General features: G+C 37.1%; 3 protein-coding genes across 6 annotated transcripts; 1 reads left to right on the forward strand and 2 right to left on the reverse strand.

Annotated features, from left to right (window-relative positions):
* Nucleotides 1-22,284: 22,284 nt before the first annotated feature.
* On the reverse strand, nucleotides 22,285-23,494 carry LOC125229690 (GS homeobox 1-like). The gene has a single exon (XM_048134591.1). The coding sequence runs from the start codon at nucleotides 23,454-23,456 to the stop codon at nucleotides 22,581-22,583; it is 876 nt and encodes a 291-aa protein (XP_047990548.1). The 5' UTR covers nucleotides 23,457-23,494; the 3' UTR covers nucleotides 22,285-22,580.
* Nucleotides 23,495-38,874: 15,380 nt separating this feature from the next.
* LOC125229699 (organic cation transporter protein-like) lies at nucleotides 38,875-45,567 on the reverse strand. Its single transcript, XM_048134603.1, has 6 exons — nucleotides 44,503-45,567; nucleotides 44,036-44,255; nucleotides 43,285-43,540; nucleotides 42,469-43,089; nucleotides 39,426-39,607; nucleotides 38,875-39,160 (listed from the first exon to the last, which is right to left on the reverse strand). Exons 1-6 carry the CDS (start codon nucleotides 44,667-44,669, stop codon nucleotides 39,011-39,013), a joined length of 1,596 nt encoding a protein of 531 aa, XP_047990560.1. The 5' UTR covers nucleotides 44,670-45,567; the 3' UTR covers nucleotides 38,875-39,010.
* Nucleotides 45,568-51,995: 6,428 nt separating this feature from the next.
* LOC125229652 (organic cation transporter protein-like) lies at nucleotides 51,996-58,959 on the forward strand. 4 transcript variants are annotated; one of them, XM_048134537.1, is made up of 7 exons: nucleotides 51,996-52,146; nucleotides 52,330-52,675; nucleotides 54,363-54,582; nucleotides 55,697-55,952; nucleotides 56,259-56,885; nucleotides 57,266-57,447; nucleotides 58,224-58,959. In XM_048134537.1, the coding sequence occupies exons 2-7, from the start codon at nucleotides 52,509-52,511 to the stop codon at nucleotides 58,431-58,433; spliced, it is 1,662 nt and encodes a 553-aa protein (XP_047990494.1). In that variant the 5' UTR covers nucleotides 51,996-52,146; nucleotides 52,330-52,508; the 3' UTR covers nucleotides 58,434-58,959. The 4 variants fall into 4 exon arrangements, with proteins under 4 accessions (XP_047990494.1, XP_047990497.1, XP_047990495.1 ...); XM_048134540.1 differs by having other exon boundaries at nucleotides 51,997-52,146; nucleotides 52,434-52,675; XM_048134538.1 differs by having other exon boundaries at nucleotides 51,998-52,146; nucleotides 52,377-52,675.
* Nucleotides 58,960-72,089: the final 13,130 nt, after the last annotated feature.

Consider the following 72,089-nt stretch of genomic DNA (forward strand, 5'->3'; position numbering starts at 1 on the left):
TAAAACATAATACCTCTATTTCTATGCATATAAGTGCGACAATCAACCGGGAAACTATTTTACCAATTGTATTTACAATCGTAATGTATATTTTTAAGGGTAAATTGCGTCACGAATCAAATCTCACCTATGTCAATTCACCAAACTAAAATATACTCTATTTATACAACTACAAAGTTACAGTTCGCTTGCCTTAATAACTGCATAAGGGTAGTTTTACATTAATGGAATACAATCATAAGTGACAACACCAACCCAATATAATTTCAATTCTAATACACGAGTTTTAGGATTGAAAAATATAAATTAATTAAAAAAGTACACTCACAGAATTGAAATCATAGAAACGTATGCGGAATACTTAACGTGTAATGAAAATGCTTTTGAAAGTACCCTCCGTACAGAATACAATTAATTGTTATTGTGGTAAGTAGTGTTTCATTGTGCGCTGTAGTGCTGTGTAATCGGGTTAGAGTGACAGTTTTAGAAATGACAGTTTTACATTGTTAATTAAATCGTTTGTGTAAACATGGGTTTGTTGAGAGGGCATTGTTTTATTGTTCTTGTGTTTTTTACAACGGCTTTTTGTTGTTAACTAAAGGTATTATGGCACAAGTATTCCTAAGAGCCTATAATACTTAAGATTCTCAAGAAAATCGCATTTAGCTTTACCTAACACAAATAAAGGGGCATTTTGATGTCGTCGTCAGATTTAATTTTTAGCTCAGATTAAAATTAGGTATCCAAATTTACGGTTCTCTATTCTGTGCAGTATAAGTAAAAATGTTACCTTATGTCCTGGAGTTTTTAAGATAAAGAAATAACTCGTGGGAAATTAGTATGCCAACTAACAACTGACATTTTATTAGGTAGTTTATTCATCACTTCAAACTTACAAGATTTACAACAATAAAATCAACAACAAATTACAAGAATAGGCATGTATTATTCTCCTAAATTACCAACAGCCTATTACAGCAGGGGACTAAAATTAATTCATTCACTCATTTCATTCACGTGTAAGAAATCCCATTCACTCACTCGCAGACTTCAACTGTCAAAACAATGCCCCTGATCCCTTCCTCCTCATTTGTATTTTAATCCTAATACGAGTATTTACCCAAATTATCACTTTTCCATCAATATGACTATAAGCTGTGTTATTAAAAGTTAGGGTACATTTTTCCGTAATTAATAAGCGCGATATATTTATATCGAGTTTCTTATCGCATTTTTCAACCGCTATGTTTCCTTCAAAACGAGTAATAGAATTCAAATTTCTCTGAAAATGTTGTACCTTCATGTATGGCCTTATATTTGGCGTGTTGTTGAAGTTAGTATAATAATTATTCGATGTATAATCAGTTCTGCCGCCACGTGCGTCGCACGCGCAGCGCGGGCGGCGCCCGAGGCGTCCCGGGTTCGGGTCTCGGGCGTGTACTTCATGTTCTGTTATTATTGCCAATTATATATATCTAAATAGAGAATGCCAGGCTAGCCCTGCTTCTGTAATCTTATTGTTTTAGTTAACTGGATGCGGATTAATTCAGTATTTCTTGAATAAAGGAATATTGCTTGTTATTAAATCTTTTAGGATTAATATTAATAGAAGAAAATAAAATATGCAAACGTATAAACAAGAGACTGTATAATGAATGACTGCTGTTACGTTCTAAAAGACTTTCTTATTTATATTGGTAATTCAACAATTATTTTAAAAGCAATAAAGCACGAAGCCGCATTAAAATGGACACTTAAAGCTTACTCGGAGCCTGTCATTTATCCCGCGCGGCAAATTACGACAAATGATCCCGCGCACTTAATGTCGCACTTAAGCTCTCCAAAAAACCGGCGAAACCACAAATCCAAATAAAAACCGACATTAAACGCAATTTCATCGCAAAACTAGCTTCCCCGGCGACAAAAGATCGACAATTTCACGCAAAGGGGGTCCGCGCGGCAAAAAACTTGTTTTTGTCCAAAATTTGTCTTTTTCTAGTTATTTATTGGAAAGAGGAGGGGCCAGGAATTTTATTTGGCATAAAATTTATTGTAGAAATGATATAAAAATGGATAATAAGTGGAAAGCGTGACGCCGAGACGGCAAATGACGCGGCAAATGATTCCTGAGCAAAAACTCGCAGCTGGCCGGCGCGCGCAGCCGCCATCTTGCATTTGCTGTCAACCGTCCCATCCAAAACCTTTTTTCTTAAACTCAAAACGTCATAACAGCCAGTAACATAACCTAAAAGATCAATCGTTTTTCTTTCAAATTACTGAAATGTTACTATGAAGCAAAGTTATTTGGATAAATGTCTAGCTTCATGTGTAAGTTGGTCGCGGTCGGACAACACATTGATAAGCCGTAAATTATTGTAATATGACGTTTATTGATTCTGACTTCAGATTCCGCTTATATGCCGTTTTATTGGCATTGTAGTGACTTTGGCGGACAAATTCCTTTTCAATTTTGAATTTATGTAAAGTAAATATGTTGTCCTCTCTTATGTGGGCTGGGTACTGAGTTAGTTTCCAAAAACATCAGACATTATAGCATGTCTAGACTTACTCTTAGATAAGTAATAAAGAGATGGTCAGTGTATTTAATAAAATAAATAAAACATAATGTATCTAGTGTATGGCATAATTTATTGCATATTTATGTACCTATTTCAAAATAATTATTACTTAACTTTATTTACTTCTTAGTCGTAAGATGTTCAATCAATCTAAACACAAAAATTAAATTTCTTTTTCTCTTAATTGTGTTTAAATGATCACTCAACCATAATATCTGTACCTATACCTACTCGTACGTTAACTTAAATTTAAATTGTTCGCAATTTAAAATAAATTCATACTTTATCTAAAAATAGACCGACATCTGGCACTATTTTTATTGAATATAACTGCAGTCAGAAATCCATGGCATCTCGATTGCCTCAAAAGGCTATCCAAAAATTCTCCAGGCACCATTAAGCAAACGTTATAAAATTCCAAATTCAAAAGAAAAAACATTACAAATCGCTAAACAGCCAAAATAAGTTCACTCATACACGACCATTCACCATAGCAAATGTTACCATTCATTCACACAATGACACAAGTAGCACTAGAAGACATAAAGGCGACAAAATGTCTGGAAAACTTGCAAAAAAAGAGGCATGCATGAAATTCTTTTCTATAATACATTATAAGATAACTGAGAATCTATTGACTACCACAAATAAATTCCAACCTAAAATTACAACGAACAAAGTTTAAAATCTGTAACCTGTGTGTTGAAAGCGTATTGTATGACAATGGAGCGCAGAGCAGATTTGTCGCCTCGTGTCAAATGATGTGAATGAATGAGCGAATGTGTGAATGAGAGCCGGCAGTTATGCAATCAATTAGAGGGGGCGGGGCGGCCGCGAAGATGCTTTGTGACAAGACGAGCATTTGAACATTTTGTGAGGCTACTAAACATACGATTTATGGAGTTTTCAAAATTATCATAAAAATATTTACAAGAATTATTATTTACACGTACATCGTATTTGTTAATGAAACACGTTACCTATTAAAAAAAACTGAAGCTATGAAATATAAGAATCATAGTTTAGAGAAATAACAATAAACTTTGACATAACTTATTAGACAGACAAAAATGATCAAGTATTTTTTTTTGTTTAAATTTATCATTTATAATTATTTAAATAAATCTTAAAATGCACAATGTGTAAATAAAGAGTTTATTTTATTATTTATTTATTAAAGAACAAACAGTCATACAATATACATATGTAAACTTAGCTTAGAGTTATGACATTTTATGACGCCAACGACGACAAAAAACTCGAGCTGAATATTGACCATATTTTCCCAATGCTAACAGAAATTGTACGCCGATGCAAAATATCGCTAGTCGCCAAAATCATGGCCCCACACACATATTTACAATCACCCATCTCACGCGTCAAAGACGCCGCTACCTAAATACGGTGATATTTTACACACCACTGCCTTTGTCCATTCACTCATTCAAATCATTCACCATTCATGCTAACTCTAGAATAACTGACTCTTCATGAATGAATGTGCTGGAGAGACCGTGGCGAAAGAAAGTATTCAATGAAATGGTGCTTTGGAGTAATTTTCGGAGTATGTCGGGTTTTGTATTGTTGGAAATATTATGGCTGAGGATGGTGAGAATGTATGTTATGATTTCTATGTTCCATACTCGAGGTACTTACTTGCCATTTTGCCCATTGAGTATAGGTACCTAGCAGTGGCGGCTGGTGAAAATTTTTGCTAGGCAACACTGACCAAAAAGAAACCTACCTTAATAACATTAGGTACTTTACTAGTAATCAATTTTAGGCAAGCCGGTGGGAATCGGCTTGTACGGACCAGCCGCTGCTGGTACCTAGTAAATATAGGTAGGCACTACTTGTACTTTTATATATTCTGTGCTCGTACTCAGTTATTGAAGGTTTGAAAATAAAATTAAAAGTCGTTTTCAAGTATCACAATTTAGGTAATAAATTCTCCTTGGTAGAATTAGTGACAAAATGGACGCAATTCATCAAGGAGCTCGGCAATAAAGGTGAAATGTAATATCAACCGCAACTTCAATGATGTTGCGACATTTGATGGGGCTGGAGTAATTTCAAAAAAGATCACCATTGACCGAAAGAGCCCGCAGATATAAGATGGAATAAAATAAGTCTGTTCATTAGTTTGGTGCTATATTTTTTTCTGAATGGTAGCCGGTTACGACATCCGGAAAAATCTAGGTCACAACTGGATGAGACTAACTCAGAATCGTGACAAGTGGCATATTCGAAGAGAGGCCTGTACTCAGCAGTCAGCGACAAAAAGGCTGATATGATGATGATGATGATTTTTTGACTTCTAACTGACAGGCCCTCAAGCATGCTAAACATGTACTTGTCATTAGCCATGATGCGCCAAATTCAAATGCGTTTCCGAACGCCATTATTGTCCCCCCATGACACTGCGCAACGCGCGTGTGCGCAGCTAATTCTATTTTGGCGTACAACATCAGCTATTTAATTTGATGCCACCCTCATGGTATGGTGCGTAATCAGGGATAGATTGATTTAGTTTTAGATTGAAATGAAATGAAATGAAATGAAATATTTATTTTTCCAAGTAGGCATATTACAATGCGCTTATGAACGTCAAATAAAACTACGCCGGCTCTAACCCTACGCCTCAGCCTCGAGAAGATTTCAGTCCCCCCTCAGTTGGAGGAGGGTATCCACTATGGGACCGGCAAGAAACTCGGCGGGCCACTTCTTTTCAAAACATTACATCTTATATTTAACATGCATTAAAAAAAAAAAACAAGATACAATTTAATAAGCAAAAGTATTCATAAAAAAAAATATTAACACAAGAAATTATACAAAGTACAAAGCTATTATGATTATTAATAAGAGATGTTAGAGATGTATAGAGTCTCTAAGTGTCAAAGTACATCTAAAAAAATTATACATGAAGAAAAAAACCGAATAACTAAAATAACTTTAGAGTTGTAAAAGACTCTTGTTGTCTTAAGCAAAGGAAAAAAAAAATATATGTATACTTAATCTACTTTTTTCCTTGGAGATGTATATGGTCTCCAAGAGTCAGAAAGAAAAATAAACAAACAAGGACCGAACAGAGTGCCTCAACGTAATCTCATTCAAAATTAATGTTACATAGAATAGCATAGCCCCTATTAGCTGAAACAGACCGGTCTTCACAAACAGCACCCGTTCACGAATATGGCGCGCATCTCAGCCATCGCCTCCCTCAACCTTCATTCGGGAAGGTGGCGACCCGATCAACGACGTCACCGTAAGCAAAGACTTTTTAGCGAGCATGACATGTTCAAGCTGTCCGGGCTGTATTAAATATTCCAATAATAAGTGAATACGGTATACCTAGATGTAAGACACAACATTCCGTGCTTGTATGTTACATAGTTTAAATTGACTTAATTGAAAACAAGATCTTGGGAGATGTAAAAGGTCCCCACAGTCAATTATAATTAATGGGATATAATAAAAAATAAAAATTTGGAGGTGTAAAGGTTCTCCAAGTGTCAAAAGAACTAGAAATAGAAAAAAAAATGCGTATGAAATACAAATTTCACGTCAAGAGACTGTTAAGCTAGCAATCTCCAACTAATTCTACAGAATACATAACTAGTATGTACTCAACAAGTCAATATATATATATACCAAGTTATAATTATACAATAATAAGGATCAATAATTTAAACAGCCAGTAGCAACAGCGCCTTAAGCATGACACAATGTCTCCCCGGGACACTGCTAGCAAAACTATGACAGATTTTGAGCCTGGATAGTCGGCCATGGTGTAGTATCTCCCAGGTAATCATCAATTTTGTAGTACCCCTTTTTGAGAAGTGCACTTTTTATGTACTTCTTGAATGAAGTAAAGGGCAGATCCCATGCCTCTAAGGGTACCTTATTATAAAATGTTACACAGTTTCCCAGGAACGATTTCTTCACTTTCTGTAGACGAAACTTGGAAACCGCTAGCTTATGTTTGTTCCGTGTATTATAACTATGAATATCTGACAGTTTCTTAAAGGACTCTATATTCTTATGAGTATACATTATCACATCTAGTATGTATTGTGAAGCTACTGTAAGGATGTCTATCTCCTTAAAGCGTTCCTTCAGTGAGTCACGTGACGCCATGTTGTAGATAGATCGTATTGCCCGTTTCTGGAGAACGAAGATGGTTTGAATATCTGCTGCTTTTCCCCAGGCCAATATGCCGTAAGACATAACACTATGAAAGTAACTGAAATAAACTAGGCGAGCTGTCTCCACATCAGTTAATTGCCTAATTCTCCTTACGGCATACGCGGCAGAGCTCAACCTTTTTGCTAGGGCAGATATATGAGGACCCCATTGCAGATTGCAATCTAAAGTAAGACCAAGAAAGAGCGTATTCTCGACAAGGTCCAGGTTTTCGCCATTCAGCGTGATGGTAGTATCTGTCTTCCTTACATTGGGTAAAGAGAATTTAACACATTTCGTCTTCTTGGCATTAAGGAGCAAGTTATTTGCTGTAAACCATTCTAGTACCTCCTTCAAAGTTTCATTCACATGGCTATAGTCACTCAGTTGCCTATCAACTTTGAAAATTAGTGAAGTATCATCAGCAAATAAGACTATCTCACATTGCTATTTGTAAGGTATCTATTACGGGTCAAAATTACAGGTTTATTCAATACTAACTTTTTCCCGCGGCTTCGTCCGCGTACTAATCTAATCATGTTTTCCCATACAAACTTTGGACTCCCATTTCACCCCCTCAGGAGGTGAATTTTGAAAAATCCTTTCTTAGTGCTCCTCTACACCTTATAAGGAACCTACGTGCCAAATTTGAAATCTCTAGGACCAGCGATCTAGACTGTTCGTTGATTTATTATTATTATTTATTTAATTATTATAATAAAAGGTAACAATGGTATAAATATACAGTGCTCCACAAAACTATGTTATAAGTTTGACTGTGGAGTCAAGAAATCAAATACTTCTAAGGTTAACAGTCAGATATCATCAAAATTGACATTTGAGAAACATTAAAATAACATAAACATAAATGCAGGAAGACGATCCCTTATAGAGTTTCTAAGAGATACTTTTTTAACCGTCTTTTGAAAGTATTTTTGTTTTGTTCCTGTGTTATGTCACTTGGCAATGAGCTCAGTAAGTAGGATATGCGTTTTTTAAGTGTCCTATCACCGTAGTAATTCGACACTCTAGGAACTACATATTTGATATATCAGTCAGTCAGTCAGTCTTTTATATATTTAGAAGTTATTTTGCCAAATATGTGTGGATAATTTTACCATTTTGACATGTGTTACATGCACGTAGACTAGTGCTAAGACAATTGCAATTTTGCGGTGGGTAAAAATTATCAAGTTTTTGAAATAATCTCCATCGGGTTGTTTTTTTTTTTAATAATAGTGCCATTTTTAGGGTTCCGTAGCCAAAATGGCAAAAACGGAACCCTTATAGTTTCGTCATGTCCGTCTGTCCGTCTGTCCGTCTGTCCGTCTGTCCGTCTGTCACAGCCGATTTACTCGGAAACTATAAGTACTACAGTGATGAAATTTGATGGGAATATGTGTTGTATGAACCGCTACAAAATTATGACACTAAATAGTAAAAAAAAAGAATTGGGGGTGGGGCCCCCATACATGTAACTGAGGGATGAAAATTTTTTTTTTCGATGTACATACCCGTGTGGGGTATCAATGGAAAGGTCTTTTAAAATGATATAAAGTTTTCTAAAAAACATTTTTCTTAAAGTGAACGGTTTTTGAGATATCAGCTCTCAAAGTCGTAAAAAGTATGTCCCCCCCCCTCTATTTTTATAACTACGGGGTATAAAATTCTAAAAAAAATAGAGGTGATGCATGCTAATTAACTCTTTCAACGATTTTTGGTTTGATCAAAGTATCTCTTATAGTTTTTGAGATAGGTTGATTTAACTGTAATTTTGGTTTGCTGCTACGGAACCCTTTGTGCGCGAGCCCGACTCGCACTTGGCCGGTTTTTTTATTTCAATTCAAATCGTTGAATAGTTAGCTTGGGCAGACTCTATAACCTGTCGGTACGCAACGAGTGCGCGACTAATTTTATTTGGGCGTAGAACAGCGGCTGTTTAATTTGTGACCACCCTCGTTGACAACCCTTACTTGTTCGACACTGGATTTGTTTAGTTTCATTTGAGTATTTATTTCATGCTATTTTATGTTGTACTAGCTTTGCCCGCGGCTTCGCTCGCGTTAGAAAGAGACAAAAAGATCCTATGTCACTCTCCATCCCTTCAACTATCTCCACTTAAAAAATCACAACAATTCGTCGCTCCGTTTTGCCGTGAAAGACGGACAAACAAACAGACACACACACTTTCCCATTTATAATATTAGTATGGATTTATTGATACCGAGCTAAAAAACCGAGATAAAAAACATCGGAACGAAAATATCTATTTTTTATGTGATATGAGGCAAACGAGCAGACAGGTCGCCTGATGATGGTAAGCGATCACTGCCGCCCATGGACACCCGAAACACCAGAAGTGTTGGAGGTGCGTTGCCGTCCTTTAAGATTACCAAAAAAAAAAAGTATTACCAAAAGTTGACTAGATTTCGGCCCACCTAATAATAGTACAAACTAATGTCTATGTAGACCAATTTTGGTACCCAATCCATGGCTGTCTTAAAACTCTTAATAAGAGGCAAATTCATAATATAGAAAATTCTGCTATAAAAGAATTTTAGGCATATTTTTGTTTAGAATTATAATTAAAGATGTCCCTTTAACTGGGTGTCTTCAGAAACATTGCACTGATTATAAAAGTGATTAGTTTTTAGGGTTCCGTACCAAAAAGGTACAACAGGAACCCTTAGTGCGTTTTCACATTATCCGATCCGATATCGGATGTCGGACCGATATCCCATACATCACAGGCGCCATCTTGGATTTTTTCTATTGAAATCCTTCCGACATCCGATATCGGATCGGATAATGTGAAAACTCACTTATGGTGCGACTCTGTCCGTCTGTCACATTGTTAAATATCTCGAGAACTACTTATGATATCGATATGAAATTTGGAATAGTTATAAACATTGTGAACCTCTACAAGTTAAAAGTATTTATTCCACCCGCAGCTCACTTGGGGCGCGTAATTGTAGTGTACAGTTAGTGACACCTCGACATTCTTCGGCAGCCTTTCGTGGGAGCTTCCGGTACATGGCAACCAAGTGCTGGAACAATATTCCACCACCTCTCAGGAACCTGCAAAATTTATCAAGTTTCAAAACTAAACTCAAATTACTCACACTTCAACACCAGCGGCAACAGGAAGCTTTGAAATATGACACCAGTTTCTGTTAATTTAGTGTAGCATATGCGTATGCTAGACATGTTTGCATCTTCACCAATAATCAAGTTATAATAATAAACTTACCCGTTTTTACTGTCCTATCTTCATAACAACTGAATGTTTATTTTATTTTATTCACATTAAACTTTAATCTATTGTATTTTGTCATGTCATCCAGCTGTACGCGTTTACATGTAGCTGTTTTTCTTTATATTTCCATGTGTAAGAATGTAAATTTATCCAGGCCCATTTCATAGTTAGTTGTAGAAAGAAACTCACTTTGACGGTAAATTAACATAGTTCTCTGGGTTCTTCTTTTAGAAATATTTGTAACACACGACTAATTAATTATGTAGCACTTTAATATTATTTGTTAGTTTTAATGTTAAAATGTAGGTATATGAGTGAAATGTTTCAATTTTGTTATTTCGAACTCATTGGCACGCTGTGCGATCTGACCGGCCATTTTATTAATTATTTATTGTGTCATTATGAATACCTGTCCGCAGTCCAGATGGCGCTGATCACCGCCTCGCAACTGTGGGCGCGTTCAGATATCTCGGAAGGGCAGGCCGTACAGCTGCGTTCGTGGCCCACAAACCGGTCTCGCCGGAAGATCAGCGCTGGCCCCTGGTCAGCATTTATGCTGAGGCGGGACCATTTCGTGGTAAACCAGAAATACTTTTTTTTTTCTTCTCTTTTGTAATGATGAAATTACTTATGTAAATAATTGTGGTTACCATGAATAAAACTATTGAATCTGAATCTGAATCTTATTTTTTTAATTAATTAATATAAATTATAGAAAATGGCCAAAATGAAAGGGGGGTAAACTGAAAATTTCAAGTAACTGGGTCAAAGTGGGGTATCGTTAGAAAGAGCTCAAATTGTATATATCAAAACTATTTTTTATAATTTTTTGGTTGTGGAAAAAATATATTTTTTGAAGGAAAATTAAAAAAAAAATACCGTCCCCCCCCCTTATCTCCGAAGTTTACCAACATAAATTTATGAAATTTCCACCAAACATAGCTATTATAATGAATATTACAGGAAAAATAAAATCGTACACGTATCTTGAAAACTTTTTTTTTTATTTATAAAAAACCTTTCAGATTTACATTTCCAATTTCAACACCCTTGCGGGTGTTTATTGTACCTGTATTTTTTAACAAAATAACACGAAATTACCTTCTTTCAAATAGAGGCAAAATGGTTAAAATCGGTTCACGCAATAAACAATTATTCCATAAAAATCATCTTCCATACTAGCTCGCGCGCATTAGTTTACTCAATTTGCCGATAGATGTCGCTGTACGTTGAACGCTCATTTCCTACATCGCGTTATTCCTGATATAATGAGGTCGGTTCAGGAGCGTCCTTGCGACATGTCGTAAGTCGTTAACTATTGAAGTCGAATAGTCTTGATTTTATTTGGACGCTGTCTAACAATATAATTGTATATTAAAATATTACTTTGTTATATGGGTAATTGAGTCTTGAGGGATTTAGTCAAATCTGTAGAGTTCTATGAATAACATTTTGATGATTCAACTATTGAAAGTTTGTACGGAACCCTCGGTGAGCGAGTACGACTCGCACTTGACCGGTTTTTTTTTTCGAAATGTTTGCAAATGTTATTTAAAAAAAATGTAACACTTTTAATGAAATGTTGGCTTTCACCCTTGCAGAGGTGAGGCAGGCAGGCGGGGCTATCGAAATCGTTGGCAACGTATCTTCGCCTGGCTCTATAGCCTAATACATTTTACGATCTTTATTCTATTATTCAATATTTTACTATCCAATAACCAAGTAGGCATTTGACCTCCACCTCATGCAAATCTCGTAAATCGCAAACCAAATCCCGCGCCGATCCATAAAAAATCCTCACGCGTGTAAATAATTCATAGCTCGTGTTCATCCCGCCGAGGGAGGATTTATTTTACAACTTTCCTTTGAGAAAACTAGAATAATTTGAAGTGTTAAGTGGTTTGAACTTCGGGAAAGTATTCGTATAAACGCGTGTTTTGACTTGGTTTAGTATTCGAGTCTAGGCTTTCACTAGGAGATAGCTTTTTCAGTTTCACTAGTGCCTAGTCTTGTTTGATGTAGATTTTTATAAATAAAAATAGTTATTTGTTTTACAAGGGGGCAAAGTTGTTGTTTAACCGCACGTGCCAATATTGATACCCGAGCAAGCGGTCGTAGATTCCAATATTATGGAATAATAGTGGAATCTTGAACGTTGCGAGGGTTTCAAGGCACGAAGGTTAAACAAATTTGCCACCGAGTGAAACACAAATTTTTCACCACAACAACATGAACACACGACTATAAAATATCAAACTAAATCAAATCTATCAATCTAATCAATATTTATGATTCAAAATCATCATTTACACGTAAATTATACCAGCCAGCTCAAGACATCAGGTTAACATTTGTATGAAATTACTTTGCACTCTTGTGGATAAAATGCAATTTTGCTATCTGTTTTCGAACAGCAAAGTAAGCCTTTACCAGTTGGTGTGGTGAAAAGTATATTGACATTAACACTTTCGCTACCAAGAACCCGACTGTCGGGTACACCGCTCGTAGAAGCGTAGCCGATTACATGGGTTTCCCCGTATGTAGCGAAAATTTCGTAGCGCCGCGTAGAGCCCGGTTTCGAAAGTGTTAAAGTAACTTACGGGCCGAACGCTACTACCATCTTTTTCGGCGTTTCAACTAGGGTTGCACTGGCTACGGCCGTAGTCACGGAATACTTTTTTTAAGTGTTCCTTCGAATTGTTATATGATTATGATTTCAGTGTCGTGTCGTTTCTTAGTCAATAGGTATGTTATGTAAAGAATATCCTAGATATACAAATGCCAGACTACAAATATACAAATGATATACAAATTGAATGCCAGATATACAAATTCATAAAAAATGAATATGTAGGTATATCATTTATCAGCAAAATGTACGTGACAAGATTACAGTGGTCTATTTTGTTTACATTATTTGCTAAATCCAATAACCATTGGATGCTGCAGTGGAACCTCGATAACACGAACCTTGACAGTATCCAGTGAAAGTTTCATAGGTCATAGGTTTATTGTTCTTGAAAAATATATGTTGTTCGTCTAAAAACCAAGTTACAGGAGTACAATAGCAAAACGTATAGGACATAATAGGTGAAAGTGAGTAGTGACTACACTGGGTAGGTATCAATCTATTTTAGTTGTTGGAGATTACATTGCTGTTCCGACATGTGAAAATGATTCCCTTTGATCAAACTACTGGAGATAGATGTATTAATACTATATTATTTATTATACTCTTTGGATGTATTCCTAAGTCAAAAAGCCTACTGAGAATCTAAGAACTGAGAGAGCTTACTAGGAAAGATATCGCAGGGGCCGGTTGGTCTAGTCGGATTCGACTTACTGTACTTTTCCTTTAGTGTATGATATTTATCTCATGAAGTAAATATCGAAAAAATATGTAGCGTTCCATTTTTAAAAGGATCTTTATGCTTTAACTGCAATAATAATTAATTTCTATGACGTGAAGCGTAGGAAACCCTCTTTCAACGCAGCCAAACATGTTAAAAAGGATCGCTCGGTTAGTTATAAAGCATTTAAAATGTAGTCTATAATTTCGTTGTTCCTAGATTCGAATTATCAAGGTTCCACTGCATCGAATAACCAACTAATAATTTCGCCACCGAATACCACTCAAAACAGCCAGTTTACACGCTCCACAAAACAGAATTAAATGAATTTCACATCGCCCCGGAATGGCGGAACTTCCGCGCAAACCGGAAGTGACCAAGATTATTTCTTTATTAGCCAGTTTAATGGAACTCCTAATGTTTGGGAAATTTGTAATTTTGTGGGTAGTATTAAAAAGGTCGCGCTTGGCCGGCGGAACGAATGTTATCGAATATCGATTGAGGGTTTGTTTTAAATGGAGGCTCAAGGTGTAAAGACACCTGTTTGATACAGATATTGGGCCATTAATAGAACAATAAATGTGTAAAGTCGTTTTGGAGTATTAAAACCATGAAGACGACTAAGGTGACCCTAGAAAAACCGCTGCGGAGCAAAACATGCTTGAACCGAGCCGATTCGATCAATCGTTATATAAACTCTGATACGATATGGGTTGGCGATATCCGTATCAAAAGTGACGTTCGAATCGGGCTGAAGATGATCCATAAAATAGGTACCTAGATATAATTACATCTATTTTATGGATCATCTTTTGAACTATAAACAAAAAACAATTTGTTTTTCATAAGCTGGCCATGTGCATAACATAACACCCTTGCAGATGGGCTACTGTGACTGTTTATCAGTCGATCCGTATTTTTTGACATCAACGCCGACGCGGTAAAAACGCACCACACAAAGAAGACTCGTAGTACCTACTCATCCTAAAATGTTCATTTACCTTACTGTTTGCGTTTTAATTATTTATTAAAATCATAAAAATAATTAACAAAACCAAGCTACACTCAGACATTCTGTCGACTACAGAAACTTAACCCGACTACGTTAAGAATTCTTCAAAAAACTTTTGTTTATTTTTGAGCTCCAATGTGCACGGGGACACGCATTCCCGCCTCGTCTGAAAGTGCATTATGTCTCCAAATTGTCCAACTGTCATCTTAACCTAATCCGAACGATCAATGGACTTTAAATACACTTTTCCTTTCCGTTACCGTCACGGACGATTCCAGACTCAAGGCTATTTGCACCGGATAGCAAAAGGGTTAGGATCAGGGCAATCCCTTCCTATGTTCTGACGCTTTCGGATTTGAAGGTAACATGAGTCCAATCTTGCTTCACTTCCAACTCAATATGTACAACATATATTATATGTAGGTACCTAATTTTAGCCCGACGTTTCGGACATGACATTACGTCCGTGGTCACGGGTAGACTGGTTGGGAGTTGTGTCAACATCTTCTAGCTGTACGAGTTTAAGCCCCGTCCCGTCCCGTAATGTCCCGTTTTAATTTAATAATATGAGTGAAGATCGTGTTAGTTTAAATCAATATACCTACCTAATTTTAGGTTCTTTAGTAAGTAACTAATGTGGAGTCGCTGTTGAGTGTCCACTTCACCATACAATGCATGTCATTTGCTGTGACATTTACGCTCTTGAGTGACATATTTCATTGACAGACGAAGATACAAGTTTTTTTAAAAGTAGTTTTATATTTCTGGTCAGGCTTTAAAATTAATGGTAGAAGCCCTGCTGTCAAGGTTACAAATATGCTGGTTGGTCCAAGGTTCGAGTCTGCGTTCGATAACAATAGGACACGGTTATCCTTCCGGTTGATTTGGGAATCCTATTCAGCGGGTAACGAGATTTAGACAAAAAATAATAACATCTTCGCAAATCTTTGGAGAGCAAAATAAAGTGTAGCTTACCTACCAGTTACAAAAGTTTTTGTATTGATTATTCTGTAGATACAAGCGTCAACAATTATCTATGTTTGACTACAGCAAGAGTTACAATCAATTTTGTCGTCATAATCGTTCATTAGGTTTATTTCTTAGCAGCACAAGGAGGTCCTTTAAAAATAAAACACAAGTGTGTACTTAATTTACTCAATCAATCTTATGAAAGCCATTTATTAGGGCCCATAATACACTCGATCAAAGAGGAACGGAGCCAAGAGGCAAGCGCGGCACTATGGCGGAACACAATACCAATAATGGTTCTGGCTGCGATTGTGTGACTGATACGCTTATAGGGAGCGTAATAGTAATAAGTTTCTGGTGTATACCATACAATGGTTATATTATAGGGATACAATAATAATGTTGTTATAGGTAATAAAGGTACAATTGGTTGTAAAACTGATAAAGACTAGTCCACAGAATCAAAAGCTTTATTTACTGCACATGTCGTTTGACCTATTGGCGTAGCCGGTCTTATCGCTAAAGAAAAATATCTTTAAGACAATTAATTTGCACCCGAGTGTAACACAAAACTTTTCCCCTCACTATAGCGAGGAAACTACAACGCAAAAAATGCGTTTATCTCTGCTTCCAGTAGTTCCACAGGTGGTAAATCATCTTTATTACTAGATTCACCTACTTTTATCAATTTTAAAGCAGTTAATTTGACTTTATTCAAAGTCAAATTACTTTACCCCACTAGTGAATAAAATGCGTTTTTACCCGCTGGTATTAAAGGACAAAACATGTGTTTCCGAGCTAGTGAGGGGAAAAATACTTTTGCTATCGATGACGATGATTCAGTACTCAGCATGTGTTAATTATTGAACACGTCTATATTCGCGCTTATTACATTGATAACCTTTGACCGGCAACCTTTAAATCAAGAGTGAACAGGCATCTTCTGGGCGAGCTCACACCATTGTAGGCCACGTCTTTGCCTTCGGCTAGTCTGTGGCCAAGAGTAAGCCCATTTATAATAATAAAAAAATAAAAATTTTGGCGACATATCAAACAAACAAAACATATCGCAAATAGCGATTATAATTAACAATAGTAGAGTTCAATATTAAGTTCAGAGTGTTGTGTTTTGATATCTAATAATAGATAGTAGCGCCACCTAAACTAATACTTGTATAGACTCTTTTGTATCTTATACTCTTTAGATCCTTTCAAAACCTTTGTGACTGTGTTGTATTTGGAATGTTATTGACTTAAATATATTATTCCTTTGATATCCGTTTACCAGAATGGTTGTTTTAATTTCATAACACAGAGTTTAAAACAGCGTAAGGTACCTACAGCGTGCAGCGGGGCAAATTTTGACTGGGGGCCAATTGTAACTAATCCACTTTTTCCATTATTACACTACTAGCTATTACCCGCGGCTTCGCCCGCTTAATAAAAGTATTCATTAAGATTTTCATTTGGATCCGTAGGGACCGTAGGTTTCTCTGTAGGTATATTTATGAAATGAAATGAAATGAAATGATTTATTGTCAGACCACAGGTAAAAAATATAAAAGATGTCAAAAATAATAATAAACGCATCTTTTCCGCAGTCTACCATTTCTGGTGTACAATATTTTGGGGCATGCAAAGCATGCAATAAAAACTATTTACAATATTTACACAGTCACAAAAAGCTAAGCAAACAATATGAAAAATAGGTACCTACTTCAGAATATGTCAAAGTTATTGTTATTATTATGTCAAATCGTAAATGTGCAATAATTACTTAAATATTTATTTATAATTGTCCATTATTATTTAAAAAGTCAAGTGGGGAATAGAACATTTTATCCAAAAGCCATTCGTGAAGCACTTTCTTAAATTTTGTATTGTCATGGTCCTTAAATACGTCTGGAATATATTCTGGAATATATAAATTATCTGCGATTATTTCGATTGCACATAATACTTTTGCTTGCAATGATTGTAGAAATATTACACATTGACCACAGCGTAGGTAATTCTATATACTCGTACGCTGGGGAAACCTTTATAAACATCCCACATAGCCCGTATTTAGACACTATGATCGGTGGGTAAAAAGTACTTTTTTCTATTATCCCTTACAATTTTTTACATTTTGCTTATACTTATCGCAAACGTAATCTTCAAGCAAGCAAACAACGATCGTCTTAGAGCACATTGATTGTAAGAGACCGCCGACCGATTATCCGTATCCCTCTAACGATACCCATATTATCCGTATCCGTATCCGTATCGCTATCGCTATCGCTAACGCTATCGCTATCGCTATCCCTATCGCTATCCCTATCGCTATCGCTATCCCTATCCCTTATCAAGATGTTTAATGATATAACACTTTAAGTTCTCGCGCTTTGTACACATATTTAAAATCACATACAGGTCGAACGCAATTAATTAACATTATTTTTACCTTTTTTCCCAACGTTTCGGCCAGGTTGCACTGGCCATGGTCGCGGAAGACTGACGTCCCATCAAAATGTCACCGGAGATGTAAACAACACAAAACTTTGATTGTAAGAGACCGCCGACCGATTATCCGTATCCCTCTAACGATACCCATATTATCCGTATCCGTATCGCTATCGCTATCGCTATCGCTAACGCTATCGCTATCGCTATCGCTATCGCTATCCCTATCGCTATCGCTATCCCTATCCCTTATCAAGATGTTTAATGATATAACACTTTAAGTTCTCGCGCTTTGTACACATATTTAAAGTCACATACAGGTCGAACGGGATTAATTAACATTATTTTTACCTTTTTTCCCAACGTTTCGGCCAGGTTGCACTGGCCGTGGTCGCGGAAGACTGACGTCCCAGCAAAATGTCACCGGAGATGTAAACAACACAAAACTACCCGATATTAATTTATATAAATGTTCGGGGTAGACAAATAAATATAATCTACCCGCTTTTAGTTAATGTTTATTTCCCACCATGTTTATTTTAAAGGTAAAAATAATGTTAATTAATCGCGTTCGACCTGTATGTGACTTTAAATATGTTTAATGATTTCTTATCAAGTGCTAAAATATAAAGTTTCATGGTTTTATCATTTAAAATTAAGAAATCCCATACAAACTTTCAACCTCTTTTTCAACCCCTTCATCCCTTTTTTTCGAAATAAAAAGTAGCCTATGTTCTGTCTCAGGGTCTAAAGATTGTCTGTTCCAAATTTCATCAAAATCGGTTGCGTGGTTTAAGCGGGAAAGCGTAACAGACAGACAGACAGACAGACAGACAGACAGACAGACAGACAGACAGACAGAGTTACTTTCGCATTTATAATATTAGTATGGATGGATAGTATGGATGGATAGTATGGATATGGATAGTATGGATGATGTTGAGTTCTACATATATCCGCTGAACACGCCTACCATATATAATCGATGGACACTCTATTTAATAATGCAAACATTGTAAAACATGGAAAAAAATGGACCAGTTACATTTGCCCCCCAGTCGAGATTTGCCTCGCTGTACCTTATGTTTATTTCATCGTTATAATCAAGTTCATGTCACCAAGATCCTAATAATTATTAAATCCATTCGTATATTGGTCTCAAAGCCGCGGGGTCCCTAAACGGTGTTCGATCCCAAGAGTCTCAAGAGGCCCTCGCGTTTGACAGGTCTTTGTGCTGCAACTAATACCGCGCCTCCTTACAAACCCTGGGAAACTGACTAAGTATAATTAAAGCTTCGATTCTTTTAAATTAAAACTTCATAGAAAATCTACAACTTTGAAATGCATTGAAACGACTTCTCTATGAACATTTGAAATTATTATTGGCACGAGATTTTTCCATTGAGTTTGTTTTTGTAAAGTTTTCCGACGGGAACGTGCAGGCACCGAAAGGCGATGGCAAAAGCAAACACGTCGGAAGAAAACAAACTGGGTAACTCAGAATATGATGAGAAAATAAACTATTATTGAAGTGAAACTTCTAATGTGACTTGCAACTGACAGCGTTTAACGTTTTGCCAACACGAATTTAGAAATGCCCCTTCCTCTTTTCATTCCCACATTACGAAGTCTCACTACTTTCGCGCGGAGGGACTCCACGCATTATTTTTTATTTTATTATTAAAACTTAAAGAGTAAATAAATAGTACTCTAATTTTGAGTAGTGATTAAAAATCAAATATGATAATTTAGACTCTAACTGTGGTAACTTTACCATAGAAGATAAAGTTGCCACAGTTGGATATAGATTCAGATTCAGACTTAATAATTTATTCAATGGTAAACACAATTATAATTTATACATAAGTATTATATAAATTGTAATATGAGATTTCAAAAAAAAGTAACTCGGGTTTACCACAAAATGGTATCGCCTCAGCATAAATGCTGACCCAGCGGTCAGCGCTGATCTTCCGGCGAGACCAGTTTGTGATATAAGTATTTCTTTTATAATAACTAGGTAAAATATTAGGGTCAATTGCGCTAGTTATAGGTATTAAGTAAAGTTGATACGTTTGACATCTTCAAACGGTCCAAATTTCATTCTCACCATTTAAAATTACTCAAAATTAAAAATGAATTCCTAGTTAAATGAAAACATTCGCGTCATTTAGCAAGTTCCAATAAGATTACAGGGCAACCCTTGCTATAAACACGTGGAGGTAGTTTAACGTCCCTTGCGGGTGCACGTGCAAGGGTTGATGCACTTTATTAACTTGTTGGTGTCACGAGGGAACTCCATACATATCGGGATTTTCACAACTTGGGATTATTTTTATGCAATGGTGATACTAAAACACGCAATTTAATTTAATCGTTTCAAAAATCCTTTTAACAAAAGTCTTGAAGAAATAAAAAAAGTGTGACAAGTCTCGCCAGATAGTGAAAATACTAAAGCGAAGTAAAATTACGAATCTTAATACAGGGGTTAAATTTAATATAAACGTGAATTAAAATTTTATTATATTAGTTATTACTGGTAAAATAGTTAGGTAGGTATAAGTACCTATCCTATTTAGTAAGCACGTGTATTGTATAAGATTTACAGCTTACATTGGCATTTGAATTTTCTGTACCTATACCTACTCGTACTTACTTAGAGGTAGGTAAGTAGTGTTTTTTTAATAAAACTTTATTGTAACACAATATCTTAAATGTTCATGTAGAAACATAAAGTACTCATTCCAGCAAATTATAAAAGTGAAGGCACTTAAACAGTACCTAAATAATAAACATATGTAAATACGAAATTTTACCTCTATTCTATTTTAAATGCTCGCTCCAGCAATTTTATCGTTAGTTCGCAAATTGGCAAAAAGTGAGTTATGCTGTTTCGTCCCGGCCCAATTTATTAGGCTTTGATGTCGGAGTGCGCCTTCCATTAACTGTGAAAGGGTAAAAATTGCATCTCTCTTTGTTGCATACATTTATGATATCAAATTAATATTGCTACTATGAATAGGTCATATTCAATTAATGACTTTCTTGTTAATTTTTAAAAAGGTCGGCATAGGGCAACATTTAATTAGTGAAATAATAATGTAATTATATGTACTGTGTCAGTAAAACGTGAGAAACAAGCCCACGGGCCGTCTGATAATAATCCGTCTCATACGCCTATGGACGCCTGTAAACTTGTAAAGCTCGAGGTATTACATATGCGATATGCGTTGCCGATCATCCTACATTCTTGTTGAGCTCAGGCAGCTTTACTCCCCCTCACTTGTTTATTTTACAGGCTGGCCCAAAAATACGTTGACAAACGTTTGTATAATTACTTTTCTGTCCTTACACGAATGATTGTCTTACAAATTAAAATCTGAACCCTTAATAATTTTTGACCGAATAAATCGAATCGTCTTCAAAATATCCTCCTTTGGCTTTGAAGTACAAACGCAAATATTGGAACAAAAAATTATCGATATGCCGCTGCACCTCTAGTGTGACTTTCGTCTGACTTATTGCACTTATAACTTGTAAAATACCCTAATTTTTGTAATCAATAAACGGTCTAGGGTTTTACGATTGATTACAAACTATAATTTATAGTTTTAAGTAAGGTGCATTTACGTAAGTAGGCTGAAACGTATCGAGCTTATGAATCTGGAAAAAATGTCTTTACACGATTGGTCTATATTACAAACCTTGCGAAATATCCATGCTAATGCTGTTGAAATATCCACGGTGGATGTAGAAATATGCAGAAATATAGGCCCAAAAAATTTTTTCGGTAACTTCGATATTTTGGTTTATTAAAACAATATTTCCCCATTCTTTGTCAACGTAATTTTGGGCCACCCTGTACGTAGTTGACCAAAAATACACTAAAAGTCTATGACAAGTAGTAATCGTAGTTTACTTAAAGTTCCATTTATATATAACTATACTCTGTCAAACAAATCTGTCAGTAAATAAGAACAAAGAAAACTATATGCATCGTTTTCTTTAGGATGCTAGAGAAAAGGATACCTTTAGTTTTCTTTGTTCTTATTTACTGACAAACTTGTTTGACTGAGTATATCTACTTCTCCTCGACTGTAATAACTAATGCTAATTAAAGCTAACTTTCAAATGGAAAAACTTTAAATTAATAAAACACAGGTAATTCTGATAAACAGCAGTCAGCGGCAGAAATTTTTAATTAACTGAGTTAATAAATTCATTTATAGTTATAAATGAATTTAATTTCGCTTTAGTACGAATTCCTTGCATTATTCAATTTAAACTTGCCCATAATAAAAGCTGTGTGCAATGAAAATGTTTGCCTCCCTCCACTACAAATTCTTTGTCCTCTACTGACATCAGTTGACATCAGTCCCCTCAATAATATCGACATTCCATGAATACCCATGAACAAATGCAGAAATCAAACAAATCAAATATTCCAATATAAAATTTATTACGCCTAACAAAATTCCCATTCGGTACAAAAATATATTTCTACATCGTCTCCCATAAATAATTATTTACAATTTCTTAACAATAGGCAAACAAATATTTACAATTTTCCTTAATTACTAATTCACAGAATTATCCTCCTTGTTCAACCTAATTAGCAATTTATATGGTAATATTAACGTTCCATTTTGTTACGAACTCTGCTTCTCGGCTCAAATTATGTCTATAATTATAATAACAGGGTTGTTTACAAAATTACCTCCTTGCTGAATGATCAATAAATCACAATAAAGTCTATGAAACTGTCAGTCTTTATCACTTTTTTAGGAATAGCTTAAATTTTGAATTTCGAAACTGTCGTTATCACTGACCACGTCGATCTGTTCCTGGTCGTTGTCGCAGCCGGCCTCCGGGCGGGTGATGGAGCTGCACGAGGCCTTCGAGCAGCAGCACTTCTTGACGCGGCCGTCGGCGGCCGCCGGGCTCTCCTCCTTCTTCAACTTAACACGCCGGTTCTGGAACCAGATCTTCACTTGTTTCTCAGACAGTTTCAACCTTGAGGCAATCTCGATTCTCCTCAATCGAGAGAGATACATGTTCATGGAGAACTCGCGTTCTAATTCCAAAAGTTGCGTGCCGGTGAACGCTGTCCTGATGCGCTTACTGGAGTCCTCTTTCAGCGGCATACGTTTCAAGTCTTTAGAGTATCCAGGGAGGAGTTCCTCGGGGTGTGCTAGCGGTGGGCTTGGTGTACCGTTTCTGCTGTCTCCTGAGAGTGAAGGAGATCGTTGACCTTGGCTTTTCGAAGGCGACGTGGCTGCAGACTTGTACGGATGGTGCAAATACGGTGACACTGACTTCTTCCTTCTGTTGACGTAGTTAATAGGTTCCTGCTCTTCAGTCTTCAAGTAGAACGGCCTCGGTTCACTGCGCTCGTATAGTTCTGGCTGGGGCATCTGCTGCATCAGAGGGTAGCGGAAGTTCAGGTGCTCTAAGAAAGGTCTGAAGAGTTCAGGCGTCCGCGGCGGCAGGCCCAGACCCAGCAAGTTGTTCAGGTTGCTCGGGTACGGGTACGGCAGGAACTTCGGTCTGGCGTCCATGTGCTGACTCAGCATCGTGTAAGGATTGTCACTGGACATGTTAGTCGTCTTTTCTTTAGTGTCACTGATTAACGTATCGACGAGGAATGATCGGGACATGTTCGTCGCTCGGCGGTGGATCTACAACTGGTGTCGAAGGGCGATCGCTGCACAAGTAACAATTACAAAAACTACCCCCACTTAGTGCACCCTATTGTAAATAAACACAATGGGACTCTCGAAGCGTTTTGGCAATTATTTGGCCCGGCCCACCCTTTTGTCGGCCGTCATCCCCAGTGTTAGTGAAAAAAAAAACGCATTGTAATGCGAGTATTTTAGTAGCTATGAATAATTTTGTATGGGACGGTAACATCCCTAATGTCTATCTCATTAAATCCAATTTGGTTTCTGTTTTAGTTGCGTAACCGGTTTTTTAACGATTTTGAAAATAGAAGTTAGTTTTGAATAGAAAATGACGGTTATATATTAAGTGGAGTTTTTATTTGATAGAATATTTAAATATGAAACTGTTTTAATGTGAAACACATTAGCGAGTAGTGGCTAAAGGTGTTTGATATGGGACTAATTAGATTAGAAACAATCAGAAATTAAACCACATGAATTTAGTGCGGGTAAAGTTGGGTTTGGTTTCATTTGCAAAATAGTCAATTACATAGGTTACTTACTCGCATTCAGCAAAGGCAAAATGTCATTCATGAGTCTAATACTTATCGTATCGTACCAAAAAAGTACAAAAGGAACCCTTATTTTTGTATTATGACTGAGTTCTATCAGTTTCAAAATTATGTTTAATTTTTATTTAGATCATCATCTTGTAACATCATGTAAAAAAAATTTTTGTCGTGATAATTTTAAAGTCGTTATTTTTGCTCGTTAAAAATGATAGGTTTTTTGTTACCTATAGAACTGTTTTTAGAGTTGTTTTTGTCAATACTTAATTGCATTGTAATAGGAACGGTGAAATTTCGTAATCTCCCTAGTCCCTACATACTTAAACTACCTACAAACTGAAAAGCTTTTCAAAATCTTACTTTAATTAGTGACCTCAGCTATATAGAAAAGCGCGGTGTATAAAAGAGCTTCCACGAATTTTAAAATCGATTCAAACTCAACCAAGTATCAAAACCCAACAATCAAGATTGTTCCATCCGCGATGCATCAATTAAGTATGAATGCCCCGTAATATGCACCGTATGCCACTCGCGTGACCCACCAGGGTATAAAGTTCCCCTCCCCTTGCTCGCCCCGCCCCTAAATCTCAACTAGTTGTGACGCTCTCGGCTAAAAGGCTCCACATTCTCGCTTAACCCTTCGTATGCTTCAACACGGATCTTCGCTTTGGAATTTGAAGCTATAATTTTAAATTTGAAGGTCACTTTTTCAGTGATCAAAATTTGTCAGGCCACATATGATGGCTTAAGCATAAGAACGTTTTAAAATTATTCGTATGGAGATACGTGCAAATTTCGACCTGATTGTAAGTATGTAGTACTCTTTTAGTTAAGAAAGTCGCAGTTGATGAAATATTAAAGGGAGTTGCATTAATTGTGGATGGTAATGTTATTATCATGTCAGGAGCAATTTGGGTCCGAGTGCGAGGTAATGGCGATGCGTTTTGAAGGTTTGATTAGCCGATTTTGGGGTAAAGGGTTATGTTGTAGCGCTGACGGCTGACGGCTACTCTCTTCGTCTATCCCTAGTAGATTATGAAATAAATCAATTTGCGGGAAAGACTTACCTTGCAGTTTTGGACAGGTATCAAAGTATGCGAAGGTTTATTTTGATTATTTTTCAAAATGGTGATGTTATTATTTTTTCTTTAAGTTTCCCGAGAATTAAGTAAATAATATTTACCAATTTAATTTAAAAATAAAAACAATACACCGTAAAGTATGAACAGATATAATTTTAAAATTATAATTTTCTCACTCTCTCAATATAATTTTTAAATTTTATATCGTTCAAACGCACATAGGTATCACCACTGCTTCGGTCAAATACATAAAACTCGTATTTTACCAAATGATTATAGTTATATACCTTTGTGTGAACTTACTTACGTGCCTCCTACATTAACAAACTTCAGCACGGTAACACATTACGTACGTAGGTATGACAACCCCCGTTTACTCTTTCAAGAACGCGAAACTTGTGACAGCTTTCCGAAAATAAATCCTTAGCTATACTTACTAAGTATTAGACACCCACTTAGCTACTTTAATTTTCTTGAAAGTAAATAGCATCCCCGTATTTCCAGCTTTTACTTTAATATCTATTTGAGACCACAGTCTCTAAATAAACATTTATTTTGTAAACTTCTTCCGTAGATTAAACCCGCCGGCGCCGGCGACGTGGAATCTTGATAAAACCTTTCGTTGACTTATGAGTCAGCGTTTCTCCACTCCTTTTTCAGCGCCAAGAAAGTCTTCTACTATGAGTTATTTTATTTTACATGTTATCTGTAGAATGCGGAGATGAGACCGGAGTGGCGTCGTAGCTTGAGGGAGGGTATGGTAAAGCATGACGAGCTTTGGTTGGACCAACTCAAGCAAAAGCGTCTCCGTAGAGCTGCTGGACCACCCCAGGAGTCAAGGCACAATTGTGATCGATGCGGCAGAATATGCCGATCCGCCATTGGCTTGTACAGCCGTCACAACCGATGTAGGCTATAGACTGCCTGCTCAGAATACCTACCTCTTACTTAGTCGCTGCAAGTGCTGCAACTATCATCTGGAAAGATCCTGTGGTCAATGATGATGACATCTGTAGAATACTTTAGCAGGTAGCGTAAATCGCGGAAAATGTTTGAATATTTTTCAATTTGTCCATAAAATTACTACCATTTTTCGTGATTCATCAAGTACCCATACAGTGCGAAATGGTTTTTCTTCGTATTGTCATGGAAACTCTCGAACGTGTCATGCCATTTCAGTCATTCTCAGTACAAGTACTAACGTTGACTAAACTGGCATGACAATAACCTAACCACAAAATTAAAATTTTGAAAGAACCCCGATATAGTGGACCGATTTTCATGAAACATGGCTAAGAACACTCCCGACTAACTCAGCTTTCAAACAAAAAAACTAAATCTAAATCGGTTCATCCGTTCGGGAGCTACGAAGCCACAGACAGACAGATAGACAGACAGACAGACAGACAGAGAGACATACAAACAGACAGACAGACACGTCAAACTTATAACACCCCGTTGTTTTTGCGTCGGGGGTTTAAAACTAACATTTCCGAGAAAATACGATGGAAAATAATTATGCACGAGTCGACATGTAGGTAACGAAAACGTTAATAGCTCATGGTAGTGGCTGAAGTCTTAAATCTTTATACTACTCATATAAACATAAGGTTTTTAGGCAAAAGGGGTAATATCGCGAAATTATCGCAGCATCTCACCTGCCAGCAAATTACGACCCTTTGACGGGAGATAACAAACCCTTTATTTTGCGAGGGCGGCTCCAAGCCAAAATCACTTTTACCCCCTTTTAATAAGCCACTCGCTACTGTTATTTTACCCCATTGTTTGCCCTGTGTATATTGTTCGTTGATTTCGTGATGGTAGCCGGGTCTGCCAGATTTTTTTAACAATTGGAAGCCTTTTCAATCGAGTTGCGAGCGCAAACAGACGGAATTATAATAGGAAAGCGTGAGCGAATTATGTGTGTGTTTGAAACAGATTGGAAACCATAGATCTGACGTTTAATACTTTTGTAGCTTGGGTTCATGTACTGGATAAAAGATGACATCTAAGACTCTTACGAATTGAAAAGCGGATATGATTTAAGTTCCATGAATGTTTCGCTGTAGATAAATCGTGGTTGGTAATGCTAGATTTTGTTTCGTTTGCTAGACGGCATTTTAAATATAGCGGGTCATTTCTGGAGACTAGCTCAGGACGAGGATAAGTCGCTCACTTGTTAAAGGGCTGATATTAGGGAGACGAGATCATTGATGAATATAATATAATCAAAGTGTTATCCTATCCTATGCTGTTCCTATATTTATGTTTGACTATGTTCCCCGCATATACTCGTACTACATGTGTTGTAAATGAGCTATGATTTCAGCTTTCTACAATCACTTTATTTATTATACAAGTGAATGTGTTTAACTATCTATGCGGGTCTTTCGAGGTATTCGCTAAAGAAATCACGCTTGCCATTTGCGCGAATTTAAAAACACGTGGACACAAACGAAAGCTACGAAAGCTACTCATCACGTACCACATAATTATCACAAGTTCGCATGTTGTCACGTGAAAATTGAGCCACGTCTGTTGTTTGTGCCGCGGATGATCGTCTAATCCCACAACGCGTTGATAAACTGATCCAATTTGCGGGACGTGCCCTACATCTGATGTTTTGCTTCGGCCAAGGTTTACATTGGATAAAAAACCTTGCAATTTGAGGATTGTAGCTTATCGTAAATTGTCATTGCTCAATCATTAAATATTATACCATCCACATTATACCTTTATCTTTATATTCATTCGTCGTTGTTATTTCGGCATCCCTTTATTCCTTTGTCTTTAAGTTAGGTAGGTAATACTATAATTAGCTAGATGCGACTTGTGCTGCCCTGACTTTTTATGATTTGTATGCAGTCAAATTTGTTACAACGGCCGTCGTTAAGATTCCTTTTATTTAATTTGTGGTAATCAACACTACTATTTGTCGCACTATTCATATGTTGTTCGTGAAGAAACGTCTGCGATCGATAGTACTTATTTTTAAAGGAAAGATTGAAAAATTCACACCTCCGACAGCATTTTAGGCAGTTGGCAATTTCTATTGAAGGTTATTTTATTTAATACAAGCTTTCTTGAGCCTACCGTGTAAACCTGTCAATTTACAATGTATGTTGGTAGATCCAAGGTAAATAGTGATTCTCTCTACAGTAAATGAAGTTAAATGAGAGTATAGTCTAATCTTACAAGACAAAGCGATCCAATTTGTGGATGTGGGGCGCCCTACATTTGGTGTACTTCCACCAAGGTCCAGGATTATATATAGGACGAGACCTCGCTGGATGCAATTTACTGATATAACTTAATAGAAAACTGAATTCAAGTGCATTGATATATTTTATAACATTAGAAATATAATATAAGTACCTAAATAAGTTTTTTCTAAGTGCATGACTGGTCCAAAAGAACCACAATTTCAATACAAGTAATGCATTGAAGAAGTACCTACTTACCTAGTTCTTGGGTTTCAATTATGAAATGGTAAACCCATGGCGGACTTGATCTTAAACATCGGACAATATAAGAAAACACAACAATGTGTTAAAAACCACAATCCAATGTGTTAAAATACTTCTAATGCGTATGTGTTATCAGTGTTAAACAACTTACCAATCGTTATTGTTAAACCAACATAAAAAAAATGTTTTCATAATAATCATTTTTGTACCGACTACAACTTTTCTGCTTTGCCTAAAGGTTGACTAGTAAAAAAAAAAAAAAATTAAAATTTAATCTGTTTATTTCTAGAAACGTGCATGCATTTATAATATACTTAACTGCTAATCTTAAATTGAAAAGATTATTTGAGTTAAGGAGTCTAGTTACATATGAATTGTTCTTTATTTTATTTATACATAATTAAGTTTTTTTCGTTTCGTAGAGAATGGCTTAAATAAATAAATAGGCGATTGCAAATTCATGATCATAATATCAAGTAATATTTATTAAATAATACTTACTGAACGCTTTAACTTGAAAATAACAAAACCTCCCTCAATACCATTTAAATAGCGTATCTATAACACTCAATGGAGTGACCATTAACTAAACTAAAATTAAATTTCATCCTATCCACCAAAAAGCAGCGGAAATGACTTCAAGCCATGAAAGCCCACCTGCCGAACTCGAGTGGACAATGGTTTCCTACAAAAAGATGACTTTTAAATACGTACTTTTTTTTCAAATAACTTTTTTTGTTTGTATGGTGCCAGTGCGTCTGACTACGGGATCCACTTGTGCCCATTCATAAATTTCTACGTTCATTCATACTTTATCTACGGTATGAATGGTATTGTCAGTTGTAATGGTACACTTCGACAAGTGTACATCAAAATTATTTTAAATAAATTCGCGTTAGAGTTGATTTTTAATTGTAGGCGGAGTTGCAAAGGTTTTTAAAGGGATATTGTTTGAATGAAATATGTGAATTATGTAGACTGTGTGTCAACTATGAATAGAATGGAATCTTAAAATAATTGTGTTAAATACGAAATAACAAGCTTATAAAGTTTTGCGAAGAATAATTGCCTTCGATTTGACTATTTTTGATTTGACAAAATTTATGATTCACAGATTTTAATGTCTCATAACATAGAAATATGAAGATCAGATAATTAATAAATACGTTCTAGATCCGTTTTCGAGTTTTCGTCGTCTACCGTACTCTGAACTGTCGCATTCCATTTGCAACCACAGCTGAAAATGATATAGCCTATCTATCCTCATAAATTTATCTACAATAATTATGCCACAATTATTTCCAGCCATTATCCAGTAACTAAACGCGGATCTTTGACCTCTGCCCTCGATGCAATGACTGTATTGACTCAAACTCACGCGCCTGCCACCGACGGCTCCCACGCACGAATTCGCTGTTTGCCGAACAACCATCATCCATCTAAAATCAAATAACGTAATTATTTGCTAAAAGCATTTATTATCTATGGAGGGACGCGCTGCCGCGTGGCCGCCATATTATCTAACTTCACTATTTTACCGCCCCATAAATGACATGACTACCTTATTTCAAATGTAATAAAGGTTCAATCTTTTTGAGCCTTGCTTTGGCAGCATCAAAGTTAAGCTTGTAAAAGCTCATATCGCCACGCGTTCTTTTCATTGGTATCTATTTGAATTTGGAATCCGTTCGAATGCTGAATTTGTTTTTCATCAGCCAGTTATTGTTTACGAGCGAGTTGTCATTAAGTGTGTTTCCTATTATCATCGCCGTATTTGTTGAAGGATTCGGTCAGAGTTCGAGAGGGGTGGGAACCGTTTGTTGATTTATTTCTGTATCACTAACAAGCCAATTAAATGGGGCTTTAAGAATATGTTATTTTGTATTATATAGGTCTTTGAGGTTTTTTGCTACGAAGGGCATTTGTTATAAAAATCAATATGTTCCCAAGTGCTTACTTTTTATCTGTCTCGTACTCAAATATTTGATGTTAAATTGTGCTAGGCGTTTGTGTCTTTTATAATTTGAATATTTAAACTACAAGAACTGTATATATGATAGTATTGAATTTGATAGTATAGATACCAAATTGACTACGCACTCAGAGGCTTCCTTATTTACTGGCCGCAGGATAATTTAAACTATGATGGTAGAGTCAGAAATCGGCAACTTCGTGTAGCGCAATAGGCTAATAGTAACGGGTTTAGGACGAAAAGCAATAAATGTAGTCATTTAGTTACATATTTAATTTTTAATTTCATCACCCTCAAAACGAAATCAAAATTTGGTAACAAGATACATTGAAAAGGCCTATAACAAGTTGTGTGCAATTTGAATAAACCCTGGACTTGAATATTCAAGATCCCTAACCGTTTACAATCCATGTAAGATGAAGGCATTAAAAGTATCACGCCTGATTTTATTCCTTCACGGGCTTCATTTGTGTCTTTTACAATCTTAATATCAACAACTTCATTACTATCGCTTGACGAGTTCCAATTTTGAATAAAGTTTCCATTTATATTTCAGTAAATGCAACGTCAGCTGTAACGAACACTACTACCATTAAGGGCTTGTTACAGTAATTATTTAATTCAACTACAACGCCAACTTTACTACCATCTACAAAACAAAAATCAATCAAACATCAACTTTATTCTCTTGAACTAAGGGACGTTGAAGTAAAAGAGGAACAGAATATAAAGGCGTGTATCCAATAACTCCAGCATCATGCTGACAACCGTGTGTTTTGTCACTGGTAATAGGTTACGGCTCTCAAAACTTATGTCACCCATCACGATTATGATCATCACCCGAATAACTACCATCCCCCGTAAGTTTTACAGTTTATTCTTCTGTAATACTATTTTCGTTTCTTTCATCCTTTTCTTTATAAGCAGCTTCTGGATTATCTGAACTTACTTTTTCATTTTCATCCTTAACAAGTTCTCTTACAGTTGATTCTTTATTGACTGTTACCTGAGCTCTTACGTCTGTTTGTGTTGTTGTAGCTGTATCCAGATGGGAATCGGAGGACAATGCGATATCATTTGGCGGCGTAACGAAAGGAACGGGTTTGATGCTTGATAAATAGGGATTTGAGTTTGTTTCGTGTTTGCAAAAGTTTTGATCAGATTCGATACGGCGACGGTGATTTTATTTTGATAGTTTTATGCGCATAGTATAAACATAAATAGTGTTTATTGATATTTTATTTTAATTTGTATTGGAACAAAAGTTTAAATGATGTCGACTGCAATTAAGTATTCTATTGAGTCCTAATTTAACTTATTTTTTTATGTTATTTCTAGTGATTCACTATATATAATCAAATATGGCTATGATGTTAGTGAAGATACTTATCATTTAAAGGAACCTCATTTCAGGTGACGTTCAGATGTCAACAGTAACTAGGTACACTGTAACTTTTGCGATATTAATGCGGCGATGATAGTATTGTCAAATCGAGGAATAGGATCTTCTTTTGGATCATCATTTTATTTATTTATTTTATGCCATAGGATGCAAACAAGCAGACAGGTCGCCTGATGGTAAACTATCACTGTCATCCTTAGACACCCGAAACACAAAAAGAGTTGGCGGATTAAACCAACAGTAGAAATAAAAAAATTCCTATTTAACGGTGCATTTTACTCGATATATATGATCCTTTTTCTGTGAAAGATAGGCTAGATCGGATAGGCTAGATAGAGAATGGAAACCAATTACAGTTGTCTGCGAGATAATGACGCTGGGATCAATTATCTACGGCTTCTACCACGAGTTGATTTTAAAATACATTACTGGATAACGTAAAAGTCACGGAAAATTTATACAGGGTGTCCCTAAAACCGACGCCAAAACGAAAAGGGGTCTTATAATTTGACCTTGATGAAAATGTCATGGTTTTCAAGATATTGGCACTGTTTTTTTCTTTACGTTTCATAAATGAAACTGCTAATACATATCTCAAAAAACATGATGGTCAAATTCGCTTAATGTGATGGCTAATGAGGGTGTCCTAACACTCTTTTTCGTTTTGGCATTGGTTTCAGGGACACCCAGTATAATTCTTGGTTTTAGTAAGTAACCATTTGGGGACGCTGTTCACATTTTCCGTAAAATGAATATCATTTGCGCTATCGAAAAATGTATTTGTATAATGAAAAACGAATGGTAGAGGCATTGGATGCTCGTGATGTGGATAATAAATTTTACAATTTTACAATTTTTTTTTTCTTTTTTTTTTTTTTTTTTTTTTATTTTACGGTAAACAATAAATCATTTCTATTCTATTCTATTCTATACACAACATGTATAAAATATGATCGTTATTTAGCGAGCAGGTATTCCTAATATCAACCGAAGACAACATACTAAGCATATGAAGTAACGTTCAAGACGATAAATATACCTACAGTTTCACGTTCAACACAGATCAAACTATTTAGGCCAAGGTCAAAATCTATGTTATATTTCATCTTACCCACTCTTAGCAGTAAGGGCAATTTGTATATCATTTTTGTAAAATTTAGGGATGAGTAGGTAATTTATTTTTAATGTAATAGAATAAAGAAATCTAGAAATAAGTAACATGATGGGAGACAAAATATGTTTTTCTCAAACATGGTATGAAATATTGATGTTATGTGCCTTATAATTGGCAGCGAAGTATGACGTTGCAGGTGCGGCTAGGACGATTGATAGATAATGGAATTTCATACAAACCTTGCAGGCCAAGGCCGGCAAAGTCCTCTTTTTTAATTTCCAAACACAGATAATTGTGACATAACATCCAGGTATTTAGCCAATTAAAAAAAAACTATAAGGGGCTTTATAGACGTGCCGACTGCAACTGGTAGGTACGGGCCCTAGACAATATTTGATTTTGGGTGCGTTTTCATACAAAAAAATTTTTTTTCGTTTTTTTTTTAATTTTTTTTTAACTTTTTGTTTTTTTATAAACGTATACGGCTTATCAAAGGGGAACGAAAATTCGATTATTTTTGCGCTACGACGCACCGTTTAGGAGATACAGCCATCCAAAGTTACTATTTTCAGTAGACTTTATTTATTTCATACCATGTTTGAGAAAAGCACTATACATACCTCGGCGGGAAATGGGGTTGCCCGCCTCAGACATATCCGTCTATATGTCTTCGGCCGGCAACCCCCTTTGTCCCGGCCTCTGTAGTAATGTACTATTTTTAAATTTATTTTTGTGTCCTAATAAATCCCATTCCCGTCCAAAATCTAAAATTTGTATGGGACCACATAAATTATCTCCAGAAAAGCCATAAATCGAGAAAAAATTCTTCCATATAGCTTGTATGAATAATGTAGGTACTTAAACTTTTCTTTTTCACATTCATTTTATACCAATCGATTTAATTCCTATTCAGCATTAATAGTTTTCTAGGGGTCAACTTACGGTGTAGGTACTAAAAAGCCACAGAGCAATGAAAACATTTTCCATACATTTACTATGGAGGAAATGCAATGTACTAAGTTTTTTTTTATACAAATACCGGTCAAACGAAGAGAACATAGATTCCGATTGATGGCGATAGATTGTTCCAACACTTCGACGAAACATATCAGAAGCTGATCACGTCTAAAACAGTCTTGTCTAAATAACTCGCTTGTCAATTTTAATGTGACTACATACAAAGAGTTTATAACCCGCAGTATCCCTGTTATAGTTTATTGGATATATCGACAAAGGACACAGGTGGCCTCGATAAAATAAACATTTATCACGTGTTAAAGCGACGATAAAATACGCGTTAACTGCGTTTTACGAGATTCAATCAAATCGAATTTTTGAGGGTTATCACTTTTTGTGATAAAAGTAGAGTAGGTAGGTGCTTGAATGGTCGATTACTTACGTATACTTGATAGGTTTTACTATATATTATTTTTTTATTTGCCTTTTTACACTTGTTTCACACACGTCCATTAGTACGAAATTTTACAGAATATACTTGGAAAGTTCGACATAGGCATACTAAGAATGCGAAGTAGGGTAAACTCTCCTCATTCGGTGACACGCCTAATTCGGTGAAACAACCAAAAATCGTCCTTCGGAATAGTGCTTCAAAACTTGTATCACCAAATTAGGCGTGTCACCGAATGAGGTGAGTTTACCCTACCACTTTGCGTACTAGTACTACTATACTAGTGCTTAGTACATAAATATAGGTATTCCATACTTGTCAGCTCAAAACAGACAGACAGTCCTTTCTTTATCTTTCTATAACGGGAGATTACTACGCGATAATTAGACATATCTGTGAAACGCAAATCGTCATTTCTCTCACAATAAGTAGAAAATTTCCTTTTTGATCGAATTCACGCGTATCGTGATACATAAATCACATACTTAGTGCATTATCAAAATTATTGATCGACAAACGATCCATTGACACGAAACAACCCGCAGGCACAAAAGACCAATTCGTCATGTGCCCGCGCCCACCGTCACTCCATAGTTCCTTGATCAAAATGCCGGGGATCTATAGATCCGCGTAATTCAATGGGCAATTCGTCTTGGGTACTTGTACTTTTGTATTTATTGTTATTTTAAGAATGGGATAGATGTAAGTGTAAGATTTAGAGCACTTAGCCGATTTTGAAACTAGTGTGTTCAGTCATTTGGACATAAATGATAAAAGGTGTGAGGAAGTAGAAGTGCTCGTGATAGTTGTGGCAAGTTTTGAAGTGCGGAAGGTCACATAAGTATTTTTTTTAATTCTTAAAGATATTACAAAGCCACGTGAAATGGCCAGAAACACGTGAAATGTTTTTTGATTTCATTTTATTTAAGCCAAAACAGAATAAGTACTTTAGTAGATACCTAAATATATTAAGTATGTTTTGTATCAGTAATAGAATGCTTCAATCATTATCATTATTACGCCATTCGTTTTGACCATTCTTTCTGAGAATTTTACTGATATTTATTTATAACTGGATTTATAAAAAAAAATCTCTCAATATACATAATAACATTTTTCGAATTATATGCCCACTAAAAGAAAAACTATTATTAGTAATTTAACCTTAGGTAATAAAGTAGTTAACTATGAGAACATAAAGTTCCGTTAAAACACATTATTATCTCCAATATCCATCGATCAACCATAACTTTAACCAACAACAAAATCATCCAGCGTGTAATTTATAATGTATTGATAACCCTTCTGCCATTACCAATAAACATGATACTAATATCAACACACTTTTAAAACTGTCCGCGTCAACATTACAACTTGTTTTGTGTCTGATAAGGTCAAAATTCTATTGACATTTTATAACATCCCTATAAGAATACAAGTTAGAAATTCAACTGATTGATTTTCAACCTCATGTTAAATGCAATAAGTCTCTTATTAGAACTTTAAACTCATAGTTTCAGTAGAAATATAGCTTTTTACAAAATATAATAGTTGATTGAGGGTTGGGGTAGGGTTGCAAAAAAACGGTTCTTTTTCTGGCTTGAAAAAAAACATGAAAAAAAACCGTGAAAAAAAACAGTTTTTTTTCTGGAGTATGTTTTTTTTCTAAAGTACGAAATCTCAAAATTTGCAAAGTAGTTAATACAAAATACGGTTTTTTAGACTTAATGTTAACTATTAAACGAATTTAATCAAATAACTTTTATTTCTGGTCTTATAAAAGTAACATTTACGAAATCTGTAGTTGGTATATAGTTATCACTATTTACTGTTGGCAACACCACCGCCTCTCCACGCTACACGCAGCATCGGGGATTCCCCAATAAACGTTTGTATACTGAATGTTAATTGAATTAAAATGTACGTGATTGTTATTGAAACACGTTACAACTCACGAAAAACCGCTATTGTCGTATTATTTGTTCATCTGAAAAAAAACCATATTTAGAAAAAAAACCATGGTGCTCGGTTTTTTTTCATGTTTTTTTTCACAATTCTGAAAAAAAACATTTGGTTTTTTTTCTATTTACAACCCTAGGTTGGGGAATAGATCCTGACGTAACCCCGGTCCGCACCTGTCATGCGAGATTAAGGGCTAAGTGTAGTAACGTTATACTGCAATTATATTTGTTTGCCAATAAAATTACCCTGTTTTATACAGGATGCCCGTGACCTTGTACAGTACCTATTTAAGAATCGATAAACTTATTGGAGACGACATCATACAGAACAGAATATTAATTTGTAATCAAATCAAGTGTAGCATGAGCTCAACTAGAATGCAGAGTGTTCAGGGTCAGCAACGCGCATGTAACTCCTCTGGAGTACGATTGTTTGCCACCGACAAAGTATTAATAAATGTAAACATTATGTAATATTTCCAGTGAACGTTGACAGCGTATTGACGTCGTTACAGGAAATTGCAACGAGTTCTTTCTGCGCAGGGTGGCTAGCCGAATGGCACAATCGCTCACGAAACGCTCACGAAACGAAGCGCTAGTAGATATCTATCTCTATCGCGCTTGCGTATTGGCGCGACAGAGCCAGCGGCGTATCGCTTTCGTTTGGCGTCGGAGAAATGCCATTCGGCTACGGGGCCTGTTTACATGAATAACGGAATGAGGTCCGCTCCGGTTATAACCCACCGAATCAAAAAATGAACACTTTTTACCCAGTAAATTCGGGTCAAACAATTTACCTAAATGAAGGTTTTCTCACTTCATGTTCAATGGATGCTGGTAAAGATCATATACCCTTTATCATCTTTCACTTTACTGGCAACGTGCGTGAAGGAAGGGCTGATTGTCGCAACTGCAATAATCTTATGCTGGGCATGTCAAACATTAATGCTAGCAGCAAATCGTTGGAAATACTCTACTGCGTGCGTAGCCGAATGGCATTTCTCCGACGCCAAACGAAAACGAAACGCCGCGCCAGTTAGTCTGGCTCTGTCGCGCCAATACGCACGAGCGATAGAGATAGATATCTACTGGCGTTTCGTTTCGTGAGCGTTTCGTGAGCGTTTGTGCCATTCGGCTACGCACCCTGTACTGTTAACTGTTAAGATTAAAATTAATGATAATGCGATGATGATGAACGCAGCGTTAAACGGAATTGTTGACACAAACGAGTTGGCGCATTTTCCCTACAAAATGAGTGTAAACTGTACGTGACAAACGCATGGCGTTTGACGTTGCAACTGTCGCATATAAAAGAACCGCGCGAACGACATTAAAAGTGCGGTCCGGAACGGGAATGAGCCAACCCCGCCGTTTGCCACTTCTGAAACAATTTCATCGCGCTGTTCCGTTTCTTATTGCATTTCCTCTTTTTCCAATTACGGCCAATCTCGTTTGCGTACGAATTTCGCATTACGACATTCGACACATTTCGTCCTTACATAACGGTGGTAGGATTTATTTTGGTGTGGCTGTGGAAACGAGGTTACCGTTTGGTTAAACTTGATGTTTACGGATTGAATAATTTCGTGTACAGCGAGAAATGCAATTGAATTTGGTTCAGTCAACGTTCTTTTCTTTTGAATAACGAGTATTATAATGAGAATTTTAGTATAACATTATATTGTCGAGCGTATAGCCCTTTCAAATGTTTTGAGAGTTTCGAGATAACAGATGCACTGATGCCGTTCGCATATCTGCAGTTATACATTTGAGACCACCATCTCCATCGTTGATTAATCCGGAGACGAAGTGTTGATAGTATTCTCTTGCAGATTTAGACTAATTATTTATTCTAATTAGATCCATTGTCATCACGTGATCATCGTAAAATTTGGAAAATTGACCTCTCTAGGTTGGTGAGTGTTTTGTGTGTTTATTTCGTTGAAAACTAGAATCGCGCCCCAGAGGCCAGGTTCCAGGAGCGCATAAAAGATGAAGCAATCCCATCCGCGCTATCGCTCCCCCGACGCGCGTGAACTGCCGTCGACTGCATTACTAAACGCAATGTCTGTTTACCAGTTACCTTTAACTTTACGCGTGTGAAAAATGTGAATGTTTTAAAGAAAAACACAAAGATTTGAGGATAATCGTGTGGGAATACCGCCTGAATAAAAAGCAACACGCAATCCAGCCGGGCACTACACTAAGTGCGTTTTCACATTTCACGTTATCGGATGTCGGACCGATATCCCATACATTACAGGCGCCATCTTGGACTTTTTCCATTGAAATCTTTCCGACATCCGATGTCGGATCGGATAATGTGAAAACGGACTAAGTCTAGAGAGAATCAAATGAAAGTTACTAACTTTAACGGACTCCTAATACCTCATCCAAATACCTAAAATTAAATAGCAGTAGGCAGAAAAACAACAGTAACTTAAGGCGCAAAAAAAATATTTATCAATTAACATTATAACTTTTTCTCCTACTGCCACACAAAGTGAAACGGCTGGTAGTGGCAAGTTCTGCGGTGTCCTCCATGGAGGCCACCACGAACGGAAGCTGCCCCCACACTACTGCCGCCTGCCGAGGTCGGCGGCCTCCTCCATGGAGTCCGGCAGCGGAGCGCCGAGCGTCTCGGGCGCCAGCAGCACCAGCATTCCAGAGACTAGTGCCAGCGCGCCGAACACCACGAACGGGAGCTGCTCCCACACCACTGCTGCCTGGAACAACAAAATAGTATTTAGGGACACGATTGGTGACTGAAGAGCTGGCACTTCCTCGCACAACGTATCTATAAATAGTAGAACGGAGAGTGAGCATGCCTCTGGCGTCAAGTCCAGTGGGGGCGCCAAATTCGTCATTTCGCAACAGAAGAACTTGACTAGAAGTCAGCGCCCGCAACAGATGATATCATTAAATAGGTTACAAGATTGAACAGCATCATTATATCAGATTACAATATCTTAAGTTACATTAGTTACTTACTAGTCCCGGCATCAGCGGAGCCAAGATCCCCCCCACCCTTCCTATCATGGAGGAGTACGCCAGCAGACTGGTCCTGTACCTCGTGGGGTACAGCTCCGCGGTATACACGTAGAGCGACGTCGTCACGCCAGCGATACACATCTTCCCGATCAGGTACACTGAGAGGGACAGCCAGTAATTCCCTGGAAAACAAAGACATCCTCAATTAGGTCCTGAATGTATAGATTTACGAAGAGTTGTTTACCAAGGGGTTAAACCAGTACTTAGGCAAACATATCAATTTAAGGTACAATCAGCTCCAAAATTGCTTGGAGAAATTATGAATGAATTCATTGATACATTCGCCGTGCACTTTTGAAGCTGATAGTATATGACTGCATTTAAGAGGCCGTCAATATCAAAAAGTAGAAAATCGTAAAATTGGTAGTTTTCTACGTCCGGTTTTAGTTTCAGTATATACTTATTGATAAGAAAAGCACTTGTTTTAAACAGCGCGTATTCTTATCTACAAAATCAGTAGTTAAGATCAAGGAAAAGTTACTCCCTGAATTAATTATGATTTTTTTCCTGACGCTAGTTTAAGAAAACCCGCAAATAGTGCTCATGTCTGAGTGAGCTGAGCTCAATTTTGTATACTTTAGGCTGCTAAAATTGATGTTGTCGCATTACTTATATCCTAAACTAAAAATTCAGTAGTTTACATGTGTGTTATCATGCTACTAAAATACAGTAAATGGAAGTTAAACGACATCAATATTTGTCTAAAAATACTTCGAATCAAATGGCAATTACTTCGAAAACCTTTTAGGCAAACAAAAGGCTTTCTTGATAATTATAAACTTTAAGTATGTGTATGCAAAATAGTGTGTAATACAAATCAAGAAACACTTCCAATTTTAGATACATACTTACTTAAAGTTGTAACTAAAATGCGGTCGGCCCCTGTCGGCATCTTCATAAATTTGAATAAGTACGACCGTGTTTTAGTTTTAAAATAATGTTATTTTATAAGCTAGATAACTGGACTACAGAATTATTACCTTTTCATATTTTTCCTTACAAAGAGAACGAATAAAATCAATGTTAAATATAAACTTTCGTAAATTTTCCATACAAACGTCAAAACTGCGAACAGATTCTATTGAGTCAGACGCCCGATCAGGCTCGTTCGAAGTAGACGTGTCGCCAAATTTGCTCCAATGACATTTGTTTTTGACACTGGAAATTATATACGGATACAAAAAGATTGCCAGTGCTATGAATGTATTCAAAAGTAATAAGGTAAATAAATATCGTCACGTCTAAAAGAGTCTCAGTTTAAAATCGTTTTTTTTTTGTGTTGTTTACTACTTATTATTGTCGAGAAATAAAAAAAATATATGTAACTTTAATACAATGATAAGAAATATAGGTATTTTTTGTCTTCTAAACTTCATTAAAATGAAAGAGTTTTAAAATTAATTTTAACTCGTTGGACTTTATTTTCATTATACTGGTCACATTACTTAGTGTGTCAGTGTGTGTAACATTCTCTTTCGCGAAGAGACATTCAGTGTGGCGTATGAAAAAACTAACAGAACTAATCATTATAATTATATTCTATAAACGATTATTTACGTAAACGGCGAAATTATTAATTGTAATAATATATTATCTTATCACAAAATTGTTCTGTATGACTTACCTTCTTACGTTCAATATAATTTTTAAATGGTGTTTGCACACGGGGCACGTAACCTTAGATTCAGACAACTTTAACTAAATTTTGAAAATTATTATTTTAATGAAGAATTCTATATATGGCAACAATTTTACATGTAAACTGACTGTCAACCTCTGTTCATACATAACCTCAACCTTTGTCTCAGTGCATTTATAACGGATGTTATAATGGCTAAACCGATCAGGAACAGTGAATTATTTTAATTCATTCGGAAAAGGGTTTAACCATTTATAATTAGAATAAACGAAGCACTGTTTTTTACACCAGAGTTGTTTTGATTTTATATGGTGTTTGCGCAAATTTATTTTGAAAAATAATCGGAGTCAATTCGTGTGAGATGGTAACACTAAATTGACACTGTCCGCAATCTAAACACGCGGCAGCGTGTCAAGCCAAGTTCAAGTAACCGAACTGGCAGACAACATCGTGTGTAATATTACACGAACTATTTGGAGCCTCTATGGGCGTCCTCACAACAAAAACTATTTCACATAAACGTCTTAAATTTGGCTCTTATATTGATATTTGTGACATACATATTATGTGCCTGTCGTGTTTTGTTTCACCGGATGGTCTGATCGGAAGATTAGACCATTTCGTTGGATCTCCTTCTTGTTTATGTCTTATTATTTGTAACGTTTATTTTGTGTGTGTGTTAACGAATAAATTAATTATATTCTATTATATTCTATTATAAAAGTTATAAGAAATGATATTTTATGTCATCAATTGTCATAAAACATTTTGAGGACTGCCATTGAACTTGGCACCCGTTTAGATCTCACTGCTTTTGTCGTTGACGCCAACAACCAAGGCATATATAATATTGAACTTGGCTCATATTTCCCTTTTTTGGTTTTGATGGGATTTTAACGTTACAACTGATCTTCAGTGAAACTATAGACCTGTCTTAAGTTCCTCTCACTTAGGTCACTGACCTCTTCCAGTAAATTGCGGTAGTGTGCGAAAAGTATGTTGGTGAGTGTGACGTGCGTTAGTGTGTGTAAATGGGGTAATTTGACAGATACTGAATTTTTACCCATCGTGACGGGCTCTTAAATCAGGGACACTGTTCGACGACATGTGGAAATTTCTTAAGTTCCTTGTTTGTCACCTTCCTCTTGTTCCCTACTTCCATAGACTTTGTCTATTACCTTCTCTATATCTAACCATCAATTGTCTTCTAATAAATTTTCATTTGTTATACTTATATGTAGAAATATTTGCGGCCATTGAAAGTGTAATAAGGTAATTTATCTTGAGATGTTTATGCACGCAAGAGTAGGTACAGTATAAAAAATTGGACAAACTTAGTCTTACCTCCCGGGACAAATATAAAGGCGATCTGACAAGCTCCACTAATCAAGAATCCCGTCGAGACCAGAGCCTTCCTCCCGATCCTGTCCATGAGCAGCACGGCGGCCCAGTAGCCCGGCACCTGCACGGCCACCGACGCCGTGTAGTTCACGTACTTGTCGCCCGAGATGCCCACCGACGCTATCGTCAGCCCGTAGTACATCAAAATGGACGTCAACCACCATATCGGAGTTATCAAGCAACGCAACAATATCGTCTTATGCTTGAAAATCTGACAAATTAACCAAGGCTCCGAAGCTTTCTCTTTACTCTCAATTGGTTTTACGTCCGAAAATTCTTTTAAAGTTTTCTCTGATAGAACTTTCCCATTAGTTTTAGCTGCTTTTTCCAAGATGGTCAAAGCTTCTTCGTAGCGGCCTTTGCTTATTAACCAACGAACGGATTCCGGTGCGATCCAGATATAGGTGATGAAGATAAACTCAGGCATGTAGAGAATAAGGATCAGGTGTCTCCAATAAGGCTGCAACCAGGCCATGAATCCTATAAGGATTTCTCCAACTGCAAGGCTTGTGCTGATAGTAGCACCAGTGAACATTCGGTACTTTGGTCCGACGTATTCCACAGCTGTAATAAAATAATAGAATAGGATAATAATAGAAAAATGTCCTATGCAAATTTGCAAATAGCTTCTGAATTTTCCGAGACTGCTCTTTTATTTTGATTACCAAACTAGAACTACATAGATTTCAGGGTTAAGTTAACATCGGATAGATCTTGTAGCCATGTTATCCGTGAGATGCCATAAGGAAATTAACTCACCTAGAACATAAGAACACGGGAAAACCCACGCTCCTATCAGTTGCTCCGCAAACGACAACGTTATATAGCTCATGTACGATCCAGCAAAATAAGTCGAGGAGCCAACACAAGCCACATAAAACGCTGCAAGAGAGAGGGCAAGTCTGCGGCCCCATCGGTCTGTGACTAGTCCCATGATGGGTAGGCAGAGCATGTAGCCCACCGTGCGCACAGAGCCTACGAGGGTGGGCAGCCATTCATCGCAAGCCAAGCCGAACTGGAATCAAGAAATAAGCCTTTAGTGATGCCAAAGTGAGGCCAAAGCTCCAGCGGTCTGTTACCATTACTGTATTTCTAGACCTATGATGGGTAGGCAGGTCAAGTACCTAATCAACGCAAAGTTTCGCATGTATTCGGATACATGCGAAATGGAGAATGGAGAATGGTCGGCCATTCTCCATTATCAATCGACAGCTATGAAAATTAACGTGAAAATGGCGGGTACTTAATACGATTCGAATGAGTCCGGTCCATCATGATGCATTTTAACTAATCACTTCAGTGTCGTCTAAATAAATAGTTATAGCAAATCGTCATGCTGGAACAGTCTAGATCACCCAAAAATGTCATCGTCTACTGTAGAAAAAGAAGCGTCAAATGCTTTAAAATTTTAATGAGGACCACCTAGCCGAGCGTGCATGTTGTCGCACGTTATCTATAATATCTATTCTTTTAAAGTGTTTAATTTGTTTAGTAATAGCTTCATATCTACCTCATAGTAAGCGGAGTTTTTGTGCTCATAAACGTACTCCTCGCACCTAACCGACTCGTTCGTAATGAACCAATCAGCAGGACAGGAATCAGAGGTGTTCCCTGTCCTCGCCGGAAAGCGGTGGCAGCTGTCGAAGGAGTTGCCGGACGGTGGCACCGCGTGCGGGAGCCATGGCGGGGAGAACACAGGGTCCCCCGCCTCACACTCAGGGATGAGGCATCTGAAATCACCATTTGAAGGATTTGGTGTGGTCATTTGAGCAAGTTAGGTTCAAATGACTTTCTGAATGGGTTTCGGGGCTCTTTTACCAGGAAAGCTGCTTCGAGAACTATTTATACAATGTTAGATGGGGCAGCAACGTTTTCTATGGTTGATTTACAACTACTAGTAGATACGAGTATGGTACAATTTAATTTGTGAGTATTTTTCACTTTCATATTAATCACCACACATCTCGTTCATCTTACCTTGTTTTGACCTTGACAACAGTGAACAGGTACACATAGCACTGCAGTCCACCCATGATGGCTACCAGGGCACACAGCACCACGGCTTTCAGCTGGAACCTTCCCCATTGCCCCACTTCTTCCACCAAGATCCGGTCCAAGTTCATACTCCTTTTATCTTCACTCATCTTTGCTTCAATTTGACCAAATATCAAAAAGGTCAATGATGTTCAGTTCAGTCATCTTATTCTTTATTTGAATTTACAATTTCGTGGAGCTGAAGACAACCTTTTTTGCTTCGTGAGACTTAGCCAATCCGATTGTCCGTATAATATTTATTAATGTTTTTGTTTTTCTTTTTTTGTGCATACATTGATGGCCACATTAACCAAATGTCAAATGAGGTTATCGACTGTTTGTTTTGAATTTTAGTAGAAAAAAGATTGTCCTAATTGGATTTTAGTAGACTTTGATCTAATGATGTCCTAAAAACACAGTTTTGAAATCCTTTGTTCCGTATTCCGTGAAATCCTTTGTTCGTTTTAAGACTTAAGTTTGCCAAATACTGAATTATAATTTGAATGTGTACTTTGTGAAATTGTTTTCTAGAGACACAGTTTTTAAACACTTTGTTCTATAAACACACGAACCACACTAATCGTTCTTGTTAACGACAAAATATCGAAAGATGTTATCGAACTTAATCTTGCCCTTTTAACCTCTATCTGTGTATGATATTACTGACCCCATTCATCCACATTTATTGTAAATCTTATGTTATTGTGTTCTATTTATTAACATCAAAGTTGAGGTTTAAAGTCACAATTTTTATCCACCGCACACAAACATTTTGGTCAAATTTGAACTTTCACACACAATTTACACATACACATTTTGATATATTCTGTTGTTATTGTTCTGATTGTGTATTGTATTTTATTCTGTAGTTTCTCAGTGCCTCAGTGTAAATTGTAATGCTGTGTTACTTTTGGATTAAATAAATAATATATGAAGTCATTATTGTAAAACAGTAGTTGAATGTGTACGCGTGTACCGGTTATCAGTTCGCAATCCTTAATGACTAAATTAACGATGTTTTAAACTGAAACGTCAGTCGGCGGAGTTAATCTTTGAACAATTATCATATGTATAAAACTGTACAGCTATGTAAACATCATAATATTGAAGTAAATATAGTCACGTAATACCTAACTGTACGTTAATATAGTGAGTGTGTAAATCTGACACAAAAATGTAATAAAACAAAGTAACTACATAATTAGGATTTCAATTAAAATTTATCCATATAAAACAATTCGGCCCGCAATGAAGTGCAAACACACTTGCGTTAAACGCTCGTTGACAGTCATTAACTGTCATCGCAACCGTGTTTACAGTACCTACATAGCTGGTGAGAAAGTTTTCAAAATAAAATTTTGGGCTCACAGTTAAGAGCAACTTAAATTATCATGTCTGGTTAAGTTTATTGCCCGTATAAGGCGTACACACTGTATATGATAAGGATCTAAATTCTTGATTAACAGGACTCGTAAAATTTCTGATATCAGACTAATGAAATCACAGGTGAGTTATAACAGTAATATCAACTTAAGACGCTACAGGAGCGAAAATGATAAAATGGAAAGGAGCCCCTTTCAATTTGGGAATTTTAGTTATTATTCTATTGTTATTAACTAGATTAATAAAAAAAATGTCTATTCAGAATAACGCAGTTTAAGATTTTTTCGTAATATCTTTAAAATCGAGGTTCCGCTCCTGACTTTTTCCTCTTTCAAAACGTAATCAATCTTAACTAAATTTGAGAATCTCAATAACAATGAAATAATCTGTGTCGGACCGCTTAGTTTTTTTGGCTAATTGTTACCAATTTTGAATAAGACTCCTTTTTTTGCGCCATAATCAATAAGGCCGTTTTTTATTTTCTTCGTTCGTTGACCAACAACTATTCCTGCATGGGTCTTCCTCGACCTCTTCTTCATTTCACCTTTCCTTCTAGGATATTTTTAAAGAAGGTATGATGTCGTATCAAGTGACCAATTATTTCGCCTCTTCTGTTTTCCATTTCTTTCATTAGTCTTCTTTTTTCTCCTACTATTTCCAGCACCTCTTCATTAGTTCTTCGTTCTGTCCAACTGATTTTTCCCATCCTCCTCCAGCACCACATTTCGAAGGCGGCTAGCCGTTTACTCTCTTTTGTCTATTGCCTGTGCGTAAAATATTCCTACGTGCAACGGGTGGAAAGTTTATTAGGGCTGTAGTATCGGAAACCGGTTAGTACTCGTATACTTACTATCTATCATTAACCGCCTTCCGACGACGCCAGGCTTGAGCATAATATCGTAGACACAATATTCTTAACTTCGAAGTAGGTCTAATTATTATTCTCTTTATTCATTTTGATTCTTAGGCTAGGTTTGTTATAATATGATTATAAAAGTAAAATACAAAACCACATACAAAACAATACAAAATATATAAACACATTATAAAAAACCTAACCTAGGGTGCCGCCAGCAGCGGGGCAGGGCCCAAGCTGCCGGTGGTTAGGGCTGCAGAGAGGGCTGCATAATTATTATTATTATTATTTGTATGTCTTACCATATCTCGGGACCATGGGGTCCCGGACTTTTGGGAGGCATGTGTGGGGCCGAAGCCAACAGCACAGAGGCCCTTTTAGACACTTTAATCTAAAGGCAAGGGATACACCTGGCGGATACCATCCCCGAGCGCACAATATGATACATCCGGAGATGGTCCCCGCCAGGTGTAAAGACTATTTCAGTGCAGCACTTTTATTATTATTATTAATAGCCTACATGGTGTCCCACTGCTGGGCAAAGGCCTCCCCCATGGATCTCCATCCGTCACGGTCTTGAGCAATCTCCGGCCAGTCACTAAGATATGCGTCCAGGTCATCCCGCCATCTCCGCCTAGGTCTGCCAGATCCTCGCCCGTCTTGCGGCACCCAGACCGTGGCAATTTTTGCCCACCTCTGTGGGTGCATGCGACAGACATGGCCGGCCCAGTCCCATTTCAACTTGGCAGTCTAAGTAGGTCTAATAAAAACAAAAATAAATAGGTACTTAGGTAGAGCGTTTTTCATCTCATCTGAAAGTAACAGTGAATGCTATGTAATTTTTTTGTTATGAGGAACAATAAGAAGCCTTGAATTTTCGGGTGTAGCGGCGATGGCGGAACTGAGAATATTTCACGGATCATTTACAAAATTAGTTCTGCGACTCTTCGGTGTTCAGTACTTCCTTAACCTAACCTAACCTACTCGTACTTACTACTTACGCATTGTACTAATAAACGTGTCGAAATAAAACTATGGACACGGATTATATCGCGTGTCATGAGTTTACAATTCGTCCCGACGTTTCGAACACTTCAAAACGTGTCGAAGTTTGAGTAGTCAAAAGATCAATGATCCATACTTTATTTTTTAACCCCCGACGCAAAAACGACGAGGTGTTATTATATAAGTTTAACGTGTCTGTCTCTGTCTGTTTGTCTGTGCGTGTGCGACTGTCTGTGGCATCGCAGCTCCCGAACTGATGAACCGATTTAGATTTAGTTTTTTTTTTGTTTGAAAGCTGAGTTAATCTAGAGTGTTTTTAGTTTCATGAAAATTTAAATATTCTACATTATTGTAGGGCAAGACTTATGGTACGGTTAACGTTTATTATACGAATAACCTGTCAAAGGCATCAAGACACAGAGTGGGATTTTGGTAACAACAGTTTCTTCGGATTCGGACTTCTTGGCACGTGTAGTCGTGTATGATATATAACTTCGCTGGTTCATTGCTAGGTATTGTACGAGTGTGTGATATATATCTAGTAGTAGTGTAGAGTACAAACAATAAATGTAAATTACGTGTTTTATCACCACTTTCCATAGCACTAAAGTGCCAGTGACTTCTGATAGTTAATCAATAAGTATTGAACTACACGTGTCTCGGCGTAATATTATGAAACACGTTTGAATTATAGATGAAATGTAACAGTACTAATGTGGTATTTTCGATATGCCATAGTATAAGTACATAGAGAAGTATTCTTGATTAACAGACATTTTCATTTGATTTATTGAATCCTATTAGTTAAATAAAATCTAGAAGATTACTTTGCTAATCCGCGAATAGATAACATGTTAATATTTAATTGTTAAACAATTAGTGATGCCGTTATAGGTAAGGTACAGCGGGGCAAATCTCGACTGGGGGGGCAATTGTAACTGATCCTTTTTTTTTTTTTTTCATTATTACACTATGATGTTGAGTTCTACATGTGTCCACTGAACACGCCTACCATATATACCTAACCGGTGGACACTTTATAGAATAATGCGAACATTGTAAAACATGGAAAAAAGTGACCAGTTACATTTGCCCCCCAGTCGAGATTTGCCCCGCTGTACCTTACATGAGTAACTTTCTTGCTTGTATGCAATTAATGTTCATATTTATTACTTACTAAATTTAGTATTGGCAGTATATTAAAGAGTACTATCGTACAGTATGGCCACTCCCGCTCCCCTCTGAAGTGCCGCCCACCCCCTCTCGGTTACCTGACAATTACCGCCTGTCAAAAACGCGAACAATCGACCTGTCATATCTCACTCATACAAGCATGGTACGCGTTCACCTACACGAGCTTAGACTGTGTGCTAGGAACGCGCCTCTTTCATATATTTGATCGCCAGTGTCCGTGGTATTGGTAAGATAAGATGTATCAGTTGTATTAATTTTTCATATCAATAAAATTTAATATACCTAACAAGACAAATAAGGTAAAAGATATTAATGTTCATGCAAAACTAAAATTAAAATTATAACCTTAATTTTATCACCCAGAGGGTAAAATGAGAACTAACTTGTATGGAGAAGCAGCCCTTACAAGCAGGTTTGTTCCGAGTTAACGATTTAATCCTTTTGCGAAAGGATTATTACTGCTCCCATTACAAGATTATCGTGGCAATGGCTTTACGTCAAAGATTTCACGGGTAAAGGATAGGGCACTGCGCATTTCTTTAGAAACGTTGTGCCTCATATAGCGAAATTAGAATGAACTGTCGCCTGCGATTTTTTCGGACCGATTTAACCCTCAAATCTTCAAGAAAAGAGCGGTACCTACATCTTAAAGGCCGGCAACGCACCTCAAACTCTCATAGTTTCAGGTGCCCATGGGCAGCGTGATCGTTATCATCACGCGACATGTCTGCTCGTTTGCCTCCTATCTCATAAAAAAACAATTCAATAATTTCAACAGAACATTCGTTTGATGCGAGTTGGTGGAAAGCTACAATGCGATTGGTTGATGAATACGCATCGCGCGCGCTATTGCTCGCAACAGACTGCACGCTTGGCTCGCATTCGTGGACAATGGCGTCAATGGCGCCCACAGACCAACCCCTATAGACATCTATTACAAGACGACTCGCGGTCGCCAGCCTTCCTAGTATTTGCACTGATATAAGCGCGGGCGCTCGCCGTGCCCGATCAGTATCGACCAAGTAACAGACCCGAAAGCAGCGCGTGTTTTTCGCACAAAAAAATTGGAAAAGGGTATTTTGATGCCTTAAAGATGTCCACCTGTAGTGTGAAATGGTGTGGAAAGGTAACAAGAAGCTCAAATTTAAAAATAGACGGCATTACATTCCACAAATAAGTCATATTTATAATTTATTCAGAGCCGGCATAGGTCAACTTACATTGGCCACTTACGCGTCAGTAGAGGGACAGTCATACTTCTGTCCCTTTTCATCTGGCGCGACTGCCCGCCGTCCTTGAAACGGCCAATCACAGCGCGCATAACACATTCCCCGCCCGCTCCTCGCACCCCAAACACTGGTGACTCGTATCGCGAACCAAATATACAAGACTGCCACTCTATAGGAGGTTCTCTGTGATGGCGCCACTTTGCAGGCACTTTTTCTAGTATGTTGACGTATGTCACGTCCTTACGAAGTAATATACATGTCAATGGTTTACGTTTCTTCCTTATCCGTGTTTATTTAAATTGGGTTAGAGTCAGTGGTGGCTGCGGTGAATCTAAATCGGGATAAGTTAACTCAGTTTAAATATTTAACAGTGATTAATTTAATTTGTAAGGTGCGTGTTATTATTTTGTGGATTACTGGAGAACATCTTATGTCGTTTTAAATATGTTACTCGATATCGTAAATCTCAAGTAAAACATACCTAACTTTAAGAGTTTTGAATGATTCACGGTTATTTTCATTAGACTTAATTGACCGGAATATCGGGAGCTCAACAAAAACCAAAAAGGTAATCACGGTCTATATCACGGTCGATATAAGTTTAATACCTAACTAGGTTCTAGTAAGTAACCGTTTAGGGCCACTATTCACTTTCCTCATACAATGCATGTTATTATCCATGACAACGTCCTCACAATGAATGTTTACACTATCGAGTAACTCATTTTAAAACATCAGAAACTCTTGTTAGAAGCCCCTATAGCAATAATTATGTATATTAACTTTTAACAACGTACACATACACTTTTTGCAGAACCCCCACTGACCATCGTCAACGGCATCAACCTTCTTCGATGTCATAGGGTCACCTTCGTCAAGCAAGTTCATTAAATTGATCGCAATATTTTTATAAATAAAATATCATCATATGGCAAATCTTTATATGACGCTTTATGACGCATCGTTTACTTAGGTGCATGGTCCCTTAAGAGGCTGACAGATCTCGATGACCTTGGATTTAAGTAAAATATGTTTAAATTAAGCAAAATATTATATCCCATTTCAAATACATAGACGGACTCATAATCTAATCATCATTAGATGAAATCGGCATGACAGAAAAATGATTGTGAATACCTACAACTAAACTTAAAATTACCTTTAAACGGTTGTATCTGAGTCTGTCTATTGAGTCTGAAACTATAATCACAGTTTTGAAACTTGTACTAGTTACTAGTATCTTGTACCTAAAGTAGGTACCAGTGAGCTATTTCACGACTGATCATATTATTGTATTTTTTGCGAAGGCACAGTAAATAGTGAATATAGAGGTAGTCACAGTAGTGCCCCCGCCAAGACTACTAAGACTAGCCAAGCGAAGCGCAAACCTTTTCTCGAAGTGAATCATCGTTTTGTCATTTACTTTATCTGAGACATTTACACAGTATGCCCGATTTAGGCACTGGTCCCACCGCGAGCTATTAAACTATGAGCTATCGTCTATAAAAACAAACAAAAGATAATCACTCCCGTGTAAATAAAAGAGACACGGCGATGTTTATAGTTGCTCGCCCAGTGGTGAGCTATCAATATCGTCGTGTCTCTTTTATTTGTACGGGAGTGCTTATCTTTTGTTCGTTTTTATAGCCGATAGCTCATAGCTTACTAGCTTGCGGTGTGACCAGTGCCTTGGTATGGAGTATGGTCTGCCTCTTAATGAAAACAATTGTTGAAACATTTGTCACGGCAGACTGCACGTCCAATCATTACTCGCGATACGAGGCGCGGAAAACAGTCGTGCGTTTGAAAATCTTGCGATTCGTTTTGGAATGAATTTGTTTAGAAGCTGTGTTTCCTAAACGCCCCGTTTGGCGCGCGGTTTGAAATCCGACACAAAATGAAGTTTACCGAAACGTATAGGTAGTACTAATGAAATTTACAGCAGAAATTAAAATTTCCAATCACCACCTAGAAAATGATGGCTGAAAATTTAGTGTAGTCATTTTTACTCGATAATGAAATCGAAAATCTGACGTAACGAACGTTTCGATAACCATATTTTGTATGGAATTTTGAACATCGCGCCAATTGAAAGTTCTTAAGTTGACAAGCTCTTAATATCCTTTTTGACGAAACGGACTGCAATCCAGTTGCAACTCGCGTGGGAACTGCACTACGTTGCATTTGACTTGGATTTTTTATAATAGTTGACCTATATAGGTCCTAAGCTTCGCACTTTCTGAGTACATTTTACTGAAAAAGACCAATACAATCTTCGCAAAATGACTGTGGGTAAAAGAGAGGTGAACTTAGACCGGATCCTAGTGGAGGACATCGGGCAGTGGGGGCGGTTCCAGTTCCGGGCCGTGGCGCTGTGCGCGCTGGTGGCTCTGGTGGGCAGTGTGCAGTGCTACGCGTATCTGTTCACTGTCGTCAAGGTCAACACGAGGTGAGCCTCACCTGGGGATGGTAGGTCCTGGTGGGAGACAGCGGGTAGTGGGGGCGGTTCCAGTTCCGAGCCGTGGCGCTGTGCGCGCTGGTGGCTCTTGCGGGCAGTATCTGGGTACGTAGCCGAATGTCACAAACGCTCACCAAACGAAACGCTCGTAGATATCCATCTCTATCGCTCTTGTGAACTGGCGTGACAGAGCCGGACTATCTTTCGCGGGGTTTCGTTTTCGTTACGCGTCACAGAAATGCCATTCGGCTACGGCACCTGTTCACTGTTGTCAAGGTCAATACCAGGTAAGCTGTTTTTGTTTGATAACAAAAAGATTTTTATTTGCACAACTGAGAGGCAGGAAAATAGGTAAACCTGTTGATTATATCGCTTCGCTACCAAACTCTTTAAAGTTCATTTTAAACGAACAGCGCTGGCAAGGCAATATAAGATTGTAGGGTCAAATTCGTGGTGCACACTTAATGGTTTCTTTTTTTTTTGCTGTTGTAGTGTGTATTTATACTACTATGTTTGCACCTGATTAGTGAAGTCACAAGTGCAGTAGACATATTGCAAATATTGTTAGGTAACTATTGTTTAAAAAACTCTCAATTAATGTGTATCACAAGTAATTCTAGTATTAGCTAAAAACATCACAGTCGAAACCAATTCTTAGCACGGCGTTTCGGAAAACAAGAGAATTCTGACTAGTAAAATGTCCCGGATAGTAAAATGTACCCGGAAATTTCGAAAAGATAAGGAAAACACAATCATTTTTCCTTTCATGAACTTGAATCTGGCAGGAATCACGCAACGATGCCTTCATCAGGCGGAGGTCAGTATTACATTGCAACATCTTAAGATAGAAACAATAATCTTTGAGCATTGACAGAGCCGAATTTACAATCGGTAACGCTCCTTGGCGAATGACACGCAACCGGCTCTATTGTACGAATAAGGAGAAGCGATAAAGATATTTTTTGCCATGGTGGCAAACACGCATACTGCCCGCCTGGTCGTAAGCAGTCACGCAAAAACCTGATGGTATACATATAATATAAGCGTGTGGGTGAGGTGTAGAATACATACTACAGTACCCTATGGACGTTTGCAACTCAGGGTGGCTAGCCGAATGGCACAATCGCTCACGAAACGCTCACGAAACGAAGCGCTAGTAGATATCTATCTTTATCGCGCTTGCGTATTGGCGCGACAGAGCCAGCGGCGTATCGCTTTCGTTTGGCGTCGGAGAAATGCCATTCGGCTACGGGGCCTGGCCTGCTAGCCGAATGGCATTTCTGCGACGCCAGACGCCGATAGAAAGGCCGCTGGCTCGGTCGCGCAAATACGCAAGAGCGATAGAAAAGATTGCATTTCTGCGGCGTTTCGGTGGCGTTTCGCATCGCAGAAATATCATTCGACTACGGGGCCTGGAGCGTTACTTGCGCGTTTCCGATCCTTTACAAATATGTACACCCCTATTTTGAAGAAATTTATAGGTACTGTAGACCCTTAGGAAAACCTCGGCAGGGAGCTCATTTCGCAGCCGAAATGTCCGCGGGAAGAAATTCTCTTAAACCGTACAAGCTGAGCTAATGCTAATGCTCGGAATTGAGAGTTATTAAACTTGAACTGCAAAACCTACGCTAAGAGACTTCACTTTCTTGACAATTCTTAACAAAATGTATAATTTCAGATGCCTCATCCCCGAGTGTGAGGCGGGGGACCCTGTGTTCTCCCCGCCATGGCTCCCGCGCGCGGTGCCGCCGTCCGGCAACTCCTTGGACAGCTGCCGCCGCTTCCCGGCGAGGACAGGGAACAGCTCCGAGTCCTGTCCTGCTGACTGGTTCATTAGGAACGAGTCGGTTAGGTGCGAGGAGTACGTTTATGAGCATAAGAACTCCGCTTATTATGAGGTATTAACGCGACCTAATTTAAACGCGATTATAGGACTAAAAAGTCATTAGACAATTGCAACAGCTTCCCGTCAAATGTTCAAATGCCATAGATTCCCGGCGAGGACAAGGAACAGAGCTCATGTCCTGCTGACTGGTTCTACTATTAAAACTTCTGAGATTCGTCTTTGTGTTAGACCCGACTTAGAGGAAGATTTATAGGACATCATTTTATTTATCAAACTCTAATGGAAGGAAATTAGACAGCGGACAAATGTGTACTTAAGCATTGTAAGCATAGAGGTTGTTATTTAGTTTTATTTTTGGGTTTAATTTTAGTTTTAATGTTATAGTTTTAATTGTTTAGTCATATTTTTAGTATACCTATGTTACTGTTTTTGTTATACGAAAAATGTATTTAAGCATTCAACTATTTATGTTCAGTTATTGAGGAAACAACTGAAAGGTTATCTACTTTATTGGAAAACACCGTGAAATCACGTCGTAACATTTATAGGCATGCTAAACGACCATCGATGATGGGGAATTTCAATTCCATAAACAATTTAATATCTAGAGGAACAAAGTAATGCTTAATAACTCAACGTTCCATTTCTTACTACCATGACACAAAACAACACACCAATGGAAAAACAAATAATACGTAAGATAGAAAGTTACGTAACTTCCCTTAATTTGTACATTATTCGTGTTCGGTAAAAGGACTAGTCTAGGGTACCTATACCAAGCGTTGATATTCAAATTGATCCTTTTGCCAGGGTCCATCTATCTAAGTTACCTACCTAAGTTTCAGAAATTGATCAAATCACTACACAATTTTAATAATAAATCTGAGTCCTTTCACGAGAGACAACATCGATTCGAATCCATGGTTGCTGTTTTCTTTTCACTGCGTTGAATTAACATAGTAAATTAGGATACAAGTGCTGAAAACACGAAATTTGAAATGAGTTGAGAGAGATTGAAGACGTTCTAAGGGAGTGTTTTAAATCGACAGCCTTTACAAAGTCCCTCAGTACAGATGGCCCTCTAAGTTTCAACCTGACAAGAAATTGACTACTTTGTGAAATATTGTGGGGAAAAAGCACCATCTGTACTGAGAAATCTGTTTCAGTTTGGTCTGGCGTGCGACTCGTGGCGGCCGACGCTGATCGGCTCCGCGCGCACGCTGGGCTACATGCTGTGCCTGCCGCTGACGGGGCTGCTGGCGGACCGCCGCGGCCGGCGGCTCGCGCTCGCGCTCAACCTGCTCAACTCCGTGTGGCTCGGCAGCCTGGCCTACTTCGCTCCCTCGTACAACGCCTACTTGGCTATATCCTTTGTGGAGGCTCTGTTTGGAGCATGCACATTTTGCAGTGCTTATATTTTAGGTAAGATATTACAGTTCACATTATTTACGGTGAATGACTTAAGTATACAAGATTTGGCAAACTTAGATCATAATCCAAGTAAGTATTTTATTTCTGAATTTTTTACACATTTTATTATTTAGACTTATTTCACATAATGGAGTCTCAACTCAACATAGCCAAAATAACTTTTATAAAAAATCCTAACTATTCGAGTCCAAACTCATGCTTAATGAGGAGCCTAAGCTCATCTAAAACGTTGATTTTCATAGACAGACTGTGTCTGGAACAATTGAAACATTTTTGTGAGTTACTTATTCATTACAGCTGTGGAATACGTGGGACCAAAATACCGAGTAGCCACCGGTGTCACTATGAGTACTTGCCTCGCGATTGGACAAACGCTTCTAGGCCCCATAGCGTGGACGGAACCTTACTGGAGGAACCTCATCCTTATACTGTACCTGCCTCAATTCATTTTCGTCAGTTACTTCTGGATCGCACCGGAGTCCGTCCGGTGGCTGATCAGCAAAGGCCGGTATGAAGAAGCATTAGAAATTTTGAAGAAAGCTGCCAAAATGAATGGCAGTGCTTTGTCGGAAAAGACTTTGAAAGAGTTCTCAGAGTTGAAAGATGTGACAAAAGAGAAAGATACAGAACAATCAGACCCTTGGTTAATATGTTTGGTGTTCAAACATAAAGCGATGTTGCTGCGTTGTTTAGTGACGCCGGTGTGGTGGATCACTTGTATCTTCATGTACTACGGGCTGACGATATCTTCGGTGGGGATATCGGGAAACAGATACATAAACTACTCGGCCTGCAACGCCGTCGAGATCCCGGGGTACTGGGCCGCTGTGCTGCTGCTGGACAGGGTCGGGCGGAAGGCGGTGCTGACGGCCGGGTTCCTGATCAGCGGCGCCTGTCAGATTGCGTTTATATTCGTTTCTGATGGTAAGCATTTGTTTATTTATTATATTAACCATCGTATAAGTACTTTAATGAAAATATTAATAAGCATGAGTAATAGCAGCGTTGGCGTTATGAAAGTGCGTGAAGGGAAAGTGGTTTGTCAGGATCGTAGCAAATATAAATCCATGGTCTCTGCCTAGCCCTCTGGGAAACACACGTGATTGCATGTATGTAGCAGCGTTAGCACATTATTTTGTAATGCTCAGATAAGTTAGCAGGCTATACCAAAACCAAATCTATAACAAACCTCACCAAAACAAATGAAGACAATCATAATTTTATTTGTAGCTCCAAAATCTACTGACAAGCCCACGGGATGACGGGATTACACCTAAACATTCAACAATTTTCACTTTTTCCAGGCAACTACTGGGTTTCCCTGACGGTGTACCTGATCGGCAAGATGTGCGTGTCGAGCGTGGTGACGTCATTGTACGTGTACACCGCCGAGCTGTACCCCACGCGCCACCGCTCCAGCCTCTTCGCCTACTCCTCCATGGTCGGGAGAATCGGGGGCATCCTGGCCCCGCTCATGCCCGGAGTTGTGCGTATTGGGAATTTTGTGGACAATCATTTTTATTCATATTCATATTTATTTATTTCATTCATTTTTTTTTTATTCTTTTAGTTTATTAATTGCTTTGTTCATGTTAGTTTCATCTTGCGAATTACACGTTACCCCAGCAGTTCTCGGTTTCCGACTAATTAAAAATGATACTTACTTGAATTTATGAGTGAATCGGAGGACAAAGCAAAATTATTAAGACCTGGAACTGATCTGATTATGGAGACACGAAGTGGTTCAGATCAGAGGTCAGAGAATCTGTAATAAAACAACATAATCACAGGTAGAACAGCGTTAGTGACAACATCTGTGTTAATGAGTATTTGTTCCTTGTAGAAAGAAAAGTGCAATCAGCCTTACAAAGAATTGATCTCCAAAAACCCTGCCCTTAAATAGTTGTTTGATGGCCTGCTAGAAACGTGGATGCATCACATAAATATGGACATGGCCTCCTTTGCTTAGCTGTAATACAGGCAGCTTTAAAAGGGAGAGAGAAAGAGTCAAATTGAGAACCATACCATGTCACAGTATAATAAAGAGTACTATCGTACAGTATTGCCACTCCCTGGTTCCCACTGAAAGCTTTCGGTTACCGCCTGAGCCGTTCTACCAGTCGACCAGTCTTATCTCACTCAACTCACACAAGCATGGTACGCGTTCGCCTACACGCGTTTAGGCTGTGTGCGTAGGAACGAGCTTCTTTCATACATTTCATCGCCATTGTGCAAGGTGTGACCATTTACCTAATGTTCCAGGCAGCAGTGGTGTGGGAGCAGCTCCCGTTCGTGGTGTTCGGCGCGCTGGCACTAGTCTCTGGAATGCTGGTGCTGTTGGCGCCCGAGACGCTCGGCGCTCCGTTGCCGGACTCCATGGAGGACGCCGTGGAACTTGGCAAGGAGGCACCTTCTCTCCACCAGTGGGTGAAGACGCTGGTGTTCAGAAGCAAGAGTTATAATATTCGATAGTTTATAAAGTACCTCCGCCATGTGGTTTTGACGATTTGGAATAATAGGTACGATGGCGTCACGGTCACGGTAAATGTATGAAATTGTTGGTTTTAGTAAGTAAGTAATTAGGGGCGTTTTTCACAAATTTTATAAAATGAATGTTTTTCGTAACATTTATACCCTATCGAATCGATTACTGTATTGAAGGTATTGAAGTTGACTCTTTAGCCATATAGCCGCCTACTCATTAGCAAAATCCCGCCATAATTATGTGGCGTTCCATGTCTAAAGAGTCCTAAATGTTTTATGTGGATCGTTATGTGTTAAGAGCGTTCCTTTGTAATATTTCATGGCTGTGGACTTGTGCAGTAGATATACATTTTGTTGTACCCATTACATTGTGCTATTTTGTTTGCGTTAAGAGTATGTTGATTTTTTCAGTGTAAAAAAATATAATTAAATGTATTATATTAATAAAGTAACAGTTACTTACTTTGAATGTATTTCATACAGACGTGTATTCATTAGATATGGTTTTTATCGAGCTACAGTATACAATTATTTACGCCTCATGACGCTCATGCCAACTCATGTGATGACAATGAACTGTAAGACGTGTGCGTAAGTATTAGAAGGATAATACACATTATTATTTGAACATAACGAACGTACATACTTAAATGAAATAATTAAGAATGTTTTGTTCTCGTTTGTATACGCTCATTGAGGTGAGAATGTAGGTCATCCTGGGCACGTAGCCAAATGCACGAACGCTGACGAGAATATCGTTATCGTTGCTAGCTATCTCTATCGCTCTTCCGTATTGGCGATTGCCATTCCGGAAAGGCCGGTAGGTCATCCTACAACAACCTGTTTCAAGGTTCAATCTGGCCGTAAATGTCAAAAATCTTCTTCTTCTTCTTCAGGTGCCATATCCTCTTCGGATGTCGGCTACCACCACAGTCCGGAACTCCTCTCTATTTGCAGTTTTTCTGCCTAGCGCGGCAGCGTCTATTCCCGTCCAGCTCTATCCATCCAGGTTATTTTTCTTTTTCCTCTGCCCCTTTTGCCTTCGATTTTTCCTTCTATTATGTCAAAAATCAGGGCATCAAAATTGAGTTTGAGATGGTCAAAATGACACTACATGTATCGTTGTTATTGCAGTGTGTACATGTGTGCGTAGCGCGGCAGGCTACGTTACTGTAGCAAACATACATTTTGAAGCAGCAACAATACTTAAATTGTAATGTTTACATCGTATTTCACACACTTAAAGTTTCCTTAGAAAAGGTAGCGAGAGAAGTAACAGAAAATTGCCAACTGCACCGTACTGAGAGAAAAGGAAATAGGAGTGATCTTATTGAACCACTTTATTGTTTTTGGGTTTCCTTTCTATTGATTTTATTCAAATCCACATGTCTGGTAGAAAGTGTATAACCCACCCAAACATAACCCAAAGTGGAAAGCTACATCACAGCCGTTACCACTAATAGCAGTCAATAAAGCGTGACATGAGTTTGATCGACGTGCGACGGACAGTCATCACCCACGGGGGTGACCGACGTATTATGTCGGTTATCTGATGGATCCATGTGAGAAACGGCGAGTCAAACGCTTGGCATGACCAGTGTATTAATAACGTTTCTTCAAGGCATTTGTGATGAATCTAAGAAAGGTTTTGCTACCTGTAACCTCAAGGGGTAGCTTTTATATCAGTTAATTTCTGAGTGACACTGGATCTTGAACAGTTTCATATATCGGCAGAGGCCTGTTTTGGGAATATAGGCACGAGTTACCCTCATACATAAATTATCAAAATTGATCCCACAGAGGTCTTCCGTCTACTTCCTTTCTATAGTTAATCTCATATGGAAATACTGTCTTAATTCATATGGAAATGCTATCTTGCAAACTGATGAAATAGGTATAATACAGTATAAGTACATACGATACATGGTAGGTAATGAATTAAGTATGAACCGACTTGTATAAAATCTTATACTGGTTGATCAAGTGATCGACTCCTTAGCGACTGGAATGCGCTAAGAGCACCTGCAACTACTGGACCAGAAAATAAACTTTTAATTTTTTCATTGGTTGACCGAGTCATCTAAAATGTGTTTAATTAGTTTATTATGTTTTAATGTAGGGGAATACCTATATAAGAACACTTTACTGATGGCTTTCCCTAAAAACCGACGGCTTATAAAGTTTTTATCGTATCGTATCGTAGGTACAGTAGGTAAATAACAGAGGCATCATGATTAATTTGATTGAGAATATAATTAAATATGTAGTGAGATTAACCCCTTGCACCAATAAATCGACTTTTAATAATACTTACGTTTCTTGAGTAAGAAATAAAAACCGTGAGTATTTCAATAAAAGGGCACCTATAGTATTTAATTTATCATCCAATACGACGGGAAACGTATTAGGTAAATCTAACACGAGGACACGAGCCTGTGCCGTAAAGGATTAGGATATCTTAGGTCGTGTCACCTACATCAGTCAGTCTCAAAAGCTATAATGATTTTAATAGGCTTCCTGCGAAACTCGTTCTGAAGGGCTGTCAAAATTATAACCGTCTTGTGCCGCAATAAATTTCCTGGAAGAATGTAAACGTTCAACTGTACAGGCAGTAAGTAGGTGAATTTATTCCTGACTGCTACTTAGCTCATCTAAATTTCGTCTCGATGTTTCTATAAAATATAACTCCGATATTAAAATTATTATGACCCCTCAAGGCATTGCGTTCCCTACTAATAACAGTACCAGAAATTACATTAACTATTTTCTCTTCTAAGGCCAGAGAAATATGTGACACGCGCTTGTGGCACTAAGGTACCTATAAGATCGCGTTCAGATATTTATGCGGCGTTTCCACATTTTTATATTAATGGAAATTTTAAAGGAGGCATTTGTCGTGTAACATATTTTTACTGGTGACCGTACCTTGTCCATGACTCTTCCCTTTCCGCGCAGATTCTAACCTTCTTGTACAAACTCTGTAAGTGAAACTCTGCAAACCGGCCACCGGAAAAGAAAATGACATACATTGACATGACTATCAATTTATATGAAAAATCACAGCAAATGACGAAATGTTTTCAATCTTAATTAAAAAAATATTAATATTTTATCAGCCTTTTGAGAATCGAATTGGGACCACAAAGTCAAATTGTCTAAGAATAAATCAAAATTCGGATGTCATTGTGTCGAGGACAAAGCTGTTTCATTCAAACAGGGTAAGTCATCGGTTCGGAAAGCGGAGTTTTAAGTCGTAGCGCTCAAAAATATAATTTGTTTTTAGGTTTAAAATGTCTGACGTAATTCTGTTGTATTGTAATTTCGCTCGATGGAAAAAAATAGGTAAAAATACACCTTAAAATGACAAACAGAATTAAAGAAACTTTGCCTCTATCGACTGCATAGGAGCTGTACCTATATGAAGCCACACCAACCTAAGTTTTCAAGCCAATGAAACTCTGCTTCAATATTATTATAGTGTTTTTTAATGCAATAATTTATACAAAGTAAGCGTAAGCTTTTTTCTTCATTTTTCTCGTATTCTCACAAGGGTTACAACTGTTGCTCGCGCCTACATGAGGTTTTATTTTGTCCACCAAAGCTATTATTTTCAGCACGGCTATTTCTTCTGCAATCCTAATAATAGGAGCCAGTATGGATCCCTGTGGTCCACCCAGTGGTTGGTAGATATCCACTTTTACTCCATCTTCTTGTCAGCCAGTTTGTTTGTTTGTTATGTCGCGCAGCAAAACTGCGACTGCTAGTGCAGTCTGATGGTGCTCCCATATTTGCTGCTATAACATTACAGGATGTGACACATTAATGTGACGGGGTCATTTAAAAAAAATACTAACCCCCTTCATTCATTAATTCACTAAATTTATCAAGCCGATAAAGTTCGTTTGTCCCTTTCTATCACACCAGTACGTCGGAAGAGACAAATGAACTTTATAGGCTTGATTTAGTAAAAGTTTATGAATTAGGGGGTAAGTATTCACGGTTCAGGCACCATAAATCTATATTATAGACTTACATTATAAATAATTGTGAGTCGAAAGTTATCCTGCATGTAGATAAAGAAGGGTGTGTAATGATTGGTATAACTTTTTTTGATATAGTAACATTTTATATAACAACATTTCGTATATATTTAAAGGATATAATCACTCATTTGACATAATTAACATTTGGTATAACCACAAAATATCTACTTTTATTTTGTATAATCATTATTTCGTATAACACTTATTTATAATAACCGTTATATGGTATAACTATCTATTGATATACGACTAGTATAATATAACGAGCAAACAGTATAAAACATTTCATGAATTAATTTTAATATTTTTTGAAGCGATCACAGTCCTAACCTAACCTAACCTACTTTTCTGATAGCAGTACATATGTTTAAGGGTTACAGTTCTAACCTAACCTAACCTATTTTTCTGGTAGCAGCGCGTTGTGTGTAGGGGTCACAGTTCTAACCTAATCTACTTTTCTGGTAAATGATGGATCTAATTCATTGTACATTTTTTTAAAATTCTAACTGTGCTTTAGAAAGAATTTGTGTTATATAATTTATTTAGTATCGGAAATAAGCATTATACTCAAAGTATGTTATAATAAATGTTATTCGATAAAATGATCATTATATTAAATAAGAATTATACAATTTGTAAGTATATTATGTGTTGTTATATGATTCAATAATTATAGCAAATGATCGTTATAACGACTAAAAATATATCAAAAAAAGTTATATCGATCGATACGCACCCGATAAAGAAGAGAGCTTTACAGACTGGATGATGAAATGCCGTCTGCCGCCTCGGCGGCGGCGGCGGCGGCGGCCGCGGCCGCGGCGCTTCCCGAATCCCGCGATTATCTACAAATGGGATCGTAATTTCTTTCGGGGCCTTCAATGAAAATGTTTATTTATTTTCGGAACACCAACAGCTATAAATAACATTATGCTAATTTAAATAATAACACAAAGCCAATTACAGGTATTCACAGATATTCGAATTTGAATGGACAATATATTATAAAATGTACGCGCAAATTTGCACATAGCTATTGTGAAGTATGACATTAAAGAAAGAAAAAAAACTATGGCACAAATCTCGAAATATGCTACTCAAAATTTAACTAAAACTAACAAAACTAGGTACTACTACTTACAACAATTTTCCACAAAGCACCCGGGCAAATCGAAAACCTGTTATTTGTGCAAACAATCTGATCTTAAATTCCATACAATTATAAGTTCAAATTGGGTTAAAATGTTACATTGTATTTTATTGTACATTATTTTAAAAGTTATGCTCGTTTTATTTTTAATTTGCTATTGTTAATTGACGAATTACGAATTACGAGTAATAATAAAGACTGCTGACAATTCTCAGTAGAACAATCCAAAATACACTAGATTTGGGAATTAGATTTTCAGCAATTTTTGGTTTGTCAGAAGTACGCAGACGAAGCCACAGGCAGAAGCTAACAACGAAATGAACTTTTGCTGCTAAACCGTTTAGGGTTTTCTCATTCCAATACTTTTAGCTCAGTTTTTGTTACATCGTCAATCAATCTCTCAAAATTACTCGAACAAAAATTTTACCAATAATTTTTTGTGCTGTTTTTGTAAAGTTGAACGCGCTTATGAGGCTAATTCTGTTTTAGCTATTCAGTAAGATTTTAAAACTAGTATGCTACTATCATGGTCAAACGCAGAGGGGGACGTCTAGTGACCCCTTTTGGGCCTTTAGTAAAGTCGCCGTCAATAGAATTTGTGAACAATGTAAACAAATCTTGTAGTCAAAATGTCTCTAATTTCCATTCTAACTCATCAGATACTGGCTAAATTTTTGTGTTATTTAATCAATTCATATCACATTATGCTCCCCAAACTTTCAAAAAATTAAAATTGTGCTAAAATATTGCTAATTTATATAATGGTCTGTTTATATTGTTGACAATTTCTATTGACATCGATTTTATACAAACGTGGGCTTCATTTTTCTCTCTGAAATATCTCGAGAAACAGTAGTTTTACATAATTTAATAATATTGACTTTCATACATACCTATCGTAACTTGATATATTTATACAGCGTTGGTCTCGAGGGAATAAAAACACATTGCAAATAAAACAAATCATTTTTCTTCAAATCGAGCATCAACCCCGGTCCCGGTTCTAAGAATATTAGTTTCGTTAAAATATTGGTACTATCTTCATTTAGAAGAAATTGCAAATGTATGGAGTTCTTTGAGATGTTTGATTGGATTTCTTTTGTTCTTTTCCAAGGTTTTTCTGAGGCTACAAATGATTTCGGTACATATACAAATTCGAAGATATCTTTTATAATGTGTACTTATTAAATACCTACAAGCCTACCAACATTATGTCATGACTTCGTCCATACGCACTATACGCAGGTATCAAACGCGAAGATAGATCGTCGGTGACCTAAGTCACTTGTATTACACATATACGACACGACACAATTTATATATGTATTTAAGCATAATAATTTCACGCTCTTCCACCTCATAATAATAGCGATATAAACAGCTGGTGTTGTGACGCACGCACGTATCCCGCGAACGACATTTTTGTCCGTAAACGACGCTTTTCACGGGCCATTGAGCTAAAATCAATCCGCGGCGAAATGGGGGAATTAATGATATAACCATAGGCTCTTTGAGTATTCGTGTCATATGACGTCATCTACAGACAGACAGTCGTAGTCAAATTGTACCAAATGACATCTGCAGTAGTTTTACTGGGAGTCTGATTCTAGTTGAACTGTGTTGCGATTCGAATTCGGCCGGCAGACTACGAGTAGGTAAATTATTATACCTAACCGTGTACCTATTCGACAATTTCCATATTTTCTGTGTTTACCTGTCACGGAGGCGATGACGGATTCGGCCCATTCATCACCCGGTAATCACTGGAATTACCTCCCTATCGACAGGCTGTAAAAGGCTTTTGTTGTGTTTTATAAACCTGAGCACTTTTATGGATAATCCGGTAATCACTCTAAATAAGAAACTCTTACTTTACATTACCATAAATTAAATATAACAAGATCATACCATCCCATACATTAAAATGCGACCGCCTACGAACGCGCATACACTCCACCACACATAGATGGCGCCACAAAAAATGCCTTGTTGCCACCGATTATTTGTAGATTGGCATTAAGTGTCAATTCCGAGCCGTAAATCTATGTCAAAAGTGACACTTAACGCCATCTACAAGTATAATCGAAAGCTACAAGACATTTTTTTTTGTGGCGCCATCTATGTGTGGTGGAGTGTAAGCGCGTTCGTAGGCGGTCGCATTTTAATGTATGGGATGGTATGATTTATTTATTTATTTTATTTATTGGTAAACATGATTACATGACTTTACAGCTAACCATTGCGTCACGTATCTTAGGCTGACATAACAAGAAAAACAAAGTAGACATATACATTTACAATAATAGGCATACACTTAACAGACATTTTATATAGGAACAGTTGAACACCTCGCATCCATCGCCTCACACAATCTCAAGCATTCACTACATATTGCCGCCCATCGCCACGCAAACAAGTCGCACTCAGATGTCGATGTCAGGAGCGCATGATCATGATCATGATGATGATGGTGATCTTGTTATATTTAATTTATGACATTACTTATAAGTTTACATATGCATACATTTTACATTTAAACATTTTACATTCAATTATCCGTAACCGAGACCCTGATATATTATCTAAATATACAAACTCGGTATCTATTGTATTTTAAGACGGTCCCCCGTTTGAATGCCCTCGCTCGATCGCGCTACTTCCCCTCCCCGCACCCCTGTTATACGATACGTCGATCGAGATTCAAGACCACTGTAACAGTCAAAAGGTGACCTACCTACCCTACTCAATACTCTACCATAAGCACCCCATATATTTAACAACCCAAGACCCATTAAGCTCAATAACTACCCCTGAATTTAATCCCAATTTATTTTGTTTGTTTTGTTCTGCATTTAAAACGTTTGGCCATAAGAAAAATAATAAAATGTGATCGTTTAGTAAAGGTAGGACGCCTAAGCTGTACGAAGTAACCACAAATCCTTTTCTCAAGTGTAGGAAGTTTCAACGCACTAGATATTCCCCTAACATTTAGAAATTCTACCTCCAATGTAATAATAGTTTCCGCTATTCTGATATTCCCTATAGATGAGTACCGATACATAATTTATTTTATAGAGCAATTACAACCAACATATTCTTTCAATTCTCATAGTCAAATATACACTTTGTGAAGTAGAAAGAAATAAAATACAATAATTAAGGTGAAAAAAATCAATTTATTTGTCAAATTTTTAGGAATTTTATTTTTAAAGGTGTTTTATCCCCAACGCGTCTTAGTATGAATTACAATACATAGTCGGTAATACATACGAGACTGGACCATCAACGTAGAGCTATTTGCCAGTTCAATTCTTTCTTTGAATCGAATATAAAATTGGAACTCTATTTCTATTGTTTCTATTTTAAATTATCAGTGAGAATCAGCGAAAATACAACTTCACTATTAATACTATTCACAGATAAAGGAAAACTCTCAGCAATTCAAGAATTCCAAGAACCCCTTGTTTTATTTTGTATTTAGGGCTTTATTTAGGCAAATACCCCTGGTTTGCGCATGAGGTAAGGTCGCCTATTCTGTCATCTAAAATGCCAGGCCTTGGATCCTTTCTTAGAATCATCTTTTCTGGAATGTGAACCTATCAACCGGTTCTCTCAAAAATTTTGAACTATATAAACCATAGAACCCCAGACTCTCCTCCAACATATCGACAAATGAAAATTACAATCACTATATTTGAACAAGAAAATTCCATTTAATGGCCATCATTGTATGTGGTAAGCTCGTACGCATTGCTATACAAGACTTGCCTCAACTGTCACGTTACGCTTAGCTGATATACTCAAGCCTGGACCTCCTGCCCAAACAAGCATCATAACTCCAATGCCAAGTAGCAAGAGAAAAGACCTGAGTCTCTTTAATTTATCAAAAACAAATCCGAAATAAAAATACTTAATTCAAACTGGCATTCCCGACAGAACCTAGTCCCTAAGCTTCTCAAAACCCAGCTATCCCATATACTTCAGCAATTAAACCTCCAAAGATATAGTCCCCATTAGCAGCTCATTCTACAGATATGATAAATAATAAAAATATAATATCACGTATAAAGAAATAAAAATAATCTTTTATTTCTGAAGAATAAATAAAATATAATTGGCTTCAGCATTTTCTGAAGTTGATTAAGAACCTTAGTTCATTTAAAAGCAAAAGCTTGTACAGAATAACCATATAATTAACACATAAAATATCATTTAGTTTGCTTCAGAACTCCTTGGACTTAAAGTAAGACCCTTGGATCTCAAACACAAAAGCATGCAGTTAAGCATTGTTTTTCTGAAGTTGTTTAGAACCTTAGTTCACTTAAAAGCAAAAGCTTGTATAAATAACCATATAATTAACATTGTAATAAGTTCTCATATAAAATAATTTAGTTTGCTTCAGCATTCATTGGAATTAATGGAAGACCCTTGGATCTCATACACAAAAAATATGCAGATAAGCATTGTAATAAAATTATAATATAATATGCTCCAGAATTTCAGAGAATTATTTAAAATCTATAGATTATTCATAGTGTATAATAAAAACCCTTAATAAATCAGTTATGTTTCAAAGTATCACAAAATAGTCATATAATATAGCACAATAGAACATCATAATGAAATCACAAAGAAAAACAGTGATAAATAATAAAGAACTCACATGACTCCTTCTTATCTTTGGAGAGATCTCCCCGTGGCTGCTTCGACCCGCGACTCGTTCCTGAATGTTCCCCCTGCGCCCCGTGTACTGGCTTATATAGCCCGCTCGGGTGCCAGCCCCGCCCGAACCTGCCACGCTAGCGTCCCCCCGGCGCCCCGACGACCCTGCTCGCTTGTATTACCATATATGGGCATGCGACGCGCACCCTCCAGCGCCGACGCGCTCATCTCGATCGTGATTGGCTGCGCACCATCGCCTGACGCCAAGTCGAGTTTCGACCTGTTTCCTAGAACTTTTGCTACCGATGTTTTGAATGATGTTTCTACTTGGAATGAAAATAACGATTATATTTATGCATGCATAGGTTTGTACGAAACGAGATGATCGGATCGTCACACCACCATACGTAACAAGTCGCCATCTAGGAGGAGTTGCTTGTACTAGATCGCAATACTATAAGCTACTAGCGCCAGGAGTTGCCTGTACGAATGTATGGGTACTAATACACTTTAATGCTATAAATATGCAAATTTTTTTTAACGAGAAAAACTACTAAACATATTATAAACGGAAATAAATGCAGTAAACTAAAGAAAAGTGACCAAGGCCTTCAGTTACCCGCGGCTGGAATGCTGTCGTATTATGGAAGATTTTTTTTGTCAATAATCAATATGAATGTTGTTGTATTGACGTATCATAAAATTACCTTTAAACTCGAACCAGAGGGCCCTGTGGCATCATCAATGGCCGTATCGATAACCGGAACAAAATGTATCTAAATTATCATTAGATAATTCCTGTTTTAGTACTAAAACAAATTGTTTATTTCACAATGTACAATGTGAAAAGTACTAGCGCATTTTGGCCAGTAGTCATAAGCAGAGTTTGGCACTGTGGTTTGTAACGCCGCTTACTGACTGAGTGTAGTACTAGTATGGTCTGGGTTCGATTCTGGCCTGAGGAATATTCTTTTGGTTTTATTTTTTTTTCAAAACCGATAAGTTTCTACATTATAAAGGTTTATATCTCCCGTTTACAATATTTATGGCAAGATTCATTGTTTTGTATGTTTTTCCTGATGTAAATTAATTGTAGGTTCAAAAAAGTATCTTTTTTTTGCACTAAAACAGAACGCGTAGCAATAAATATAGGTACCTATTATAAATATTCACTTAAGCTAATGCATGTGCCTTGTGTTTGGGGTTGCGTTGCGACTTGCGAGTTGCGAGGTAGGTAGTCCGCAGCGCCGAGCCGGCGAAAGACTGCATACAGGCAGACTGCATATTTAGCACGCACAGTACAACTCAAGTACCTATAAGTTACATTTTGAATAACGAGACATTTTAAAATTATATGATAATTATTACGATCAAAGATTCGACCTACCATAGAAACGTTGAATTTTGTTACAAATATCATACAGGGAACCAAACTATACAGGCAGTAATTTTTATAACAAGCAATATTTTCTGCACATGGGCTGCCGGCTGGCTGTGTGAAAAAAAGAATAGAACATCAAAATTCATCATCAATTTTGTTTATTACTTATGTACATTTTAAATCTTCGATTCTGTCTTCAAAACACTCTTCTCTCTCTAACGCTCCTCTATCACGAGGCTATTCAAATGAAGCGCCACTGACGGGTCTCTATTGGTTCCCATAATTTTTTAAGTCCGATTTTTACTATCCATAACGTTTTCCGTCATAATTTTTCTTAGTCATATTATCACTAGTCATAAAATTAAACGTCAGAAATTGTAGTTCTGATTTTTGAAAGTCATAAGTATTGTTAGTCATAAAATTTATTAGCCATAATAATCAAAAGTCCATAGATGTACAAATCCATAATGTTGAAGGAAATAAACTTATTCGGAATAATTGATCTAAGGATTTATCACAAGTCATAACGATTAATAACCGGGTTACCCTCATCTGGTAGAATAATTTTAGTTCGAAACACACTTCGCATAACATGTTTCGCAGAAACACTTTCAGTCGAATGGTAATTTTGCAGAAAATTTAGTTGGCATTATTACTACCATGCATAAGACACATTTTAGTCAGGGACCAAACGACCTCTTTTACAAAAAGTCGTCGACATCTCTTCTAAATACCTAAAACACGTATGGATGTGTTCCTCGTTATCTCCAGATTACGAATTGACCTGTTTTAGTTTAAGGAGGGGGGGACGGGTTGAGAAAAAGGGGGGAGAAAGATGGCGGCCGACCATCATAGATATTTATTCACATCTCGTCTCCTATGGCACCAATCTCTTCGTGCAAGGTGTCGTTTGAAAGCTTATTAAACCTACTTTAATTGTTTTCAAATAACTATACTCATAACAGTAACCGTTTACGAAATATTTGAAAATATGTGTTTTTTTATCGCGCATGAGTTGCACAAGTACTAGAAAAAATGCGTCTAACTCAATAAACAATAACTTTACCGCAATTGATGTTATTATAAAATTTTCGCGTCTATTCATGCTCTTTTTAAAAATATAAGTTTCATTGGTATATGATAATATATAACCATGTAATTACGAATTTGGTTTAGCAGGAGTCATCTCTGGCCGGTCGCAGAAATGGGCGCTGACCGTAGTAAAGTATTCAATATTTTTGAGGTCCTATTTTACGGATCCATATGCGAGAGGTATCGTTTCAAAGCTAATTAAACCTACTATATTTTTTTATAAATAACTATAATCATAAAGGTAGCTGTTTAGAAAATATTTGAAAATATGTGTTTTATAGACCATGAGTCGCACAAGTACCTACTGGTAAAAAATGCTTCTTAATCAATAAACAACAACTTTTCCGGAATTGATGTTAGTATAAGATTTACGCGGAATTTCGTGCGCTTTCTAATAACATAAGTTTTATTGGTGTATGATATTATATAACCAAGTAATTACAAATATGGTTAAGTAGGGGCCACAGCGCCCGGCCACGTATGGATGCTGACCGTCGCCAAATTTTCTATATTTTTCAGATCCTATTTTATTTAACAGGAATCTTTTGAAAGCATATTATGCGTACTATCATTAGTTCTCAATAATTTTAGTTGTAACTGTAGTAGCTAACAAAATATTTGAAAATATGCATTGGAACCGATGTGAGTAAAACATGCTTCTAGCTCAATGAATTATATTTTTTCCGCAATTGATATAATAACAAAATAAACGGCGAAATGTATGACCTTTTCAAATAATAAGTTTTGTCAGTATTGCATAAACAATTAATGTTAATTTATCCATCATACTCACTGCGCACCGTCATATACATGGATGACCATTTTCGTTGCCGTGTTCATAATTTTTAAGATTGTATCTTGGTGCATGACCAATAAACAATAACTTTACCGCAAATAATGTTATGATAAGATTTACAGGACATTTCATATGCTTTCTAAAAATATAAGTTTTATTGATGTATGATATTATACAACCAAGTAATTACGAATTTGATTTAGCAGGTGTCACTGCACCCCCGTGACGTAAATAAGTGCTAACCGTCGCCTAATTTTACGTATTTCTCAGATCCTATTTTAGCGATCAATTTGTGAGAGGTATCATTTGAAAGCATATTATGCGTACTATCGTTGCTTTTTAATAATTTTAGTCGTAATTGTAGAAGTTAACAAAATATTTGACAATATGTGTATTTTTACTGTATATGAATAGCATTCGCACTGATACGAGTGAAACATGCTTCTAGCTCAATAAATTATATTTTTCTGCAATTGATATAATAACGAAATGAACAGCAAAATGTATGGCCTTTACAAAA

Source organism: Leguminivora glycinivorella, chromosome 9, assembly GCF_023078275.1.
Source record: "Leguminivora glycinivorella isolate SPB_JAAS2020 chromosome 9, LegGlyc_1.1, whole genome shotgun sequence".
NCBI classification, from domain to species: Eukaryota; Metazoa; Arthropoda; class Insecta; order Lepidoptera; family Tortricidae; genus Leguminivora; species Leguminivora glycinivorella.

Bases quoted from the DNA above. Each gene is read 5' to 3' on its own strand.
- LOC125229699 (XM_048134603.1), bottom strand. From the start codon at position 44,669: ATGAGTGAAGATAAAAGGAGTATGAACTTGGACCGGATCTTGGTGGAA. The intron at 43,541-44,035 runs GTAGATATGAAG...TCTTGATTCCAG, and splicing joins AAAACTCCGCTTACTATGAG to TTCGGCTTGGCTTGCGATGA. The intron at 43,090-43,284 runs GTGAGTTAATTT...ATTTTATTACAG, and splicing joins CCCGTGTTCTTATGTTCTAG to CTGTGGAATACGTCGGACCA.
- LOC125229652 (XM_048134537.1), top strand. From the start codon at position 52,509: ATGACTGTGGGTAAAAGAGAGGTGAACTTAGACCGGATCCTAGTGGAG. The intron at 52,676-54,362 runs GTGAGCCTCACC...GTATAATTTCAG, and splicing joins GTCGTCAAGGTCAACACGAG to ATGCCTCATCCCCGAGTGTG. The intron at 57,448-58,223 runs GTGCGTATTGGG...CTAATGTTCCAG, and splicing joins CCCCGCTCATGCCCGGAGTT to GCAGCAGTGGTGTGGGAGCA.
- LOC125229690 (XM_048134591.1), bottom strand. From the start codon at position 23,456: ATGTCCCGATCATTCCTCGTCGATACGTTAATCAGTGACACTAAAGAA.